The 60,948-nt window shown below is 40.9% G+C and overlaps 1 long non-coding RNA gene across 2 annotated transcripts; it reads left to right on the top strand.

Moving 5' to 3' along the window:
• Window positions 1-8,027: 8,027 nt before the first annotated feature.
• LOC129050171 (uncharacterized) lies at window positions 8,028-18,924 on the top strand. 2 transcript variants are annotated; one of them, XR_008513705.1, is made up of 4 exons: window positions 8,028-8,087; window positions 8,777-8,909; window positions 13,295-13,417; window positions 18,629-18,924. It is a non-coding gene; the product is annotated as an uncharacterized LOC129050171 (long non-coding RNA). The 2 variants fall into 2 exon arrangements; XR_008513706.1 differs by lacking the exon at window positions 18,629-18,924 and adding an exon at window positions 13,895-14,320.
• The last annotated feature ends 42,024 nt before the right edge of the window (window positions 18,925-60,948 follow it).

Genomic DNA, 60,948 nt, shown 5'->3' with positions numbered 1-60,948 from the left:
TAAATTGCCTAAATGCTCCACTTAAAATATACAGAACTGCGGAATGGATAAGAACTCACCAACCATCTTCCGCCTTCAAGAGACACACCTAACACATAAGGACAAACATAAACTTAAACTGAAAGGGTGGAAAAAGGCATTTCATGCAAATGGACACCAAAAGTAAGCAGGGGTAGCAATTCTTACATCAGACAAAACAAACCTTAAAGCAACAGCAGTTAAAAAGGACAAGGAGGGACATTATATAATGGTAAAATGCCTTGTCCAATAGGAAAATATCACAATTCCAAACATATATGCACCAAACACTGGCGCTCCCAAATTTACAAAACAATTACTAACAGACCTAAGAAATGAGATAGGCAGCAACACAATAATACTGGGGGGCTTCAATACTCCACTGACAGCACTAGATGTCATCAAGACAGGTCATCAAGACAGAAAGTCAACAAAGAAACAATGGATTTAAATTATACCCTTGAACAAATGGGCTTGACAAATATATGCAGAACATTTCATCCAACAACCACAGAATACACATTCTATTCAATAGCGCATGGAACTTTCTCCAAGATAGACCATATGATAGGCCACAAAACGAGCCTCAATAAATTTAAGAAAATTGAAATTATATCAAGCACACTCTCAGACCACAGTGGAATAAAACTGGAAATCAACTCCAAAAGGAACCTTCAAAACTATGAAAATACACATAAATCAGATAACCTGCTCCTGAGTGATCACTGGGTCAAAAACAAAATCAAGATGGAAACTTAAAAATTCTTCAAACTGAACAACAATAATGACAAAACCTATCGAAGGTGTGGCTAAGAAGAAAGTTTGTGGCCCTAAACACCTACGTCAAAAAGACTGAAAGAGCATAAACTGACATTCTAACTGACATCCACACCTGAAGAAACTAGAGAAACAAGAACAAACCAAACTCAAACCCAGCAGAAGAAAGGAAATAACCAGGATCAGAGCAGAACTAAATGAAATTGAAATGAAAAAAAATACAAAAGATAAATGAAACAAAAAGCTGGTTCTTTGAAAAGATAAATAGAATTGATAGACCATTAGCAAGATTAACCAATAAAAGAGGAGAGAAAATCCAAATAACCTCAATAATAAATGAAATGGGAGACATTAGAACTGACACCACAGAAATATAAAAGATGGTTCAAGGCTACTATGAACACCTTTATGTACATAAACTAGAAAATCTAGAAGAGATGGATAAATTCCTGGAAAAATGCAACCCTCCTAACTTAAATTAGGAAGAAATAGATACCCTGAACAGACCAATAACAAGCAGTGAGATTGAAATGGTAACTTAAAAATTAAAAAAAAAGTACACCCACATGGATTCACAGCAGAATTCTACCAGACATTCAAAGAAGAATTGGTACCAATCCTTTTGACACTCTTCCACAACACAGAGAAAGAGGGAACCCTCCCTAATTCATTCTATGGAGCTGGCATCACCCTAATGCCAAAACCAGGAAAGGACATAACCAAAAAAGATAGCTACAGACCAATATCCCTGATGAACCTAGATGCTAAAATCCTTAACAAAATACTAGCTAATGAATCCAACAACATATCAAAAAGATAATCCACCATGATCAAGTGGGTTTCATACCAGGGATGCAGGGATGGTTTAACATATGCAAGTCAATAAACGTGATACACCAGATAAACAGAATTAAAAACAAAAATCACATGATCATCTCAACAGATGCAGAAAAAAGCATTTGACAAAATCAATCATTGCTTCATGATTATAACTCTCAGCAAAATCAGCACATAAGTGACATAGCTCAATGTAATAAAAGCCATCTATGATAAATCCACAGCAAAAATAATACTGAATAGGGAAAAGTTGAAAGCATTCCCTCTGAGAATTGGAACAAGACAGGGATGCCCACTCTCACCATTCCTCTTCAACGTAGTACTGGAAGTCCTAGCCAGAGCAATCAGACAAGAGAAAGAAATAAAGGGCACCCAAATCAGTAAAGAGGAAGTCAAACTGTCACTGTTTGCTGATTATATGATTGTTTACCTCGAAAACCCTAAAGACTCCTCCAGAAAGTTCCTAGAATGGATAAAGGAATTCAACAAAGTTTCTGGATACAAGATTAATGTACACAGATCAGTAGCTCTTCTATACACCAACAGCAACCAAGTGGAGAATCAAATCAAGAACTCAACCCCTTTTATGACAGTTGCAAAAACAAAACAAAACTTAGGAATATACCTAACTAAGGAGGCAAAAGACCTCTACAAGAAAAACTAAACACTGCTGAAAGGTACCACAGATGACACCAAAAAATGGAAACACATCCCATGCTCATGGATGGGTAGAATCAATATTGTGAAAATGACCATACTGCCAAAAACAATCTACAAATTCAACACAATCCCCATTAAAATACCACCATCATTCTTCACAGAAGTAGAGAACACAATTCTAAAATTCATATGGAACCAAAGAAGAGCCCACATAGCCAACGCAAGACTTAGCAAAAAGAAAAAGTCTGGAGGCATCACACTACCTGATTTCAAACTATACTATAAGGCCATAATCACCAAAAATAACATGGTACTGGTATAAAAATAGGCACATGGGCCAATGGAACAGAAGAGAGAACCCAGAAATAAACCCAAATACTTACAGACAACTGATCTTCGACAAAGCAAACAAAAACTTAAAGTGGGGAAAGGACACCCTTTTCAACAAATGATGCTGGGATAATTGGCTAGCCACATGTAGGAGAGTGAAACTGGATCCTCACTTCTCACCATATACAAAAATCGACTCAAGATGGATTAAGGACTTAAATCTAAGACCTGAAACTATAAAAATTCTAGAAGACAACATTGGAAAAACCCATCTAGACACTGGCTTAGGCAATGATTTTATGACCAAGAACCCAAAGGCAAATGCAATAAAAACAAAGATAAATGGCTGGGACTTAATTAAACTAAATAGCTTTTGCACAGCAAAAGGAACAGTCAGCAGAGTAAACAGATGACCCACAGAGTGGGAGAAATTCTTCACAATCTATACATCTAACAAAGGACTAATATCCAGAATCTACAACGAACTCAAACAAATCAGTAAGAAGAAAACAATCTCATCAAAAAGTGGGCTAAGGACATGAATAGATAATTCTCAAAAGAAGATATACAAATGGCTTACAAACATATGAAAAAATACTCAACATCACTAATGATCAGGGAAATGCAAATCGAAACCCAATGTGATACCACCTTACTCCTGCAAGAATGGCCATAATCAAAACATCAAAAAACAGTATATGTTGGTGTGGATGTGGTGATCAGGGAACACTTTTACACTGCTGGTAGGAAGGTAAACTAGTACAGCCACCATGGAAAACAGAGTGAAGATTACTTCAAGAACTAAAACTAGAATTACCATTTGATCCAGCAATCCTACTACTGAGTATCCACCCAGAGGAAAAGAAGTCATTATACAAAAAAGATACTTGCACATGCATATTTACAGCAGAACAATTTGCAATTGCAAAATCATGAAACCAACCCAAATGCCCATCAATCAACGAGTGGATAAAGAAACTGTGGTATATATATAGACAAAATTGAATACTACTCAGCCCATCTTAAAAAAAACATAATTCTCCTCATTAACAGATTAAGAGAGAAAAATAACATGATAATATGATCATCTCAAAAAATAGAATAAAACGTTTTATAAATTTCATCATTCATTAACGGTTAAAAATAAGCTCTTAGTATACTTGAAATAAAAGCGGACTTCCCTTTTATTACTTCCCTATTGTCTAAAGACATAGACAAAAAAGAAAGAAAAGGCTACCAAAAACATCATAATTAATGGTAAAATACTGAAGGTTTTTCCTTCTGAGATTGGGAAAAAGACAAGAATATTCACTCACTATCACCAGTCCTATTCATCACTTCACTGGGCATCATGCCAGTTTAAAATGGTAAGATAAGAAATAAAATATATAAATATTGGAATGGAAAAAAAATCCTATATTTTCAGATATTATGATTGTGCTCATAGACTGCCCAGAAGTACTATAGGTGAATCATTCAAAGTTAATTTTAATAATTTTAATAGTTAAGAAAGATTAGCAAAATTGTCAGAAAACAAAATCAATTTTACTTCTATATGCCAGCAGCAAACAGAAAATGAAAATTTAAAAAATTCTACTTATAATAGCATCAAGAAGTATCAGGTAATGTAGGAATCCAGATAATAAGAGATGTATAAAACTCACATGAACATAAATATAAAACTTTATTGAGAGAAACTGAAGGAAGACTCAGGTAAATGGAAAGGAATGGATTGGAAAACTGTCTTGCAAAGATGTCATTTCTCCCCCAATCAACCTATGGATTCAATGTAATCCCAGGGAAAATCTGAACAGGGTTATAATACTTGTGTGTGTGTATGTGTATGTGTGTGTGTGTGTGCAGGTGCATATGTGTGTGTATTTTAATTTCACTAGATGTTTCTAACATTTTCACGGAAATGCAAACAGCTAAGAATAGCCAAGACACCCATGAAAATGACAAAGTGAGAGGACTTGTCCCACCAAATGTCAACACTTACTAAGGTTCAATTATCATGTCACTGTGGTATTTGCACAGGGATTGACAAATAGGTAATGAATGGAAATAAAGAGTCTAGAAACAGATCGACACATATGTAGATATTTGATTCATGACAAAGATAACATTGCAAAGCAGAGGGGGAAATACAATCTTTTCAATAAGAAACTGAAATAATTGGGTAGTCATATGGAAAAATCAAATAAAATTGGACCCTTACTTTCTAAAACACTAAAAACAATCCAGGTGGATTATAGACTTAAATATAAAAGGCAAAATTGTAAAGCTTTTAGTGGAAATGCAAGAGACTCTTCCTAATTTGGGGGCAGAGAATGTTTGGGATTTTGTAGAAGCCATAATTAGCCAGGCATGGTGGCATGCAACTGTCATCTCAGCTACTCAGGGGGCTGTGGCATGAGAATCGCTTGAGCCCAGGATTCAAGGCTGCAGTGAGCCTGGGTGCCACTGCACTCCAGCCTGGGTGACAGAGTGAGACCTTGTCTCAAAAAAAAAAAAAAAAAAAAGATAAAAAGATTAAAAAAAAAAAAGAAAGAAAGAAAAGAAAAGTGTTAGCCATAAACGAAAAAGATTGATAAATTATATTACAGTAAAATTTAAAGTCCGGGCGCAGGGGCTCACGCCTGTAATCCCAGCACTTTGGGAGGCTGAGACGGGTGGATCATGAGGTCAGAAGATCAAGACCAGTGTGGCGAACACGGTGAAACCCCGTCTCTACCAAACAAACAAACAAAAATAGCCAGGCATGGTGGCCCACACCTGTAATCCCAGCTACTTGGGAGGCTGAGGCAGAGAATTGCTTGAACCTGGGAGGCGGAGGTTGCAATGAGCCGAGATCACACCACTGCACTCCAGCCTGGGCAACAGAGAGAGACTCCATCTCAAAAATAAAAAAATTTAAAAACTGTTATTCATCAAAATACCCCTTTTAGAGAATGAAAAGCCAAACCTCCAAGCAGGAGGACATACAGTCAAAGAAGCAGCAGCCTATACTCAACGAGGAACAATGTAGCATATAATAACATAAAATGATCAAACTTTTTGCTGCAAAGCCCTAGTGAGGTAGAGATGAGGAGAGTGCTCTGAAAAGTGGCCCCTCACCTGCAGAGAGTGAATACAAGTTATTTTGTTTTGTTTATTATGGTCAAAAGCACATAACATTAAATTTACCTTCATAATCATTTTTAAGTGTACAGTTCAGTGGTATTAAATGTATTCACATTGTTAGACAATAGATCTCCAGAACTTTTTCATCTTGCAAAACGGAAACTCTGTACCCATTAAAATCTAATTGCTCCTCCCTGTAGCCCCCAGCCCTTGAAAAATACAGGTTATCTGTAATTCATTCAGTCCTTTAAGCCTGTTTTCTCTATCTGCTCTCTCTGATTCTCAGCCTCCATTATTGATACTACTCTCTGTGCAAATTTCTCCCCTGGTCTAGTGTTGTGGAACCTGGGGGTTAAATGAAGACTGTGGATTCTGGTGGACCTGGGCTGAAATCCAACAGTTGTTTCATCATTTGTAAAATCAAGATAATAAATAGTACCTAATGATGGCAGAGGCTGCTGCTATCACACTGGCTGCGGCTGGCACTGCACACTCCATGAAGCCAGTGGGAGCTCTGCCCCGTCGGAGTTGGGGGTGGAGCTCCCCAGGTGCCACTGTACCTACCCAAAGTGTGGCTGCAGACTCAGGCCTCCTGCTCTACGGGGCAGAATGGACCCCTGCCCACACTGTGGCTGTGGATCTGAGCCTACCTGTGCTCTTGGAAGTGGCCAGGAACAGGTGGGATCTGCCCTCTTGGGTGCAGCTGCAGGCACCCAACCAGTGACTGCAGACCTGGGTCTTCCACTCCAGGGAGCAGGCAGGAGCCAGAGACAAGCAGGAGTCCTGCTCCTTCCAGGTGGGTGGGATGGGAACTCACCAGGTGCAGCTGCAGCCGCCTTCCCAGGTGCAGCACCTCACAAAGTAAGATCCACTGGCTTGACATTCCAGCCAGCCACCGGCAACTGGGTGGAGCCTGCTTGAGATGAGATGGAGCTCCAAGAATTTGTGAGGTGCTGTGGAAGTGGGACCCATAGAATGATGCTGCTTAGCTCCCTGGATTCTGCCCCCCTTCCTAGGGGTATGTGCGGACCTCTCACCTTGCCTGAGTTACAGACACATCTGTTGGGGATCCCAGGGCCAGAGTATATAAAGCTGCTGGGTCTCTGTGCATGCCTGAGCAGTTACTCTGCCAAGACTCCACACAGCTCTGTGTGTCGGCCTCAGGGCCCTGGTGGTGTGGGCTCACAAGGGGATCTCTTGATCCACAGGTTGCAAAGATCTGTGGGAGAAGCATGTTTTTCCAGGGTCACACAATCACTCACCACTTCCTTTGGCTCTGTGTCACTCCCAGGTGGGCCATCACCCAACCTTGCTTTTCTTCATTCTCCATGGCTAACTTGTTTCCCTAATCAGTCCCAATGTGAGAACCTGGATATTTCAGTTGAAGGTGCTGTATTCACTCACGCCTTTCATTCCTCTCCATGAATGCCTCGGACTGCAGCTGCTTCTAATTGGCCATCTTCACCTCTCTGCTGTTCATTTCTTATACAGATGAGGTCTCACTATGTTACCCAGGTTGGTCTCAAACTCCTGGGGTCGAGTGATTCTCCCACCTCAGCCTCCCAAAGTGCTGGGATTACAGGCATGAGCCACTGCACCCGGACTGGGTTGTTTTTTTATATGTTTTATAAGGTAAAGGTCAAATTTGATTTGATTTTTCTATATGGCTACCCAATTATCTGCTATTATATCCTACCTTCTTCCTACAATCTCATCACCTACTTGAGTATACACATGGTAGACAAGAGAGGAACTTTGTTGAGTTTGATTTCTTTTTGTCCCACCAGCTATACTGCCAGGGAATCACAGTATAGTCTGTGCCCCTTGGCATCACATATGAAGCCCTTCCCTATGTAGCCCTTGCACCATCTCCAGCCTCATGTCTGACCAATAGACTCCCCTAGCTGCATAAGGCCCCTCATCATTCCCAGATGTGCCACACTCTTTCCTATTCCCACAATGATGTATATACCTTTGCCTTTACTTGCAGCATTTACACATCTACTCATTTTTCAAGATTCTACTCAAATATTACCTCTTCCAAGAAAACTATACCAATATCCCACACTACTATTTATTTCTACCCTGTTCAGAATCCCTCCTATCCTTCAAGTCCTTCGTTTAGTTTTAATCACTGCCTCGAGAGAGTCCTAGAGGTTTTGGACTGTTGAAGGAAAGGGAAGATGTACCTTATTGGGTACCTGTGACCTTGCCAATGTTTGAGAAGAAGCTTTTAGAACCTCTGAGCCAGCTTAGGTCACACCACCATCTCCATGGGAACACTGAATTTTCTCCCACAGGTTTGCTTGATGGAACATCCAGGAGCTCTTTGATGATGGGAGGTGGGTTTCTCCGATCTCTTCTCTGGGCTGAATCATTCCCCAGAAAGGGGGCCATGAATTATTGGGGTCTTAGAGCTTATGCAGTAAAGGATTAACCCAAAGAAAGTTTTGGCTCTTTACCCCCAGTTTCTGGAAGGTAACATTTAAGCCCTTGGAAGGTCCTGACTTTTAAGAGTGTCTTTATATACCTAGGACCTTGGGCCATGCCAGATAGTCTGTACTAACCATAAGATTTATGGTGAGGTCCTTGGACAACACAACATCAGCTTTATCTCTGGAGGGGCTAGAGATCAAAGTCAGTTGTATGGATGGCTAGCCATATCTATGTGACTGATTCCTCAATAAAAACTCTGGACACTGAGACTCAAGTGAACTCTCCTAATTGGCAATACCCTAGGCATACTGTCACACATCATTGCTGGGAGAGATAAATGCAGTCTGTATGACTTCACGGGGGAGCGACAAGTGGGAAGCTCCATTCCTGGTCTCTCCTAGACTTTACCTTTTGCACCTTTTCTTATTGTTGATTTTCAAACGTATTCTTCTGCTTTAACAAACTATAACCATGGGTAAATTGGCTTGCTGAGTTCTGTGAGTTCATCTAGTGAAACTCTGAACCTGAGGATGGTGTGGGGGACCTTCCAAACTTTCAGAGCTTCTACTCAATACATTTCTTTTCTCCATCTAAGGGCACAAAGGATCAAATAGATATAATCTTCAACAGCCTTAAAACATTTTCCAAAACAAGATAGCAAACTGGCAGCCACATTGGAAATTGGGTAGCTGGATGGTCCCTGAAGATCGGACTGTACTGATTACCAGGTAAGCAATAACTGGTGCAGGTGAGAGTGGACAAGGCAGGAAGTGAAGTGCACCATGGCAGTAAAGCTGTGGGTACCTGGCGATCTATAGGCAAAGAGCCATGTCCCATGGAGCATGCACAGGAGGTAAACAAGCAGTTGGAACAGGTAGATCCCAGATGGTGATCACACTGGAACCCTTAGTGGCTGTGTTGGTGTTGGTGAAGCATTGGGACACTTGAAAAGGAAATAAATCGTGTTTATGCCCTTGTAATTGACTTTGTCAATGAGAATAAAGACTATATTGTTTTGGTAAGAACAATAGTATGAGATACCCATGAAAGATAATATAAAAGAAGCTTCCCTGCCCCTATATCTGAAAACACTACTTCATAAGTAGATGATCTGATTGAAATTCAGGATGAGGAGTGGCAGGAAGGATAGGTGGCTGAAAAAGCCACTAGCCATGCTGGTAGAAGTTCAGAGTGAAGTGGAGGACATAGAGAAAGGGATTAAGGTTTCCAGCCAGGAGCTTAAGGGGATAGAGGTAGTGAACTTCTGAGCCAAAGGGGCTGAGCACCCAGAAGAATTGTGAGGGGCAGACACAGCTTCTGGCAGCCTGGGGAAGGCCATGTGGGATAGGTGCTGCCAGTGCAGGCCAGGCATCACTGGAAGAATGACCTCTCCCTTTGCAACAGCACTTTAGCTATGCATTCTGGCACTGGGCTCGTGTGGGTATCAGCAAGTAGCAGCTCCAAGCAGGTACTACTGTCAGCCAAGAGAAGGTACGGCTAGTCACAACTATTTTGTTTTTCAGTGAGGCAGATCACAGAGGAGAGTCTGGGGGTCCAGCCAGCTTATAGCCGCCCTAGAAAGAAGTTCCTTCCAGGAATAATGCCTGCTAAGCTGTTCATTCCAGTTCAGTTCCTCAGTAAAGAGTCAAAACTCAACAGTACCATGAACCCATGACCTGCGCATGGCTTGCACTGTGGCCTTGATGTCTATCTCTTCCTAGGACAGGCCTGCCATTCATGTTGCTGAGGACTGCCGAGAGGATGGGGTGATCTTCATGTCCACAGCTGCAGAGCACAAAACCCAGAAGGGCAGAGACTCCTTCCTGCAAAGTCCAGAAAAATCTAAGCCCTGTTGAATAATGAAGCTCCTCTCAAGCAGCTACTTTTTACACAATGCACATGATTTTACTAATGGGGAAACTGGGGCCCCAAAAGCTTAAATTGCTTCTTCATTAGTGATAGAGCTGGTCACCTCTAGGCTGTGATGCAATATTTTTAAGTCCATATGGATACTCTGACAGCATTAAGACCCCAGTGAACTCTGGAAGAAAGAAGGAAGGTGCTTTGAGGACAGGAAGGGCAGCTCTGACATTGTTAATTCAACAGTCTGAGGTGACTTTGCAATCACAGGACACACAGCCTTTTAAACCAGTGAAAGAATCAGGCAAATGCAACTGTTTATCACCCCAGGGGACAGCAGGTAGCTCTAATAAGACCAAGCCAGGTGAGAGTGGCTGCAATATGACTTGTCTTCTTTTGTCCCTATTCTGATGAGATACCAGGTTAAACCTGCCTTCTCAGCCTGGGCACCATTGGGCAGGGGAACAAACCTCTGTGACATTTAGTACTTGTTCTAGACAAAAGTTACCCAAAAGTGCTAATGGTTCAGAGGAACAATTAGGAATTTTACTACAGATCACCTGCTACCTCCTTACTGCTCCAGAGGACCTTTTAACCTTCATCCTCTTTTGCTAAGTGTGCATCTCTCAAGCTGTTCATGCTGAAGTGAGCAGAAAATGAGACTAAGAGACATTCACCTTAGCTTCTGTCTGTTGTGGGTTTGTCTCCTTTGGTTCATGGGGTCTGTGTGCACTCTGCCTTGGCTCAGGTTCATTTGTTCAAGGCTGTTAAGGTTACAGACTTAACTGGGTTTCTTAGAGCCCACCAACAACTAGAGGATGCTGCCACCTGGTGGTGGGAATCGCCTTGCATGGGACTCTATACCAGTGAGCATCAAATTGCACTAAAAAGTTAAGACTTTGCAAGAATACCCCTTGCACAGAGACTTGGAAGGGAATCAATTTCCAGGTGCCTTGACTGTCATTCTTAAAATCTGCCTGAAAACAGATTGGAATGATCAGATACAGTCTCCTTTCCCATCTTCTCTTTTACAATGGCATTTTTGGACAAAAAAGAAAGGCACATCCTTATCCATCCTGAATCTTACTATTGTGCATTGCCCTGAGCTGTAAAAAAACTGCAGCATGTCAAAGGGACAATTTAAAATACTATCTTCAAGGACAACTCCATTAGTGATTAATCAAAGCATCATAGGCTTGTGTAGGATTTGTCTCTGTTTGCAGGTCTGGGAGATATTTCTGTGAGGATAAGTGAGACATCGGAGCCTATGTTGGCCTGTGCTAGAGTGTTCTGAATTTGGATATATTGTAGAGTAAAGCAGTGAAGGGTTTCACCTCTTCCATCCCCCAAATATTGCCAAGTAGAGCAGCACTCTTGAGGGAGAGTCCTCTGAAAACATAAAAATGAGCCCCAGAAAATGTACCCTCTCTCTCTATATATATATAACTATATATATAACTATATATATAACTATATATAACTATATATAACACTATATATATAACTACATATAACTATATATAACTATATATAACACTATATATATAACTATATATAACTATATATATAACTATATATAACTATATATATAGCTATATATAACTATATATAAAACTATATATAACTATATATAACTATATATAAAACTATATATAAAACTATATATAACTATATATAAAACTATATATAACTATATATATAACTATATATAACTATATATAACTATATATAACTATATATAACTATATATAACTACATATATAACTATATACAACTATATATAACCATATATAACTATATATAACCATATATATAACTATATTTAACTATATATAACTATATATATAACTATATATATAACTATATATAACTATATGTAACTATATAGAACTATATATATATGACTATATATAACTATATATATATTTGAGACTCTCTCTCTATACATATATGTATAACTCTCTCTATATATATATAGTTGAGACAGAGTCTCGCTCTGTCACCCAGGCTGGAGTACAATGGCACAATCTAGGCTCACTGCAATCTCCACCTCCGGGTTCAAGTGATTCTCCTGCCTTAGCCTCCCGAGAAGCTGGGATTACAGGTGTGTGTCACCACGCCCAGCTAATTTTTGTATTTTTAGTACAGACAGGTTTTCACCATGTTGGTCAGGGTGGTCTCGAACTCCTGACCTCGTGATCCGGCCCCTCCCTCAATATTTAAGTGATTCCTTTTAGACATATGTATACCAATGACCTGCACATCTTAGTGATGCTGATGCTTTTAAGCATGATTAGAATGTTTTCTGAGCTACCAGAATTCTCCAGTGTACACTGACTCATTCCTGCAGATAAAAACCTTTTGTGATCTTTCAGATTTGGTGTGTTTTATTCAATAATGTAGTTAAAACCTATCACATAACACATCATATTATGAAATATTTATTCTGATTACTCTGCCATTACCTTATTTCAGCTTATAAAATGTTTAATATTTTTCTCTCTTTTTAAGAAAAAACAAAATTATATGCTAGCTGTCAGACTGATTCATTTATACACTTTCATTAAATACATAAGGAAAGTTTGATCAGTATATCTAATGTGATTAATAATTTCTGATTTTATACATGGTTCTTATTTGTTAATTATTTCAAAAAGCTAGCCACCACTGTTTAATACACAAATACATACACATTTTTCAAATAAATGCCTCATATACCTAGCTTCTTAAATAACAAATTTTAGCCACACTTTACATTGCAGTAACATTAGAGTAATTATTAGATATATATCACTTCATTATTGATTGCTCTTAGTAATATATCTTACAAGATGTGCTTTTAAGTTATTCCTTAATTGTTCTTTTGAAAATACTATTTTTTGAAACAGATATTGAAAAATAAAGTCAAACCTTTCTAGTTTTATTAAATAAAGAAAGTAAACCTAATGTGACTGAATACTTTGCCAACAAGAAATTGGCTTTGCTCATTAGGTTATATGGAAGATATTTTCCATCAACTGAATAAGCTAAATCTGCAGTTCTAAGATTTCAATAATGATAAAAATTATTTATAAAGCAGGCAAGACAATTAAGACATTTGATAATATTGGACTGACAAAGGCATACTGAAAGTAAAATTTTAATTTTCCCCACTCTTATTGATTAAATATGGTGCCTGTGAGTAAAGGGGCAACAGTATAATTAATAGTCATTTAATACATGTTGGTAAAGTTTTTTTGGTTATATGTTCCAGGAATATAAATAAGAAATCACTTTATGAATGGGCAACATCATTTGAAAATAAGGTGTTTTCCAACTATTTGATTTCAACAACATTGCAGAAAGACCTAATTAGGTCATCAACTGATAATGATAGGTAAGTATATCACTTTTGCCATATTACTTAGAATTCCAAGAATTGAGTCACAATTCTAAAACATAATCTCTATTCCCACCTCCATATTTCTGAGAACTAGGTTTCTCAGTATTTGTATCTATAAAAATGAAAAAATAGACTAGATGCTAAATCATGTTACATTTTGGCAATAAGTAAAATTAATCAATGGAATATGATAATGTTTTTACAAGCATCCATCTCATTAAAAGAATGTATTTACAACAACCTTCCCGTTTTATGTTGTAGTTAACTGCCTGCCCACCTGTGAGCTCCCATGCCTCATCCTATAGTAGAAAGTCCTCCCTAGAAAGAAGCTGCTCACCCAGTGACCTTAGGCATGTCATATGGTCATGTGACTACTTCTCACCCATAGAAAGGAAGCAGTCACAGTGGGTAGAACTTCCAGACCAAGGCTCTTAAGAAGGTCTTCCCTATACAATCCTCTTCCTTCTCCAGCTGGATTCTGCTAAGATGACGAGGCGCTCAAGGATGGAGAAGCCATAAAATCAAAAGAGACTTGAGTCCCTGAATCACTGGACAGAGAGCCACATGCCAACTAGAACATCCACCTAAGACTGGAAAATGGGCCAGAGATAAACTTCCATTGTGTTAGGCCACTGGAATTGGGGATTTGTTTAAACAGCCATCCCTACCATAAATAACACAATACTCAATAATGACTTATCAATATTTATAATACCTCTCTGTTGCTTTTAATAAATATATGCTAGTAGTGAATTGTATTAATAATTCAATCTGGAAGAATTTTTAACAGTTAGAGCCTTATGGTCATAGTAAATTGTTTAAAAGTTTAATTTCAATTTCCATTCGTAATTTTGATATAGGGAATTTTGATGGCATGATCAATAAATATTAAAATGTATTATAGTATAAGCTAAAATTATGTATTGGAAGGGACATGGCAAAATAAATTCAAGCAAATAAAAGGATGATTTAAAACTTGTTAACATTATAGAACAGTTTGTTCATATGCAATTTTTAAAGATGATAGTTTGCCTTAAGTTGCTACCAGAGTCCTTCACTACTTCTTTAAAAATATTTAAGACTAAAAATCTATGCACTATGGTAGATATTTTTAAAAGTTATTAAAGCATGAATTGGCAAGTGACAGACCTGTGTCTGAAGTTAGAGAAATCTTTATAATCATTCACTACATGTGCATTTATTGACTACTCTCCATACTCCAGACACTGTATTAGAGACTGTAAAAGTACAAAAATAAGACACACCTACACTCAAAACTCCCTCCCCACACCTACACTCAAAAATCCCTCCCCACATTCTCTCTCTCTCTCACACACACACACACACACACTCCACTTAGGGTTTGCTATTTTGAATACCTAGTATGGCATATCCACCTCACCCTAGAAAGTAGGCCCATTGTAGAAAAGAAAATAGGCCCACGTGAGCAAGAAAATGGCTCAACCTAAAATTGCAAATAAAAGAGTGATCTTGTTCATTTAGATATTCTGTACTTTTTTATGACACCTGTAATACCTGTAATCTCTGCTCCCTGGTATCCCTCTAGTTCTTCCCCAAGTGACAATGCCAACAGCTAATTCCAGGCTTTCTCAGCTTCATGAAGACCTACCAGTAAGTAGTCACAGTCTTGACCCCACCTCCCACGGACTGAAGGAGCCACTGAGCACATCACATACTTGAACTGGCCTTGTTACCTGAGGCTATTTGAATGGAAGTCTTGGAGGTCTGCAAAAACTACCAAACTGACCCAAATCTAGACCAGCTAGATGATTCCAGGAAGGGGGAACAAACTCTGAGCACCAACTAAAAAACAATAAAACAAACGCCAACAATAAAAATGCTAAACAAAAGATATTTTGAGGTTATGATGGATAGTAACCCAATGTCAACAATTCAGTGAGACTGACAAAAGGTTAATGCTATTTTAGAGACATTAATGAAAGCCTAGGTTCCAGAACAAAGGAGGGGTTGTTTTTCATCTAGCTGAGCTAGTCAAATAACAATTGCAACAGTGTGTTCTGTTCTGGGTAACACACTCTGTAAGCAGCCCTGACAAATTAACACTTCCCCAGAAATTCTCTCCACCACCTCCACACAAAGAAATGAGTAGTTATGGGATTAAAGTGCGAAATAAGTGGGGTGGGACTGGGGTTGTTTTTGTAATTCCAGAGTTTGCAAAATCTTCTGACATTGCATAACTCTCCTAAAATACAATATGCAAAATGACCAATAATATCTATCTCTAATGGCCTCTGTCTCTACTCTTATTTAAGTTACCCAAGAATGCCAAAAGCTATCAAACAGGGTTCTGATCTTCATAGCATGGTTTATACAAATTAAAGAGTGTTATACTTTTACCTAAAGAAACCTTTCTCTTGTGTGAACCCGGGAGGCGGAGCTTGCAGTGAGCCGATATCGCGCCACTGCACTCCAGCCTGGGCGACAGAGCGAGACTCCGTCTCAAAAAAAAAAAAAAGAAACCTTTCTCTTGAATAGATGAAGTAAGTTTTGATACGGTATGTCACCTAACTTGGAAGTGATAAACAAAGGAGGCATAGTAGAAGAGTAAATCGCTAGGTTAAATAATCCCAACTCTAACCTTATGTAGCATAGGGCTGCCATATTTTTGCCCTTCACCTTGGGTGCAGAGGATGACAGGACAACAGGTCTGACCATCACCACTCACCTTCCTTCTCTGAAAGGCTTCTGATGTCACATAAAATCATGCTCCCTGAATAGTTCGGATGTGTGTCCCTGCCCAAGTCTCATGCTGAAATGTAATCCCCAGCGGTGGAGTGGAGGTGGGGCCTGGTGGGAGGTGATTGGCTCATGCGGATGGAGTTCTTATGAATGATTTAGCACCATCCTCTTGGTGCTGTCCTTACGACAGTAAGTGATTTCTTGCAAGATCTGGTCATTTAAAAGTATGTGGCACCTCCTCCCTCTCTCTCTTGCTTCTGCTTTTGCCATGTGACATGCCTGCTCCCACTTTGCCTTCCACCATGAATGTTAACTTCCTGAGGCCTCCCCAGAAGCAGATACTCTATAGCCTGCAGAACCGTGAGCCAATTAAACCTATTTTCTTATAAATTACTCAGACTCAGGTATTTCTTTATAGCAATAGTGAGAATGGATTAATATAAACTCTAAGCTCTCCGGATGACAGTGGAATTTGGCCCCACACAATACTCTCTTCTCCCAACCATCACAGAGGAAGTCCCTGGGAGTAACCAAGAAAGAGATAGGTAAACACAAGGAATGTTAGTTGTTATCCAGACAGAAGGAGACCAAGCAGAGGTGGGACATTGTGCTAATTGGTGGCCTGAGGAGCATGGGACAGACCAGACCCTCTCCTCCTTCCTGGTCAAAGCCCAGCATCAGAGAACTGGGAAGTTGCACCTGGCATGACAAGGATTAAAGGGCCAGAGGGATGCTGCTGATAAGGGCCCTTTATATAAGCCTTTTGAGGCTTTGGGGATGAGACATTTTTTCAAGACTCTATGGAATTCTGAAGGTTATGAGAAGCTACGAGTGGGTCTAGCATTGTGAAGACATAAGATTAGCAATTTAAGGATGGCTTTGGTGTGAAGTCTTAAGGGAGGAGAAAGAGACCTTCATGTATCTGCTCAGCAACCCAGGATAGGGAATCAGAGAAAAAGCTTGCTCTAGGAATGAAGTACACTAGTCAATTTGAAGCATCTCCTAGACTGCGTTTCTTGGGGTCCAGAATCCAAGGGACAACTTGAAAAAGGAGTTATGGCCCAAAGCAGAGTTAATGTGATCCACCTGTTTGCCCTGGTCCATTTGCAAATTAGCTTGAACAAGAAGGCCTTTATAATTAACCATGCTTCGTCAGAAATATCCCTAACCCCCAAGTCCTTGTTAATCAGGTAGACAATTTGGCAGGCATTTGGCAGACAGACATTGGGGATGGGAGAGAATGTACTTGCATTTCATCAGTTTCCATCTTGATTTTATGCATTTTTTCATGTGGGAATTTTTAACTGAATCCACCTAAAGTTTAAGCAATTTCCTGCCCAACAGATCCTAAAAAATAATCTTGCCTCAGGCAGAAAAGTTCTCAAACGTAAACCAAAAAATAAAATTCTAAGCCCCCCAACTGACTGAATGGACTCCTCTTGGCCAAGGGCATTCCAAAGTAAACCTAAAAAACTAGTTCAGGTCATGATAAGAAGAGGGGACATCCTATATGCCTCATTATACTTTCCTTCCTTTGGAATTCAGGCACAACTTACTAGCATTAACATTAAAACAGAGATCCTAAGACTGACAAAACAGTCTCTTTGTAGCAATAAGATACCAAATTCCAACCTGACTCTAGCATAGCATCACATGGCAGATATCAGTCCCCAGAAGAAACTGAAGTATTTTACCCTAAAATATATTTATCTGACATATTTTGAAATAGCCCTGCAACATTACAGGGCCGTTGGGGAAAATTTACATTCTGAAGAAAGTCGCCTTCTTTTTCCAGGTCTTTCCCCTTGATCCAGGAGAGATTTACTAAGAGATTTAACCTTTTAGAGTCTGATAAGAGACATTTACTGAACCTTGCTGCCTGGAGGCTTCATCTACATAACAAGAACTTTGGCTTTCACAACCTCCCTTATCTTAACTACAAACATCTATTCCTGCTGACTTCAACTCTTCAGGCAGACCTTAACCCTTTCAACCAATTGCCAGTCATGACATCTTTGAATCCACCTATGACTTGTAAGCCCCTGCTTCAAGTTGTCCTGTCTTTCCAGACCAAACCAGTGTGTACCTTACATGTATTGATTGATGTATTACGTTTCCCCTGTATAAAACCAAGCTGTAACCCAACTACCTGGCGTGCATGTTCTCAGGACCTCTTAAGACTGTGCCTCAGGCCTTGGTCACTCATATTTGGCACAGAAAAAATCCCTTCAAATAGCTTACAGGGTTTGACTCTTTTGCATCAACACAAACCAACTATATAGACCATGAAACCCAAAGCTGCAGCATCTCAGAGAGGCTGTCCACTCTTGCTTTGTATGCTGAGTCTGTCCTCATACCAGTACTTAATCTTCTGTTCGTTTGCAGGAATGAAAGGGATAGATGATAAACTACTGTTGGGAGGTGAAGGAAATTCACTGAAGGATGGGCTTGCTCACATTAAACCATATTTATAACCTTTTGCAGTTGAAGACAATTGAACAGCCAAAGAAAATGGCCCAAGAGGGAAACCAAAAAGATTTAAGATGCCTTGATGGAAGATTCTTGACAAAGTTCCCAGACTAGCATAATCCTGTTGAAAATGCAGCCCTTTCTATCTATTACCAAGAAGTTTCTATGAATAAAAGAGATAACAGCCTATGACTGGTCTTATCTGCATGATTAGTGGTGTTTATAAAACACCAATTCATTGCATGGCAAGAGAATAACTATTGCAAACTTGTTTGCAGGTATAAAAATAAAACAGAATCTGCTAAAACCAGAAACACAAGGGCTCCATTCTCTTCTATCTCTACTCATTTGATCAGTCTAGGCTACCAGTGAGCTAGGCTCTGGAGAATCCCATACAGATAAATCAAAAAATTGTGAATCTGTTATTTAAAGCTGATCAGACAAACAAGGAGAAAGCTCATTTTTCAGACATTGCCTGAAATTTGACTTGAAAAGACAGGAACACATTACAGATATAGAAGGGGCACTGATAAGAAAGGAGAATTCTAAAGGATTCTGTTCAATTCTAATTACCTAGCTGGGAACTGAACGGTAGAGTCAGGGTTGGGGAGTGATATGGTTTGGCTGTGTCCTCACTGAAATCTCATCAGGAATTGTAGCTCCCATAATCCCCAGGTGTCATGGGAGGAACCCAGTGGAAGGTAATTGAATCATGGGGGCTAGTTTTCCCATGCTGTTCTGCTGATAGTGAATGAGTCTCACAAGATCTGATGGTTTTAAAAAGGAAGTTCCCCTGTGCATGTTCTCTTGCCTGCCACCATGTAAGATGTGCCTTTATTCTTCCTTCACCTCCCACCATGATTTTGAGGCCTCCCCAGCCATGCTTAACTGTGAGTCAATTAAACCTCTTTTCTTTGTAAATTACCCAGCCTCAGATGTGTCTTTATTAGCAGTGTGAGAACAGACGAATACAGGGAGGGAAAGGAGAGGAGAAGTCTCAGATATGGAAGATTACAAAAAATTCTGCAGAGAAGGTGAGGACCTTAGAACAGTAAAAGTTAATTTCATTCAATTCAACATACGTGCACTTCAACCTCTCTACCTGCATCATCCCACATTACAAATTCTCCACCCTGGCAAAGACATCCACTCCCGCCTATCTCCACCATTTCCTCTGGACTAATAAGCCTTCTACTTACTTTACAAATCTCTACCTATCTTGGTGAAACTGCCTCTGCAGAATTATAAGTAATGAGAGAAACCTAACATGACTGACTCCATCTTGCTTTTAACCCACAGGCTAAGGTTTTTCTGTTTGTTTGTTTGCTTGCTTGTTTTTGCTTATTCTAGCATGGAGGCCAAGAAAACTATGAGAAGAATTTAGTTGATAGTTAAACTTTGAGACAAGGAAAACTGATCCCCCTTCTTGTTCAGAGATTGACGCCACATTCACAAGAAAAGTTAGAATTATGGTAGAGGCTTGAACTTTGCTAAAGAATAGGCATAAGCAATGACCTGCCACTGCCTATCTTGTTTTTCTGTAAGTTGCTTACTGTCCCCAGAGGTACATAACCAGAGGATGCAAAATTTATAACTTCCCCAACTACTCCTATAGATAACATCACTATTGTAAAACCTAAAGAACTTGTCTTGGAAATATTTTTCAGATTTGGCATTTCAGCAGACCAAGAGATGCCTCTAATCCTGGGACCCCCCTCCCAGGAACTAACTCAGTTGCATGAAGACAGTTTAGATACCCCTGTGGGTTCATCCCTGGCCCTTTGATGGTTTCAGTTCCTTAAGCCCCTGCCCACCAAAGTACCCTTAAAAACTCTAGCCTCTGAATTCTTGGAGAGTCAGATTTGAGAAATTTCTCCCATTCTCCTCATTTGGCTGGAGAGCAATTATTAAACTCTTTCTTTGCTGCAACATCTACTGTTTTCAGTGCATTGGTTTTTTTCAGGGCAGCAGGCAATAAGAACCTGTTGGGCTGTGACACTGGGGCCCAGGAAGCTGCATTTCCATCACGTCTCACTGTCACTCAAAAAGTCACCAGCTCCAACCCTCATCAATAAAAGACATTTTATATGGATTTTCTTAACATAGTCACATCTTTAAAGATTTAGATATCAAATTCATTGGTACACATCATGTCATCTAAACCTACTTAGGGACCTCAATTTTAAAATATGCATCCTAATCAATTCCTTTAAGAATACACATCTTTGTGTATTTGGTTTTCTTGAAGTAGGGCCTACTTGGCACACTATTTGGTAAACTAAAAGATACATTCTTGAGTATGTTAGAGTTCAAAACTTAAGGCAGTTTCAAGCATGGGCAGATGAATATTCTTTCAGTTTGATCACTGTCAGATTAGTAACAGTTCATCCGCCTCTCTGGGGAAGTTGGCTGGGAAGACTTTACAGATGCCTTTCACACAACCTGTGACTGAGATAAACTCAGTGCAGAGCTGTTTGTGTATTCAGGCAATGGAAGTCAACCACAAAGGAGAAATGCCAGACACGACAAGTGAAGCAATATGAGCAGAAGATCCTCAGCAAATGACTGTTTCATTCACAGAACCATCAGAAGCCAAAGGACTACACCAACATTCCCTCCCATTTAAGAACTCACAGACTCAAAACTATATCCATGGGTTCCAGCAGTATATCATTGGATTTCATGGTCTCCATGTAAAAATTACCCCATTAATAACCAAATTCTGTCACTTAGGAGGTCATAAAATCAGACACAGACATGTGACATTGAATGGCAGAACTAGTTATGAAGAGACATTATCAATCAGTGCCCAGTTAGGGAAACAGAAACCATTCTAGGTGTTTCAGAGTGTTAGAAGTGATGGAAGAGCAAAAGGGGATGGTTGAGGTGAAACCCATGTGACCGGGGAAGCAAAAGGAAAATTGATATTCCCCAGAGCCCATCGCTGGGGCTGATGGAACCCCTACTCCTGCCTGCCCCAATCTGTGGGATGCCAGAAGTCTGCACTCCTGTGGAAGCTGTAGGAGCTCTGGAACCTACAGTCATCAGGGGCTGCTCCTGCTGGAGCCAGAGTCCAAGCTTTGAACTGCTGCTGCTATTGCAAAAAAATACAAAAAAAAAAAAAAATTAGCTGGGCATGGTGGCACATGCCTGTAATCCCAGCTACTTGAGAGCTAAGGCAGGAGAATCACTTGAACCTGGGAGGTGGAGGTTGCAGTGAGCCGAGATCGCGCCACTACACTCCAGCCTGGGCAACAGAGTGAGACTCTGTCTCAAAAAAAAAATGCACATATAGCCTTTTACCTATTCTTCACCAGACATTCCCTACAGGGCAAGTTCGTCTAACTGTGTTCTCCAAGACAGAACTCTCCTTGAGAATTAACAGTGGATTTATAAACCAAAGCATGCCCACTAGGAAACTCTCAACTTCTGCCCTGCTTGAGCAAAATCCAGGAAGCTGCCCTAGCAGGGACCTGTTATTGTCACTTGCTGGAGGTGACTTCAGATGCAGAAGGGGAAAAAAAGGATCTCCCTTCCTCCTGAGAAACAGCAAAGCGGCCCCTGACAGCCAGGAGCTGGCCTGGCACAGCAGGGCCTTGGTGTTCTGTTAGACATAAACCACTTCACAGAACATCAACATAAAACAGGGCTATTCAGGGCCAATGACGGACCAAGACAAAAACGAGACTACTCCATAATTATGTGTGAACACAGACGAAACATGAGCACTGTTCAAACCATAAAAACGACCTAACATTCCCCCATTCTGGCTAATATTGTAACTGAAATGCGGGTTAGTTGCTTACTGCTTGCAGAGTCCAATTAACAAGAGCGAGGTCTGGTATAAAGGGACTTATTTCCAAAGCCAGCTTAGGGGAAGAAGCACAGGCATCCCACCTTTAAATGCACCACTTTGCTTTGGGAACAGAAAGTGGGCACTTTTAAAAAGCAGGGGAGGAAGCCAGCAAGGTGGCAGTCTGCATGTTAGCTTGGTGCCTTACTTACCAGGCGGTCAAGCTAGTGATAGCTGGCATCTTCATGGGCAGGACTAAGCTGAAAACTACCCAGGTAGGAGAGAGTAGCAGGCATGTTTTTCAACTATTATCTCTCGAGGCAACCCCCTGGTGGGTGAGAGTTTCCTAGTGGGCATGCTTTTGTGTATAAATCCACTGTTAATTCTCAAAGAGAGTTCTGTCTTGGAGAACATAGTTAGACAAACTTGCCCTGTAGGGAATGTCTGGTGAAGAAGAGGTAAAAGGCTATATTTGCATTTCTTTTTTTTTTTTTTTTGAGACAGAGTCTCACTCTGCCGCCCAGGCTGGAGTGCGGTGGCGCGATCTCGGCTCACTGCAACCTCCACCTCCGAGGTTCAAGTGATTCTCCTGCCTCAGCCTCTCAAGTAGCTGGGATTACAGGCGTGTGCCACCATGCCCAGCTAATTTCTTTGCGTGTGTTTTTAGTAGAGATGGGGTTTCACCAAGTTGGCCAGGCTGGCCTTAAACTCCTGACCTCATGTGATCCGCCCACCTTGGCCTCCCAAAGTGCTGGGATTGCAGATGTGAGCCACTATGCCCAGCCTTATATTTGCATTTCTAAAGGGTTAAGTAGGAAGTGGAGAATCAGGGGAACAAGAAGAGAAAATAATAAAATGATTAAAAATAATTAAACTAACTCTTAGAAAAATGGAGGTGCTCAGTTACAATATGACTGACTACTGCTGCTTTATCAGTTACAGTTTTGGCCTTACCTAGTTTTCTCTCCTTCTAGATTAGATTTATTAAGATACCCAAACATAGAATTAACCCCCAATTCTTGGGATCATCTAACATCTCTTCCTTAATTAAACTTTCCCCAAAAACACTGAATACAAGCCCAAGTCCTATCATAGGTCCTTTCTAACACTATCTTACAGAGGTACCCCATAATTCCCACAGTGTGCAAGCTCCCTCACAGCAAGAAGCAAACCCCACCTTTTTCACCAAAGGAGTTCTCAGTGGTCTTTGGATGGAGCATTAACACTTCCAGCTTCCAATCTGCTGCCAGCAAAGTATGTTGGATTCTGACCATCCATTGGGAATGATGATCAAAAAAGCATGAAAGCCCCTCTAAGCATGAAAGTAAAGGAAAATCTTGAGTTCCTTCAAGGGAAATTCCAGGCTCCTAGCTGGCCCTCAGAAATAAATAAGCACCTTGATAAGCAAGAAGGTAATAGTAACTTAAAATAATAGCTAAAGAAGCCAGAATCACATGCTTGGTTCTCGTATAGAAACTAAAGGCAACATCCTAACATGCGTCCCTGAGTTGTTTTTCAGAAACCTGGGTCCCCACCAAATGGATCCATTGGCACTGAGACCCCAGGCAATGGGGAGCTGAGGACTGAGCTCTGATCACTATTCTTTCTCCTAAATTACTTCCTGAGGGGCCTGGATAAAGGTATACTCACAAACAGAGCTAATTCTTTTCTACTAACCTCAAATTTTTCAACAAAGCTTCTCTTCCTTAACAAATTGCAAATCGGAAAATCTTTGAATCTACCTTCAATCTGTAAGACCCTGTTTCAAGATGTTTCACCCTTTAGGGCAAAACCAATGTGTAATTTCCATGTATTGATTTCTTACTTTACATATAACTTCTACTTTTCTGAAATTTACCCCTGCCTTTAAAAATCCCATACCTGCAACCCATCAGGTTGTCCAACAGCCTTTGCTGGCAGCATATTCGGAGATGAAAGTGTCAACACCTCAGCCAAAGACCATCCAGAACACCTGTGGTGGAACAGGTGGGGTTTACTTCTTGCTCTAAGGGAGCTTGCACACTCTGGGAACTATGGGGTACCTCTGTAAGAGAGTGTTAGAAAAGACCTATGATAGGACTTGGGCTTGTGTTAGGTGTTTTAGGGGAGAGTTTAAGGAAGAGGTGTTAGATGCTGCCAGGATTTGGGTGTCAGGACTGAAGCATTAGCTTCCCAATCTTCCTTGCTTTGTGCCCTACAAATAAAAACCTCCCTTTCTCCTACTGCAAACCCAGTGCGGATCTCTGGTCCTACTGCACCAGGTGAGCAGACTTCAAGCTTGATTTGATAACACCACCTGAGTGCTGGAGTAATTTCCACTTCACTAATGCAATTTTCTATAGTATCCAGTAACCTGCTGACCAAATCTGTTTTAGTTCTGCATCATATTGGACTTTGTTAGGCACCACATGAGATGCATTTGGTTAAAGATGCCTTTAGGTCTCCACCTAAATCCTTCACCTGGAAAGAAGAATAAAAAGCTAATTCAGGACCCAGCAGCTGGGGTCAGGTGAAAATGAAACTTGGTTTATAATCAGCTCCACTTGATGTAAATCGGAATTGAGACTGTGCTGTGCTTTTTGAAAACAATGACCCAGCCATCATTATTCTCTGCAACTGACTTGGAAGTTTCCATCTGATGAGTCAAAACCAGTCACTTGTATATTAATGAAAGAAAAAAAAAATGCACCTTAAAGTGCAGCACATTAAATACACAAAGGGCTGCCGGAATGCTGAAAAGTGAAAAAGAGTCCGACTCCTTCCTCAAAGTCACACAGCTAATAAGACATTCACCACCTTGGAGCTTTAGATTTGTGAAGCCATCCCCAGGCTCTGTGCCTAACATTCAAGTAGCTGCCACCACAAGCTTAGCTTTAGGATCTAAATGGCCAGCCTTTCCAAAGATGTGGATAATGGTTAGATGGAGCAGGGACCCCTCTTAAGGGCCTACTGGGCACTATCCCCCAACCAAGCATGGAAATAAAGGAAAATCTTTAGTTCCTTCAAGGGAAATTCCAGGCACCTAGCTCGCCCTGAGAAGTAAAGGAGCAACTTGATAAGCAAGAAGGTAATAGCTTATAACAACAGCCATGGAAGTTAATCATGAGATGTTTGGTTCTCTATAGAAACTAAATGTTGCACGTGAGAGGTGACTATCTGGGCCAGTGGCTCAGGGGTATAAGAATTTACCAAGGCAGTTGTAGATAAAGAAAGGCAGATTCATTAGGAATGTGTAAAAATAATGTTGCAAGAGAGCAATGGGCAGAATCAGCAAGAGAGCAGCTGACTGCAAAGAAACAAAGGCTTCCTGGAGATTTTATAGGATAGTTCTTGGGCTGCAGAGTGCTGTGTACAGTACTGATAACGCCAAGGTAGCAGGAAGGTAACTTGCATTCTTCTATCAACCTAGGTGTTTGATGATATTGTGAGCTATACACATTACCTACACAGGAGGGCCCTATTTGCTGGGTCATAAAGAAAGGCAGACCTATAGCTTATCTCACCCTCTTTTTGTTTATATGTCCTGAACCATGAAGAAAGGCAGACCTGTAGCTTGTCTGCTTTATCTCTTTGTTTTCCCCTGGTCTTGCCAGCCTGACTCCTTTTCCCTAATTAGGACTCCACACAAGATAACATCTTAACATATGTCTCTGACTTGTTCTTCAGAAACTCGGACCCCACCAAATGGATCTGCTGGCACATAGACCTCAGATATGGAGGGACTGACAGGACTGGATTCTTGCTGCTGTGAAAGGAAAATAAAAACTTGGAATCCCATATCTCTGTGCCAAAAGGAAAAAATTAAGCTGAAAGCTGAGTCATGCAAGAAGCTGCCTTTTCTTTTGCTCCTAAGCGGAGAGCTACAGATAAAAGGTTAAATATCTTCACAGATAGCTACTCTACGTTCACCTTATCTTACGTAAAGTGCTGATTTACTGAGCGCCAGACAGACACATAATTGACTGTTCCCCTACCTGCTCCTTTTCTCTTGCAACACGTGGATTCAGTAATGTGACCATACCCTCTCTCTTTCCCCTCCAGTCTGCTTTTCCCCTTTTAAATATTGAAGCCCTCAAAATCACCTTTGGAGAAAGGCACAGACTTGTCTCCTGGGCACATCCTTAACCTTGGCAAAATAAACTTTTGAATTAATTGAGACCTGTCTCGGATACTTTTTGGTTTGCACTGCCGTTCTTTGTTCTAAATTTCTTCCTGAGGGGCCTGGAGGAGGTGATGTCCACAAGCCAGACCTAACATTCTTTTCTGCTGACCCCAAATCTTTAGACAAAGCTTCTCTTCTTTAATCAATTACAAATCAGAAAATCTCTGAATTCACCTATGACCTGTGGGCCCCTGCTTTGAGCTGTCCTGTCTAAAAAGACAGGACAAATGTGTAATCTCCACGTATTTGAAAGTGAAACATGAAAGTTCCCTGATCCCCCTCTCAGGACATATGGCAGAGGTGTGACTCGCCTGTTCCCTTGTCTCCGCTGCTCAAACTCCTGAGGGGAGGGGGAGCATGCAGAGGGACAGATGCAGGAGCCCAAGTGGGTATGCATTACAGTGTGCCCTTTTAGCCCTGCCATCCACAGACAGCTTAAGTGTTAATCAGCTCAATGGACCCTCTGCCTTCTTGCAAGGGCAGAGGGCTGGTGTGACACCTTTCTGTATCCCAAGCTCTTTCCCAGTGTCCTGGAAGAATCAAGTCACACATGGGCTTGAAGCATGAATGTGGGGTTCTACTGAGTGGTGGAGGTGGCTCTCGGAGGGATGGATGCGGAGCTGGGAGGATGGAGTGGGAGGATGATCTTCCTCTAGAGTTTGGCCATCCAGTGGCCAAACTCCTCTCCAACAGCCCCCAGCTGAACTCCTCTCAGTGTTCAGACATTCCTCCTCTTCTCTCTTTCTCTGCTGTGTCGTTCCACCATTCATCTGCGTGTTTCATCTCCTCATCTGCTTGTCTGCTTCTGGAACCTGGGGTTCAGGGTTTATACGGGTACAGAATCGGGGCATGGCAGGCCAAAAGACAACTTTTTGGGAATGAAAACAGAAATGCCTATTCCCACTTAGGGCCATGGGGCTCCAGACTCGAGAGATGGGGCCTTTGCTGGGGAACTGCCCTCTTCTACCCAGTATTTCTCTGTCACCTGTCTGTATCAAAAGCAGTTAGCCAGTTTGCTTTAGCCAGACAGTAAAGAAAGGGTCCCCAGAGAACCTCCGACCTGTCCCACAAGTGTTTACACCAGATATCTTATGCAGACAAGGGAATTTGCACAGGGGGCTTGCCTAAACATGCCTGTAGGGGACTGAGGGCCCACATGCACACTGGGGGAATGGGGGTGGAGCCACCAGGAATTCGTGCCTTATACAAATAGGGAACCCAGTCCCATCAGCTTCTATATAAAAAGCCTTTGTATTCAACTGTGAAGGGCCAACCGGCAACCTGCTTTTCAGGACCCCTCTCTTTGCTGAGAGCTTTCCTTTTGCTTAATAAATACTACTCCACTCACTCTATGGTGTCCACATGCCTAATTTTTCCTGGTTGTGAGACAAGAACCTGGACCTAGCTGAGCTAAAGGAGCAAAAATCCTGCATTATATTGATTTATGACTTTGGCTGTAACCTCTGCCTCTCCAACTTAAAAAACCCTTACCTGTAAGCCATTGGAGAGTTTGGATCTTAAGCATGAGCCTCCCGATTCTCCTTGCTTGGCACCCTGTAGTAAACGCCGTGGTTTGTCTTGCTGCAATCCCAGTGTCAGTGTTGAGCTTTGCTGCACTAGGTGGGTGGACCCAAGTTCAGTGTGGTAACAATGGAAAGGAGTTTAGAGTACAAAAATAATCAAATCTGCGCTTGCTTTATGCTAAAACTGGAGAAATTTAACAATTTCCTTTTAAAAGTATTGTTTTGCTGCCCAGTTGTAAATTGTAATTGTTTTAGTAAAAATATTATATATCATCAAATAGGGTGAAGTCACTTTCATATACTCATCAGCCATCTGTGTTTCCTTTGTGAATGACTTATTTCTCTCTTTGGCTGTCATTTTTCACTTGGAGATTTTTTTTTTTTTTTTGAGTCATTGTAGTTCTTTGTCACTTGGAGTTTTAAAAAGCAAATTATAAGCATTCCTTAAATATAAAGTCACTGGCCATTTCTTTGTGATACAGTATGCAAGGATTTTTCCTGGTTTGCTGTTTGTCATTTTTTATATTTGACATACAGAAGTTTTACAAGTTTTTAGTCTGGTCTATCAATCTGTTCTTATAATTTCTACCTTTGTTGTATGATTAGAAAGCTCTTTCTGAAATAAAGGATGTGTAAATAATTACCTATATTTTCCGTTGTGTGGAGTTTTTTAAACATTCAAATGCACCTGGAATTTGTGTTCATATATGATACAAGACATAAAACTATTTTTTCAAATAGTTACCTAATTATTCCTAATCTATTTATTCACTAGTCCATTGTTTCCCTCTGACATAAACTTTTCTCATCTAATGAATTATTTTGTATACCTGCATCTGATTCTGCACTGCTGTGTTTTGTCAGTCAGTCTACCCCGATCAAACAATTTTCATACTGTAACTTGGAAATGCTACATTATCTTATAGCACACATTATCTTATCCCTCTTTTTTTGTTTTTAGAATGTTTGCAATTATTCTTGTATTAGTCTGTTCTCATGCTGCTAATAAAGATATACCTGAAACTGGGTAATTTAAAAACAAAAGAGATTTAATGGACTCACAGTTCCACATGGCTGGGGAGGCCTCACAATCATGGCGGAAGACAGAGGAAGAGCAAAGTCACATCTTACATGGCAGCAGGCAGAGATAAGAGTGCATGTGCAGGGAACTCCCATTTATAAAACCATCAGATCTCATGAGACTTAATTACTATCATGAGGACAGCACAGGAAAAACCTGCCCCCATGATTCAATTACCTCCAACCAGGTCCCTCCCATGACACTTGGGGATTATTACAATTCAAGCTGAGATTTGGGTGAGGACACAGAGCCAAACCATATCAATTCTTATACATAAATAAATATTTTATATTAACTTTTAATTTTTATTTTAACTTTTTTTAGAGACAGAGTCCCACTCTGTCACCCAGGCTGGAGTGCAGTGGCATGATGAAGGCTCATACAGCCTCAACCTCCCAGGCTCAAGAAATCCTACCACCTCAGCCTCCTGAGTAGCTGGAACTCAGGAAGACTGAGTAGCTGGACAGGCGTGCCACCACACCTGGCTAATTTTTTTTTTTTTTTTTTTTGTAGAGGCAAGATCACAATATATGCCCCAGGCTGTTCTCAAACTCCTAGATTCAAGCAATCCTCCCTCCTTGGCCTCCCAAAGTGCTGGAATTGTAGACATCAGCCACTGCACCCAACTATATTAACTTATACATAGTTTGGTTAAGTACCCCCGCAAAAAATCCCAGTGGGATTTTAATTAGCATTATATTAAATGTATTAACTGACTCTGATAAACTGACTGGTTTACAACATCAAGTTTGTTATCCAGGAACTAAAATGTCTTTCAAGTCATAGTTCATGACCTTAGCAAAGCTTTGTATTCTTCTTATAGACCCTAAAAAGTTTTGGGAATTCCTGTGATATTTTATTTTTCAATAATAAATTAGATCTTTTATTTTACTGTTCAAGTGATTAATGCTTTTTTTAAAAAAGGAAAATAATTAAGTTTCTATATTTATTTTATAAATGGACACATTCTGAAATCTCTTGTTAATTCTAAGTTGCTTGCTTGATTCTCTTGACATAATTTCAGGTCATCAATTTCGTAATTATTTGGGCAAAATATGTATCAGTCATAATATTGAATGTTTAAATATTTTTATTTTTAAAAAAATTTTTTATTTCCATAAGTTATTGGGGAACAGGTGGTGTTTGATTACATGAGTAAGTGCTTTAGTGGTGACTTGTGAGATTTTGATGCACCTCTCACCTGAGCACTGTGCCCAATTTGTAGTCTTTTATTCCTCACCCCCTTCTCACCATTTCCTCCTGAGTTCCTAAAGCCCACTGTGTCATTCTATGCCTTTGTGTCCTCATAGCTTAGCTCCCACTTATAAGTGAGAACATATGACGTTTGGTTTTCTATTCCCGTGTTACCCAGGTTGCTGTGAATGCCATTAATTCATTCCTTTTTATGGCTGAGTAGTGTTCCATCGTATATATTGAATGTTTAAATAGTTTTAAAATGTAAAATAAAATTCTTTTACCTGAGTTACCTCACTTAATCCTCACAAAAATCATATGAGATAAGTTGTCTCATTCTTATTTTACAAACGAAGAAACTTAGGCTACAGAAACCTAAGTCGTCTGTAATCCACACCACCAGCAAATGGCAGAATTGGAACTTCAACACTTGGAATTGGTTAAAAATATCATTAAAAAGTCAGGAAACAACAGGTGCTGGAGAGGATGTGGAGAAATAGGAACACTTTTACACTGTTGGTGGGACTGTAAACTAGTTCAACCCTTGTGGAAGTCAGTGTGGCAATTCCTCAGGGATCTAGAACTAGAAATTCCATTTGACCCAGCCATCCCATTACTGGGTATATACCCAAAGGACTATAAATCATGCTGCTATAAAGACACACGCACACGTATGTTTATTGCGGCATTATTCACAATAGCAAAGACTTGGAACCAACCCAAATGTCCAACAATGATAGACTGGATTAAGAAAATGTGGCACATATACACCATGGAATACTATGCAGCCATAAAAAAATGATGAGTTCATGTCCTTTGTAGGGACATGGATGAAATTGGAAATCATCATTCTCAGTAAACTATCGCAAGAACAAAAAACCACACACCGCATATTCTCACTCATAGGTGGGAATTGAACAATGAGAACACATGGACACAGGAAGGGGATCATCAACTCTGGGGACTGTTGTGGGGTGGGGGGAGCGGGGAGGGATAGCATTGGGAGATATACCTAATGCTAGATGACGAGTTAGTGGGTGCAGTGCACCAGCATGGCACATGTATACATATGTAACTAACCTGCACATTGCGCACATGCACCCTAAAACCTAAAGTATAATAATAATAAATAAATAAAATAAAATAAAATTAGAACCAAAAAAAAAAAAATCAGTGACATACGGGCAGGCCCAGTGGCTCACACCCGTAATCCCAGTACTTTGGGAGGCCAAGGCGTGAGGATGGCTTGAGGCCAGAAGTACAAGACCAGCCTGGGCAATATAGCAAGACTCTCTCTCTACAAAAAATAAAAATAAAAATAAAACACAATTAGCCAGGCTGAGCCGTGTGCATTTATAGTTGTAACTGCTTGGGAGGCTGAGGCAGGCAGATCGTTTGAACCCAAGAGTTCAAGGCTGCAGTAGTTATGATCACAATAGTGCACTCCAGCCTGGGTGACACCGTGAGACTCTGTCTCTAAAAATATAAAAATAAAAAAATAAATTACATGGAATATTATGTATTTGTTTTAAGTGATTCTGTAGCGTACTGTCTAAATCAATGTTCCACTATTGTTTTTCGTTTTATGGCACACACAGAAAATGATAGTATCATCATTGTCATGACACATAGAGTGGACAGCCAGCCTGGGACTCTGATCACTTTTGGACACCTGCATCGCTGGACATATATAATCCACTTAAGGCACTGCTGTTGGGATGTCGCAGTCTAATGATATGTAAAGATGTCTGTTTTACAGTGATACACTACAGTGTACTGTTGTAAGGAATACATGAGTAAATTTGTAACAATGCCTGCAATAGCAAAAGCCCTCAGTTAGTAGCTATTATTGCCCTTTCTCTTCTGCCCTTGGGTCTACACAAGACAAGTCTTTCTTATGCGTCAGGAATGTCCTTTTGATAGAAGACAGCAACTATGTGACCCCTGAAGAGTTCTTCCCCACCTAAACACCCCTGGTTCCTCAATGGCATGACCAAGTCTATCCCACAGAAACCTGGGCCCTCTACTTTAATATCCATGTAAGATGGCTCAAGATTCCATCCCACATTCTGTGTGGAGCCCACCCCACACCCAGCTCAACCCTCAACAGTTGCATGAATTCAACATCTTGGGGGTCCTCCTGCACCTGCTGCACTCTGTGGCATGCTCCTGGCTATTGTTCTCGGATCCCATGGCTGCCTGCCCTCTCACTGACCCACTGTGCCTGTCCATGGCCCCAGATCCTAACTTTTTCTTCCCACAGTCTCACTAACAATTGAGATTGGATTTACTACACTTTTGCTAAAGGTTTTGGGTAACAGCGGAAGAGTGCAACATAGTAAAGTACAGGCAAGACACTATATTTATCATTAGACTTTAATGTCCTAAAAATTTATCAGACAGTCCTCCCAAGGGCATTCTTGAAGCATAAGAGCAAGACCTGTTCTGTGTAGACCCAAAGGCAGAAGAAGAAGGGAGATAATAGCTACTACCTAGGGCTTTCGCTATTCCAGGCATGTATAATAATAAGGGCTTTACTTGTATTTACTCACTTATTCCTTTTGCTTGGTGTGATCAGCTGATTGTTAACTTTTTGATACTATACGTGCTTTCTCTCCATTTTCTGAGACCTTGATCTCTCAATCTCTTCAGCTGTCAGAAACAACTCCCAAATTCTATACCATTTATTTGTGGAGCTGTTTATTCCTCTTTTTTTCTCCTTACCCTTAAAAAGGTCATGCCCTGGACAGGGAGACTCACCTCTCAGCTGATTTTTCTATATAAGGAGCCTTCCCCTTCAAATTGGCCGGGTATAGTGGCTCATGCCTGTAATCCCAGCACGTTGGGAGGCTGAGGTGGGCAGATCACTTGAGGTCAGGAGTTCGAGACTTGGTCAACATGGTGAAACCCTGTCTCTACTAAAAATACAAAAATTTGCCGGGCATGGTGTGGGTGCCTGTAATCCCAGCTACTCGGGAGGCTGAGGCAGGAGAATGGCTTGAACCTGGGAGGCGGAGGTTGCAGTGAGCTGAGATTGCGCCACTGCACTCCAGCCTGGGCAATAGAGCAAGACTCCGTCTCAAAAAAAAAAAAAAAAAAAAAACTGGGCCTTCTCCTTCAAATAAACTGTACCTCTCCTCTGGTATGCAAAGAAGCACACAGTCCACTTTTGTTTTGAGTTGCAATTTTGTTCCTTCTGGCTACATAAGCCTCCTCACTTCCCTTGTCTTCCCCCCTGGGCAGAATCCAATTTGTCTGAGTGCCTCTCCTGTGATGCCCAGAGCTGTACTCCTGACAGATGAGGTGCTGCTGCACTCTCTCTTGTTCCAGCCACTGCACTCCCAGTAGACACAGGTTTGGCACGCAAAAAGCCCCTTCCCATCCCCACTCCCTTTCTTAGTTATCCTCAGACTGATCCAGACTGGAGGAATCAGGAACCCTGTCCAGGTCACGGCTCTCCTGTCCCTGCTATCCACCACTCACTTATCTGAGAAGTTCACAGCAAACTTTTCCTTCAAGGAGGAAATAGGCCCAGCCACTTCACCCCAGGGAAAGCTGCATGGAAGTTGCCTGCTTTCTATGAAATTTCGTTCTAAGCATCAAGCAAATAAGAAAATGTTGGGGTCTTAGAAAGCATTTTTTCTTTGCTGAATATCCACTGATGGAAATACTGTTGACTGGAAGGCAGTGGTCAGAGGTCCTAGGGTGGACCCATGACCTCCTTCTGGACCAGCCTGGGGGATGCTTCTATTAACCTCCTAACCTTGAAGTTGGATCCTACAGATGGCTGTCATAAGAGACAGACTACACCCCCACCGTCCCCAGCTTCCATCCCAGCCAGGTACCAGTCACTCTCAACCTGCTCAGTCTAGACTGCAATCCACAGCCAAACATAATTTTCTTCTGTCAGCAGCATCCCTGAACCATTTGCCTAGACACACAGTAGGGCTGTTGTCTGAAACCTCAGAAATAAAAAGTGAGCCATTTAAAGTTTTATGCTTTGAAGTGGCAAAGTGATGTCACACTTGAAGGTGTTGGCCTCAAGTCCTGACCTTGCAGCTGTCTGCTTCTCCTGGCTGTTCACAGGGTTGTGAGACAGCAGGCCCCCAGAAAATTCCTTGGACAGAGCCTCCTCCCAGCCTGGCTCTGCTCACTGCGCTCTCCAGTGCCTTGGGCCTCTGATGGAAGACAACGAGTAGGACTGACCTCCATACTCTGGTCTTCCCCTCATGACATAAACAGGTATGCTCCGGTGGCCCATCCCATTAGGCTCAACTCGCTGATTTATCTGATAAATGAACGTATGCTCACAGAGGAGCTGAGACGGGTACATTAATAGTGTGTTACATCTCCCAAGAAGGATGTTGATACAGAATTTTCAAACAGAGCAACTGGAGACTTAGACTCACAAGACCAAAGAATCCTAGGGTATGATGGCACACAGGGACTTAAACAATGGTATAAACCAATGCATTAACTTCCCAGATGGGAAAGCTGAGGCTCAGAAAAGGGAAGTGAGTTTTTCAATCCTTTGCAACTACTAAGAAGTAGAGCCATGCTTCCTGATTTCCCAGCCAGTGTTCTTCCAACTGCCTTTGCAATCAACTGAAATCAGAGTGGACTCAATACACAGAGCGGAGGGCCCCCAGCTCCCTCTATGTTGTCCCAGACTCTGAATGTCCCCAGCACTGCAGTCCTCCCAGGAGGAGATGAGCATGCATTCACAGACAATAGGACCCCAAGGAGAAGGAGGTATAACATTAGTTCAAGAAGACGTGTTCTGCTTTAAAAAAAAAAAGTTTAAATTCTAAAATTAATAATGTAATAACATGCTTGCTTTTTTTTTTTTTTTTTTTTTGAGGCAGGGTGGAGTACAGTAGCACAATCACAGTTCACTGCAGCCTCAATCTCCCAGGCTCAAGCAATCCTACTGCCTCAGCGTCCCAAGTAGCTAGGACCACAGGCATGCGCTGCCGTGCTTGGCTATTTTTTTTTTTTTTTCTGTAGAAATGGGAGTCTCACTATGTTGTCCAGGCTGGTCTTGAATTCCTGGGATCAAGCGATCCTCCCATCTCAGTTTCCCAAAATGCCAGGATTATACACATGAGCCACCGTGCCCAGCCATGTGCTTGTTTTTTTTAAAATATGAAAGAGTATAACATAGAAAATGGATCCTCTTCTCCAGAAGTATTAGCTATTAAGCTGGTGTATCCTTTCAAATGCTCATACACATATAAACATATGCATATTTGTATATGTTTATATGTTTGTTCATAACTGTGTATGTGTATATTCTTTTTATTTTAAATGGGCTCATACTACACCTTCTGTTTTTCAGTTTGCTTTCCCTTTTTTCCCGGAATAGATCAAGCACACTTGTCTATGTCTGCACATGTAAATGTCCCTCTTATTTTAATGCCTACATAATATTCCACAGTGTTGCATATCTTACCTTATTTAACTTACTGATGAATATTTGGATTGTTTTCAGTTTGGGGAGGTTATAAATAATGCTGCAGTGAATATCTCTATACAGATCTTGGAGCACTGCTGAGATGTGTGGGATAAACTCCTAAAAAGAAAAATGCAAGTTAAAGGGGATGAATGCTTTCAACTGAATTTTTTAGAGTGAGCTGCTCTGACCCCCTTGCATAGAACTTCCCCATCCCCTGACACTCTCCATCCCTTTGCCCTGCTTTTTTGATCTCCATCACAGCACTGCACTCATGACCATCTGAGAGAGTGCATATGAATTTATGTGTTTGTTGTTCATTTTCTTCTTCTGGAAATTTCATGACAGCAGGGGATTTGACTGTCTTTTCACTACTGGAGCTGTTCACTGCTGCCATCCGGGTCCTAGGACAGTGTCTAGTATGTGGTAGGTGCCAAAAGAACATTCTTAAATTCATTTATTCTTCCATTCATTCACCAAATATATATTGAGCACCTTTTATGTGCCAACATTGTTCTAAACTCTGAGGATACAGCACTAAAGAAAACAGACACAAACCTCACCCTGTCGCTAAATGAATGAAAGGGCTTGTTCTAATGGGGGGACATTTGGGACTGGGGAACGCTTTAAACTCTTCAAAGCACACAGCTTTTCCTCGCCAATCTAACAAAATCCTGTTGAACCACTTCATCCCTGCAGAAAGTGTCACGTGGGCACATATTGATGCTGGGTCCAGAGGCAGTCTCTTCCATGTACTTTGCCACCCCATGACACGTGCTGGGAGCTGGGCAAACAGACCATCAGAATGTCCCATTAAGCTCAGTTCCCCCAACTAATGAGGACAAGCTGGACCGGAAGACTGTTATGTTGCTGACATCTCTGACATTTAATTTATAATAATGATGTTTACTTGGGCTGAAACATCTAAAATTAAACCTCCCACTTAAAACTTAAACAGTAAATTACATTTTCTCAAACTTTCAGTCAATTCATCCATAAAAACTAGCTGTAATGTAGGCAGTAGATGCCACCCAGGAAACCACAAATGGAAAAGGCAATGGATGAGCTCAGAGAAAGGGAGGACAAGCCATTCAGGGGAGGGTCAGGCTGGCTCCTTGGAGCTCGATTTCCTGATGACTCGCACCTGCTGGCACGCTCACCCCAGATCCCGAGACTAGTCTGATCCAAGGGGTGAGGACTGGAGCCCCTTCTCCCACCCTCAAATCTGTCCTTTTGCTGAGGGTTGCAGTGTATTTGCCAAGCCAAGGATGGATGCTTAAAATTGTGAAGCCATGTCAGACAACTGGTTATTGTGGATGTCTGGCTTGAAATTGCAGCACCCCAGGACTGGAGCCCTGCTTTTGATAGTAAGCTGGTTTTCTGAGACTCTGAAAGTCTTCTTTCTGGCTGAGTCACTCCGTTGGGTGAGCTGGTGTGGCTTTCTTTCACGTACAGTCCCTTCCCTCCAATCAGCCCAGCCACCTAACCTACCGGCTGGATCCGCTGTTGCAAGTGACCCTCCTGTGCTGGGCACTCCCACCACCTCCAGGTTTAGAAGTGAGTCTATAGGGCCCCTTCTGGCAGCTGTGATCATACAAGTGAGCTATGTTGTTTTTGGATACACACTGAATAACTCTACAGAGTGGGCTTTTTGGATGTCACAGCTGACCTCCTGATCTAGTACACAGTGTCTTACAGTTACTAAATTGGTGAATTGGTGTAATATCCTAGCTCATTTCAGAAGCATCTGGGGTTCTCAATAATGGGATATTAAGAGGAATAAAGGGCTTACTTCCTCTATTACCGGTACCAAGTGGGTATGTAAACCCAGTGGCAGGGATTGGCAAGGGTAGGCAAGACCTCTGATACTCAACTGATCCCCTCTCCTGATTTGTCCTGGCCTTTGCTGCTTAAATAAGAGAAATAACTCATAGAGGGCAGTTATGGGGCTAAGGTCATTCCTGATGATGCTTCTCCACCCCAACATCTTCTTCCCAGAGAAAGATCAGAATCAAGCTAAAAATGGAACTGGGGGCAGAGCTTGAAGGGGAACAGTTGAAATTTAGAACTTGGGCCCCCACAGGGAATGACCCTATGTGGCTTCGGCCTCCTGGGATTGGCAGTATCTTTGCTCTGCTTCTATCTTGCTCCATGTGATGGGAGGGGTAAGATGGGCCTGAGGTTTCCTGCAAAGAGCCCCCTTCTTTCCTTGAATTTTTCTTTTTCTTTTTTTTTTTTGCCTCTTCTATTCATTGGAGCGTTTTCACAGGGAATCTGAACTTAGGCACAAGAGACCAAGAGTCCAAATGGTTTGCTCTTAGCAAAGGCTAAGAACCTGTCATCAGCAGTCAGAATCCATAGAAGAAGAAGACTACATGATCTGCACCACACAAGCCCAATGGCTGAGGGTTCTGGCTGGGACAAAGCCTTGGGTGGTAAAGAAAGGAGAATTTCCTGAGCTTGTTCTCTGTGCAGAAAACTTCCCCCAGGATCTGTCTAGTTGAGGGTCACTGTACTTAAGGAAACTGTTGGTCAAGGAGTTGGATGTTCTAGATTCTGGCTCCTGGACATTTCTCTCTCCTCCTCTGCCCTCCATACTCCCCACCTCACCCCACAGAGAATAGCCAAGCCTATAACTTTCATTTTCTAGAAAGAAATTAGTGACAAGAACACTGGGAACTCTGCATCAGGCAAAATGAAGTTTTACACATTCCTAGTTAATCTCAGAAACTACACTCCTTAATTCTTCTTAAAATTTTAAAGAATACATCTCAACTACTCATGCAAAGTCCTTTTCCTGCAACTATGTTCTTTTCTTTAGGCTTGTGTGAGGGCAATGAAGGGTTCAGTCCACAATCTGTTGCATTTCAGTCCTGACTTTGTGATCCCAAACACAAGCTTCCAAATGTGGCTCATAATTGTCTAGACAAGGATTCTAGGGGAAGCTGGGGTCACTTGGTTCTCCCTGAGAGATCAACAGCTACACAATGAGAAAAAGCATATGACAAAGTGTGAATCTGGGGACAGGCAAAAATGAAGGAGTGGCATCCTTAGGCTTTGCTACAGAGAATGTGTTACTTCTTTCTTTTTAAGGTTTTTTTTAATAACACAATAATGTCTTCATTTTTTGAAACAGTGGAAAATACAACACAAAACCTACCAATTACACTTGCTCTGCCATCGAGAAAAAAATCATGGTGATATTTTGATGATTATCTTTTAGAATTGTTATCTAGGCAACTGTGTGTGTGTGTGTGTGTGTGTGTGTGTGTGTTTAAACCCCAGTGGTTGAAATCTGCACATTCAAAAAAGCTTTTTCCCTCTAGTGGGAAAATATATAAAATTTAAAAAATATATAAAATATATAAAATTTTGTTGTCATAGTCATTGGGACCTTTTTTCCCCCATTAAATTTTCTGACTAGCTATTGTTAGTTTGTAAGAAAATATTGATTTTATATATATATATTTTTTGAAAGACACAATATTTTATAAATATATATAAAATATATATTTTATAAATATATATAAAATATATATTTTATATATATAAAATTTTGAAAGACACAAAATTACCTTTATTTGTGGCTAAGATTACTCAAAGCAGAAAACCCAAGATCATTAACTAAAAATCTATTAGAACTAGCAAGAGTACCATAAAAAGTTGGGTGAAATATATATATATATATATATATATATATATATATATATATATATTCAGTTACATATATATATATATATATATATATTCAGTTACATATATATATATATTTTTTTCTTAGTTAATGACCTTGGGTTTTCCGCTTTGAGAAATCTTAGTCACAAAGAAAGATAATTTTGTGTCTTTCAAAATTAAGACTTCTATTTTATTTTCTTTTAGGGGCTTAAGTGCAGGAAGAAAACAGTTTCTAAAAGGCATGTGGCACATTAGTAAATCCTCTTAGCTCTCCCCAGCTCTGACGCATCTGAAATCCTGTTGACATCGTTGTTTGGGATTGAGCACACGATGCCTGACATACTGGTGCTGGGCAGTTCGTCTTCTGAAAAATGGCCATGGACTCATGACATGAGCTCAGAGGCTTGAATGTTCACCAGGGACCAGAGCATGATTCAAATGCTGACCTTTCATGGGTGCCTTCTGGGGGTGAAGCCAGGTCAAGGGAAGTTCAGAAACAATGGTCTATGCCAAATAATTGTGTGGCAAAGAGGTGGGTGTTTCTTTTCAATAGCTTTTTGGGGAACAGGTGGTGTTTGGTTACATCAATAAGTTCTTTAGTGGTGATTTCTGATATTTTGGTGCACCCATCACCCATGCAGTGTACACTGTACCCAATGGGTAGGTTTTTACCCCTCAACCCCTTCCTACTCTTTCCCCCGAGTCCCCAAAGCCCATTGTATCATTCTTATGCCTTTGTGTCCCCATAGCTTAGCTCCCACTTATGAATAAGAACATATAATGTTTGATTTTCCATTCCTGAGTTACTTCACTTTGAATAATCGTCTCCAATTCAATCCAGGTTACTGCAAATGCCATTATTGTGTTCCTTTTATGGCTGAGTAGAATTCCATCATATACATATATCACATTTTCTTTATCCACTTGTTGATTGAGAGGCACTTGGGCTGGTTCTAAATTTTTGCAATTGTGAATTGTGCTGCTATAAACAGGTTTGTGCAAGTATCTTTTTCATATAATGACTTCTTTTCCTATGGGTAGACACCCCAGAGTAGGATTACTGGATCAAATGGTAGTTCTACTTATAGTTCTTTAAGGAGTCTCCATACCGCTTTCCATAGTGGTTGTACTAGTTTACATTTCCACCAACAGTGTAAAAGTGTTCCCTTTTGACCACATCCATGCCAACATCTATTTTTTTTTTTAATTTTTGTATTATGGCCATAAAAAGGTGGGTTTTTAAAACTCAGTTTTCCCATTGTATTTTACAAAGTATTTTATTGTGAAAGAGGAGGAAAATAACCTACTTGGATGTGCTGGTAATTAAAGGTTTTTTCATCTTTTCAACAAGCAGAAACAGTACTGCCAACTAACTATAAAACTGATCACGTAATGGAATTGTGTATAAACTGAGAATGTACTTATCTGGGCAAAAGTAACTTGAGAAGCCTCAGAATATCAGAGCTGTAGACTCTTGGAAATCATTCAGTTCTGGTTCAACATCCTCACAGCACAGCCTAGTAAACTGAAGCCCAGAATAGACAAGTGGCTTGCCCATGGTTACCTAACCAGTTAGTAGTCATTATGTCAAGTTATTTTGACTTAAAAATAATATCGAGCCTCCTATCATGATGGCAACTATTAAAGAATGATAGGATTTTTAAAATACTAGACAATAAATACAGTAACATTGAGGTCACTTAGCCATGACTCCTTGTTTTATTGAGGAAAAAACGTGGCTTACAGCACACTTGTCACACAGCAAGTTAGCAGCCACGTTGGACAAAAGAGACCATAACCCATATCTCTTCTAATTTGACCAGGTGCCTGCTGTGCCATCAAACATTTCTAAACACAGCTTCTGCTTTTCTGGTGACAGGTGGTGGCAAAGGGAGCTGATGTACAGCAAAACCTAAGATCAGTGAAATCTGACTTTGAGTCCCCAGCCTTCTTACTTCTTGGCCAGCCATGCTCTCCCTCAGCAGTGTCCTCCATTCCCCCATTCATTGTGATGGTTAATATTGAGTGTCAACTTGACTGGGTTGAAGAATGCAAAGTATTGTTCCTGGGTGTGTCTGTGAGGGTGTTGCCAAAGGAGATTAACATTTGAGTCCATGGACTGGGAAAGGCAGACCCACCCTCAACCTGGGTGGGCATCATTTAATCAGCTTCCGGCACAGCTAGAATAAAGCAGCCAGAAGAAGGTGGACAGAGAGCAGACTTGCTGAGCCTTCACTTTTCTCCCATGCTGGATGCTTCCTGCCCTCAAACATTAAACCCCGAGTTCTTCAGCTTTTGGACTCTTGAACTTACACCAGTGATTTGCCAGAGGCTCTTGGGCCTTCAGACATAGACTGAAGGCTGCACTGTTGGCTTCCCTACTTTTGAGGTTTGGGGACTCGGACTGGCTTCCTTGCTCCTCAGCTTGCAGACGGCTTATCATGAGACTTCACCTTGTGATTGTGTGAGTCAATTCTGCTAATAAACTCGCTTTCATATATACATATATCCTGTTAGTTTTGTTCCTTTGGAGAACCCTAATACATTCATAATCCATCTAACCATCCAGCTATTCATCCATTTATCCATCCAACTATCCATCCACACAGCCATCTATCCATCCATTCATCCTTCAACCCAGCCCTTCAACAAATATTCACTGAGCCTTCTCTGTGCTGGCCACTCCTCTAGGCACTGGGATACAGCCACAAACACAATAGCCAAGCTACTTATCCTGATGCAGTTTATGTTCTACTGGAAGGAAACAGAAAACAAACAGGAAGAAAATAGAGAGGGATACATGTAAAACAGAATTAAAATGGATCCTGGATAGAGAGTGAGTGAGTGGCATCTATGGGTAAGTGGTCAGAGAAGCTTTCTGAAAGATGAATTTCAAACAGGGATTAATGTCCTCCAATAGGAGGATGTTGAAAGACGGAGCCACTGAAAAATCAGATAGAGCCTTCTAGGCGGAGGAACAGCTATTGCCCTGGCCCTGAGGGAAGGATGAGTGCGGCTTGTTCTAGGAGCAGAAAGAAGCCAGGCGGCTGGAGCAGGGAGGCAGCTGGGGAGCTGGGAGGAGACGATGAGGCAGAAAAGGATCAGAACATGTGATACCTGCACGTCCTTTTGTGTGCCCAGAAGAAGCATTCTGAATATGACAGAGGCCTAGGGAGGGTTGCAGTTATGGCAGTAGTGGTAGGTTTTTAGGAAGAGATGAATAGGATAATTAAATTAAATTTTCTTTGTTTTTTTTTTTTTTTTACTGCATAATGTAACACACAGGTGTTCAAAATTCACAAGACAAAGAGGGGCATGAATGAGATGTAAATCTCCACCCACAACCTGTCTTCCAGCTACCCAATTTCTCTTCCCAGATGTAATCTCCATTACCAGAGATGATAAAAAGTATCTTATACTTTAAAAAAAAAATTAAGTTGACAGATAACATTCTATATCTTTATCATGCACCATATGATGTTTTGAAGTATATAAGCAATGTAGAATAATTAAATCTAGCTAATTAACAAATGTATTATCTCACAGTTATCGTTTTTGTGGTGAGGACACATAAATCAAAAGTATAATGAGATATCACCTCACTCCAGTTAGAATGGCTATCATCAAAAACACAAATGAAGCCAGGCACAGTGGCTCACACCTGTAACCCCAGCACTTTGGGAGGCAGAGGTGGGTGGATCACTTGAGCCCAGGAGTTCGAGACCACCCTGGGCAATATAGGGAGACCTTGTCTCTACAAAAAATTAGTGTGCATGAGGGTGTGCACCTGTAGTCCCATCTACTGGGGGTGGGGGAGGGCCTGATGTGGGAGGATCACCCACTTGGGAGTTCTAGGCTTCAATAAGCCATGATAGCGCCACTGTACTCCAGCTGGGGTGACAGAGTAAGAACCTGTCTCAAAACAAAACAAAAAGCACAAATCACAACAAATATTATGAGGATTTGGAGAAAAAGGAACCCTTACACACTGTTGTTGGGAATGTAAATTACTACAGCCATTATAGAAAAGAGGTTTCATTTTAAAGGTTCCTCAAAAAATTAAAAACAGAACTACTGTATGATTCAGCAATCACACTACTGGGTACATGTATACTTTCTACACAAATGGGAGAATTCCATACATTATGGTATGTACCTTTTGTTTTTCACTTAACAGTGTATTTTGGAGATTGATTTATTCCACTACACAGAGTGTTATCTAATTTTTAGTAATAGCTTCTTAATATTTCATTGTTGAAATATGCCATTGTTTGCTAATGAGGTCTCTATTGATTTGTCTCCCTATATGAGCATTTCCATCAGCATTCCTATATGTAATTCACTTCCAGTTTTTTACTATTGCAAACAACAGGGTAGTGACTATCTTTATGTACATATATTTGACAAGCATGGACATGTAGCAAAAGAAAAATTCCTAGAATTGCTGGCTCAAAAAGTATATACATTTTCACATTGATAAGTGTCATCATTTTGCCCTTTGAAGGGTGCTGCCGGCCACCATCTGTGTGACAAGTGACCTGTCATCTGTGTTAGGCAAGTGACTTAACTGGCAAGTTTCTTCAGAGGGCATTGTGCCCCCTTCAGGGGTTAGAGTGAGGGTTAATGATGTAATGCATTGTAACTTATTGAAAATATTGCCTGGCAACAGGGTAAGTGCTTAATAATTGTTAGGTCTCATTTTTATTATAGAGCTCTTATCATCTTAATTTCCCACAAGCAATCTATGACTGGGCATTATTCTCCACACTTTGGACAATCTAGTGTTTTTTCCAAACATTTTGATCTGGGTAAAATCAGCTATTTTTGTTAACTTTCAAAATGATAGGCTTTTTTGGGTATAAGAGTTTTTTCCCTTTTTCTGTGTCATCTCTGATTTCTTTGAGCAGTGTTTTGTAGTTCTCCTTGTAGAGATCTTTTACCTCCCTGGCTAGCTGTATTCCTAGGTATTTATTCTTTTTGTGGCAATTGTGAATGAGATTGCATTCCTGGATTTGCCTCTCAGCTTGACTGTTGTTGGCGTATAAGAATGTTAGTAATTTTTGCACATTGATTTTGTACCCTGAGACTACGCTGAAGTTCTTTATCAGTATAAGGGGCTTTTGAGGTGAGACTATGGGGATGTTTAGATATGGGATCATGTCATCTACAAACAAGGATAGTTTGACTTCCTCCCTTCTTATTTGGATGCACTTTATTTCTTTCTCTTGCCTGATTGCCCTGGCCGTGACTTCCAATACAATGTTGAATAGGAGTGGTGACAGAGGGCAGCCACGTCTTGTGCCAGTTTTCACAAAGAATCCTTCCATCTTCTGCCCATTAAGTACGATGTTGGCTGTGGGTTTGTCATAGATGGCTCTTATTATTTTGAGGTATTTTCCTTCAATATCTAGTTTACTAAGAGTTTTTAACATGAAGGAGTGAATTTTGTTAAAAGCCTTTTCTGCGTCTCTTGAGATAATCATGTGGGTTTTTTGTCTTTAGTTCTGTTTATGTAATGCATCATGTTTATTGATTTGCATATGTTGAACCAACCTTGCATCCTAGGGGTAAAGCCTACTTGATCATGGTGGGTAAGTTTTTTGATGTGCTGCTGGATTCAGTTTGCCGGTATTTTGTTGAGGATTTTTGCATTGATGTTCATCTAGGAAATTGACCTGAAGTTTTCTTTATCTGTTGTGTTTCTGCTGTATTTTGGTATCAGGATGATGTTGGCCTCATAGAATGAATTAGGAAGGAGTCCCTCCTCATTAATTTTTTGGAATAGTTTTAGCAGAAATGCTACCAGATTGTCTTTGTACATCTGGTAGAATTCAGTTGTGAATCCTTCTGGTCCTGGGCTTTTTTGTTAGTAGGCTATTTATTACTGGCTCAATTTCAGAGCTCATTATTGATGATGTTTCAAGTAAGGCCACACACATACAACTATCAGGTCTTCTACAAACCTGATAAAAACAAGCAATGAGGAAAGGATTGCCCATTCAATAAATGGTGCTGGGAGAACTCGCTAGCCATAGGCAGGAGATTGAAACCAGACCCCTTCCTTACACCACATACAAAAATCAATTCAAGATGGAATAAAGACTTAAATGTAAAACCCAAAACTATGAAAACCTGTATTAGTTTGTTCTCATGCTGCTAATAAGGACGTACTCAAGACTGGGTAATTTATAAAGAAAAAGAGGTTTAATGAACTCACAGTTCCCATGGCTCAGGAGGCCTCACAATCATGGTGGAAGGTGAAAGAGGAGCAAAGGCACATACATATGGTGGCAGGTAAGAGAGCATGTGCAGGGGTACTGCCCTTTATAAAACCATCAGATCTTGTGAGACTTATTCACTGTCATGAGAACAGGATGGTGGGAACTGCCCCCATGATTCAATTATCTCCACCTGGTCCCTCCCACAACACATGGGAATTATAGGAGCTACAATTTAAAATGAGATTTGGGTGGGGACACAAAGCCTAACCATATCAAAACCCTAGAAGACAACCTAGGCAATACCATTCTGGACATAGGAACAGGCAAAACTTCAAGACAAAGACACCAAAAGCAATTGTAACAAAAGCAAAAACTGACAAATGGGATCTAATTAAACTAAAGCGCTTCTGCACAGCAGAGGAAACTGTCAACAGAGTGAACAGCCAACCTACAGAATGGGAGAAAATTTTTGCAAACTATGCATCTGACAAAGGTCTAATATCCAACATCTATAAAGAACTTAAATTTACAAGAAAAAATACAAACAACTCCATTAAGAAGTGGGAAAAGGATATAAACAGATATTTTTCAAAAGAAGGCATACATGTGGCCAACAATCTTATGAAAAAAAGCTCTGATCACTGATGATTACAGAAATGCAAATCAAAACCATGAGAAGATGTCATCTTATACCAGTCAGAATGGCTATTAGTGAAAGGGAAAAAATAACAGATGCTAGCGAGGTTGTGAGAAAAAGGAATGCTTATACACTGGTGGTGGGAATGTAAATTTGTTCAACCATTGTGAAAGACAGTGTGATGATTCCTCAAAGACCTATAAGGAGAAATATTATTTGACCCAGCAATCCCACTACTGGGTATATACCCAAAGGAATATAAATTGTTTCATTATAAAGACACATGTATGTGTATATTCATTGCAGCACTACTCACAATAGCAAAGACATGGAATCAACAACCTAAATGCCCATCAATAATAGACTGGATAAAGAAAATGTGGTACATATACACCATGGAACACTATGCAGCCAAAAAAAGAACAAGATCATGTCATTTGCAGGAACATGGATGGAGCTGGAGGTCATTATCCTTAGCAAACTAATGCAGAAACAGAAAACCAAATACTGCATGTTCTCACTTATAAGTGAGAGCTAAATGATGAGAACACATGGACACATAAAGGGGAACAACACACTATGGCCTATCAGAGGGTGAAGGGTGGGAAGGGAGAGGATCAGGAAAAATAACTAATGGGTACTAGGCTTAATATCTGGGTGATGAAATAATCTGTACAACAAACCCCCATGACACAAGTGTACCTATGTAACAAAACTGCACATGTACCCCTGAACTTAAAAGTTAATAAAAAATAAAGTAAATAAATTTTTAAAAAGAGCTTTCTATTTTTCTTCTCTGTCTGGATATTTGGCCCAGTCTTTCTATTGAGTTGGTGGTCTTCTTCTTCCTGATTGGTAGCTCTCTATATTTATATGTCTTTCATTGTCCCCCTGTTTTCTCTCTTTCCGTGAGCATTTCCATTAAATTCCCATATGCTGCTCTGTCTCTCATATTATAAAACAAAAACTGTCTCTTCCACATCTCCTTCCGGCTACCGCTCAAACACAGCAAAGCTTTAAAGTTAAACTCCTATAAAACATTGTCTCCCTTTCACACTGCCTCATCTCACTGGGCTCACTACAGTGAAGTCTTTGCCTCCAATGTTTCATACAAATTACTCTTGTTAAGTCACCAATGACCTCGACCTTGCCAGATCCAAAGTTCAGTTACCAGTTCTCTTCTTGCTGGCCCTCTGGGTTGAATGAGGTTCCCCCAAATTCATGTCTTCCCGGAACTTGGGAATGTGACCTTAAAAGAAAAAGGGTTTTTTGCAGATGTAATTAAAGTAAGGATCTCAAAATAATGTCATCCTGCATTAGAGGACCCTAAATCCAATGGCAAATCCTTATAAGAGAAAAGAGAGAGACCAAGAAACCACCATGTGAAATGGAGTTGGAGGTTGGGTGGTGTGTCATGGAACCTAGTCATGTATCCTAGCCTGGGGCCACCAGAATCCTGGAGAGAGACATGGAATGAGCTCTCCCCCAGAGCATCTGGAAGGAGCCAACCCTGCCAACACCTTGACTTTAGAATTACGGTTTCCAAAGCTGTGAGAGGAAAAAATTATGTTGTTTTAAGCTTCCCAGTTTGTGATCATTTGTTACAGCAATCCTGGGACGCCAACACCAGCTCTCAGCAGCAGCATTTGACACGGAGGCTCACTCCTCACTCCTGAAAAGGCACCTTCTGGTGCCTTGTGGGCTACCACACTCTGGAGGGTTCCTTCTGTCTTTCCAGCTGCTACCTCTCACTTTCTATTTGACCTTCTCTTCTTCTCAACCTCTGTAAGTTGGAGGCCCATAGGCTCTAGACCTGCTTTTCTGTCTTTATTTACTTGGTGACCTATCTAGGCCAAGTGTTTTTATTTCACATTCTATCTACATATTTATGGAATCTCAAAGTTTTCTCTCCAGCCCAACCTACACTCTGAATTCCAGACTCATATGGCTGTTGAATTGCTATCTCTGCAGGACATCTAATAGGGATCTCAAACTTAACATGGCCAAAACAGAGTGCTAGATCTGCCTCCACCAAAACTCCATCCCCAAACTCTCCTTCCCACAGTCAGGCTCATCTCAGTAAATGAGACTACCTTTCACCTGGTAGTTCAAATTCACAAAGTTGTCCTTGACTCCTTTCTTTCTTTTGCACCTCATATTCAACCCAAGAGCCTGTCCCACATCCTTCACCTCTCCAGCTGGTTGAATCCATTGTCATGTCTGCCTGGACTATGGCAGTAGCTCCTCACTCCCTGAATCCACTCTTACCCCTGCAGTCTACCACCCACAAAGCAGCCACAGTGACCCTTTGAAATATAAATCAACACAAATTTGAAGATTCATAGAAGCCCGATTTGTAATAGTCAAAATTGGAAACAACCCAAATGTCTTTCAGTGTATGGATGTCTAAATAAAATGTGACACATCCATAGCATAAAATACTACTCAGAAATAAAATGAAAGAGCATATATTATGCTGAGTGAAGAGAGATGATCTCAACAGGCCACATGTTGCATGATTCCATCTATGTGACATCTTCAAAGTGACAAAGGTATACAGATGGAGAACAGATTAGTTGTTAACAGGCACCAAGGGTGGTAGAAGGGAGGGCAGTGCGTGTGAGTATAAAGGACTGGCATGGAAGAGATCTCTGTAGTGATGGACAGAATGTCTTGGTGATGGAGGTTGTATGCGCAGTCCCATCACGGCATGAAAGCTCTCTGTGTGCTGGCTCCTGGGTACCTTGAACTTCACTTTTTAACCACTATACCCCTTTCTCACTGCCACACCAATTCTTATCTCCATGCTGTTCCTCAAACAAACCCTTATATTCCCATCTCCAGAACTTTGCAATTGCTCTTCCTCCTAGCTGAAATGTCCCCTGCTCAAACAAAATCTCATCAATGAGACCTTCCTTACTACCCAATCTCAGTAATACCTATTCTCACTCCATCTCACTCTTTATACCCACACCTAACTTTGTCTTTATAGCACTTATCACTACCTAATATTACATACATTTACTACTTTATCTGTTTATTGTCTGGCTGTTCCATGAGATGTAAGTTTCACAAAGGCAGGAACTTTGTGTTTTATGTTATCTCCCCAGTGCTAAGCAGGGCCCAGTGTAACACAGACACTTAACAAATGGTTATTGAGTTGACTACTTAATTAATTAAGATGACTAATCTTTTGTGATATGAGTTGTAATATGAGTTTTTCCTCAGTTTGCCTTTTGTCTTTTGGTTTTGTTTATACAGTGTATATGTGTGTGTTTGTGTGCATGTTTTACCGTGCAACAATTTTAGATTCTAGGTAGTTAGATTTATCAACTTCTTTTATGATATTGTACTTCAAAGGACTCCCTTAAGGTCAATAATATTATTTTCAAAGATTTTCCTCTAGCATTTAAATTTTTTTTCTTTGTAATGTTTACAATTTTTATCTACCTGGAAGTTATTTTAGCATAAAGTATGAAGCAGAGATTAACCTTTTTTGATATAAAAGTTGTGACACTGCTTTATTTTTCTTTTTGTTCACATAGTATATCTTTGCCAACCCTTCTTCAAATTTGCTGGATAACTTGGACTTAATTGTGTTTCTTGTATACAACATCTTGTTTATGTCGCATACAATGTAAAATTGGGTTTTGCTTTGTGATCCAACATTTTCTCTTCTGATAGATGAGTATGATTTTTCCTTATCTATATGTCAGATATGGTTGATGTAAGATCTTTTAACCTATCTTTATTGCTTATATCTCTGCTTCAAACTCTTGTTTTGTAACGGCAATTACTTATTTCTTAAATTGATAATGACATATTTAGTCATAATTTTCATCTGCCCCCATCCACGTTTTTGAGTTTTTCTCATCTTTAATGTGTTTTTATGTGTCATTTTTATTTTGTCACATTTTTGTACCAACCAAGGTTTCTCAGCCTAGCACTGATGACACTCTGGGTCGTATACGTCTTCACCAGTGGAGGGCTGTCCTGTGTCTTGCAGGATGCTCAGCAGCATCCCTGGACTCTACCCAGTAAGCGCCTCCTCCCCAGTTGTGACAGCTAAAAATATCTCCAGACATTGTCAAATGTCTCCTCAGGGGCGAAATCACTGGTAGTCGAAACCGCCGATAGAGATCATGCGGTCCTTCCTTTTGATCCCTCATCTCTGCAAGAAGTGAATTCTTCCTGCTTGGGGATGAGCCCACATTCCAGTGAAGTAGGAATTTTTCTTATGGCACAGGGAAGGGGAATAAATGAATTCCTGTAAACTTTTCTGTTCGACAGCCTACTGGGCTTGGAAGCTGTTCAGCAACTCACAGAGCAGTCTCTCTTCTCCATCTGCCTTGCTAACAGCAGCCACAGTGATCTAAAAACCTACGCCTGGCCATGTGCTCGCCTACCTAAAACCTGTCAAAGGATGAAGCTCAAGCTCCCTCTTATGGGATTTGTAGTATATTATGGCAATCTTTATATTATGGTAAGGCTCTTTTGCTGGCCCTTGCATTCTCTCCATCTTTACATATACCTATTCCCATCTTACCTTCTCTTCCTATGGTCCAGCCCAGCCAAAGTCCTTGCCTCCCCTGAGTACTCAAGACCACATGAAACTCTGTGCCTCTGCTCATGCTTCCTTCCATCATCTGCTCTCTTTCTTCCCTGCTGGTTTTCTTTCTTCACCTTTTTTTTTGAGACAGGGTCTTGCTGCTGTGTCACCCAGGCTGAATGCAGTGGCATGATCGCAGCTCACTGAAGCCCCTGTCTACCAGGCTGAAGCGATCCTCCCACCACACCCTCCCAAGTAACTGTGACTACAGGTACACACCACCACACCCAGCTAATATTCTATTATTTAGTAGAGATGGGGCCTCATATGTTGCCCAGACTGGTCTCAAATGCCTGCATGCAAGTAATCCTCCTGCCTTGGCCTCCCAAAGTGCTGGGATTGCAGGCATGAATCACTATGCCCAGCAAATTACCTTTTATCTGACCCCTCTCACTCAATTGGCCACACTCTACCTTAAGCTAGTACCTCTGTCACAATTCATACTTGATAAGTGAATGGATGTATGAATTAGTGAATGGATACATGAAGGAATGATGTGTTTTTCTTATTGATGTCATTCTGGCCAGTAGTTTGGCTTACTGGAAAATTAATGAATGAATGCATCAATGATACCACTTCCAAGTCACATCATAATTGACATAATGAGAAAATGCTAGAAAAATAACCTCCTTGCATTTAATAGTCCTGAATAACAATTATGGCTAACATTCATTAACTGTTGACTACATGCCAGGTGTATTAGTGATCTTTTGCTGCATAACAAATTATCTCAAAATTTTTTGGCACTTCACGACTGCAAACACTGCTTATCACCATCTCAATGGATCAGGAATTTAAGAGAGATATAGCAGGGTGATTCTGGCTCAGGGTCTCTCAAGAAATTGCAGTCCAGATAGATGCTGGCTGGGGCTGAGGAGGTTGAACTAGATGGTTTTCAACAGCTCAAACTCCATGACGCTCTGTGATATGTTGACTGGCCCTGAAATTCCCACAACCTGATCTCTTGCAGAGACCCACACTTCTCCCTGCTGAGGCGCAGCTTCTTGAGTGGAGACCATGGCTTGTGCCTGCCCAATCCTTGAGGTAAAGTTGAACTTTATTGATGTTTCTCTACTGTCCTCTTGTGGTCATTTCTCATATTGCTGCAGTTCTTCAAAAAGATGAAATTCAAGTATTTTTAGTAAAAGCTACTTACTGTGCTCAATACAGTACTTTAAACAGTATTTACTAGGAGCAATGGGAGATACACATTCATGTAATTTGCCTTTGGAGGGTTTAGTCTTACTAGCAGTGAGACACACAGCCCTAGAAGTGTATGATATTATGCAGTAGTGTGTGTGTGGTGTGGCTCAGAGCTAGATCAGAGGTCTAACACTGCTCTCTACACACATCACCTCCACCACCACCACCACCATCATAATCACCACCATCATCACCACCATCACCACTACCATCACATTCACACCATCACCACCACCACTGCCATCACCACCATCATCACCACAATCACCACTATCACCATCATGTCATCACCACCACCACACCATTGCCACCACCATTACTACCATCACCACCATCATCATCATCACCACCACTCCTCTGTCATCACTACCCGCTAGCAGCTGCACTGCCACCACCATCACGGCCACCCTCACCATGACCACTACCATGATCACTGCCAACACCACCCCAAATTTGGAGCCATCCGACACTGAGGACTTTTGAAATGGAAGTTAATAGAATCAACAGCAAATGAAACAGATTAGCTTAAAATTTAATACTTGTACAGTGTAGGGACCAGCCCCACAGGGTCGGTGGGTCTCTCCCCATGTATGGAGATGAGACAGTATAGAAATAAAGACACAAGACAAAGAGATAAAAGAAAAGACAGCTGGGCCCAGGGGACCACTACCACCAAGTGGCGGAGACTGGTAGTGGCCCCGAATGCCAGGCTGCACTGATATTTATTGGATACAAGACAAAGGGGCAGGCTAAGGAGACTGAGCCATCTCCAATGATAGGTAAGGTCACGTGGGTCATGTGTCCACTGGACAGGGGGCCCTTCCCTGCCTGGCAGCCGAGGCAGAGAGAGAGAGGAGACAAAGAGAGAAACAACTTACACCATTATTAGAGACTTATAGTACTTTCACTAATTTGCTACTGCTATCTAGAAGGCAGAGCCAGGAGTACAGGATGGAACATGAAAGTGGACTAGGAGAGTGACCACTGAAGCACAGCATCACAGGGAGACAGTTAGGCCTCCGGATAACTGCGGGTGAGCCTGACTAATGTCAGGCCCTCCACAAGAGGTGGAGGAGCAGAGTCTTCTCTAAACTCCCCCAGGGAAAGGGAGACTCCCTTTCCCAGTCTGCTAAGTAGTGGGTGTTTTTCCTTGACACTTATGCTACCACTAGACCACGGTCCACCTGGCAACGGGCGTCTTCCCAGACACTGGCATCACCGCTAGACCAAGGAGCCCTCTGGTGGCCCTGTCCGGGCATAACAGAAGGCTCGCACTCTTGTCTTCTGGTCACTTCTCACTATGTCCCCTCAGCTCCTATCTCTGTATGGCCTGGTTTTTCCTAGGTTATGATTATAGAGCGAGGATTATTATAATATTGGAGTAAAGAGTAATTGCTACCAAATAATAATTAATGATATTCATATATAATCATATCTAAGATCTATATCTGGTATAACTATTCTTATTTTATATTTTATTATACTGGAACAGCTCATGTCCTCGGTCTCTTGCCTCAGCACCTGGGTGGCTTGCTGCCCACAGTACAGAGCTTTTAAGTTTACAAGGAACTTTCACAAATATTTTATTATTGAAACCTTGCAATGGCCCTAAGAGGTGAAGCCAGGGCAATTACCATCCTTCTATTAACTTTGCCTTTGAGATGTTTAATGCAGAAAAGTACTAATGGTAACATAACAAACACCCACATATCTGCCACCCAGGACTAACAAATGCTAATATTTTGTTACACATTCTTCAGATTTTTTAAAGAAAAAAATACTGCACAGATAAAATGGAAATCTCCTTTGTACCCCATCCCAATTTCTATCTTCAATTCCCAGAGGTAACCTTTTCTTTACAATCTGTGTTTTTATAATTTACTATATATTATACATAAACACATTTATTTTTCCCACGAGCTATACAGAATAGTGTTTAATGTGTGTTTTTACTGATATATAAGTGATACCACATTGGATGGTTTTGCTTTTTCACTGTACACTCTGGTGTGTCTTCAATATTATTTCATGTTGCTTTATTGGGAGTTATTTTATTCATTTCCAACTGTTATAAAGTATCCCCATATACAAGCATGCAACATTTTGTTTATTCATTCCCCTGTCCATGTGCATTTGAGTTATATTGTAATGTTTTATCACTATACACAATGCTGCAGTGACTATCATTGTACATTTCCCTTAATACCACATTTTATTACAAATGAGGAAACTGACGGTCAGAGGGGTGAGACCACATGGTCTGCTCATCCTCACACAACTCCCAGGAGCAGAGTCAGGATTTGATCGCTACAGAACTGTCCTGTACTCCAGGAATCTTCTGTGCATGTTCCTGCTGATGTGATTGTGTGATCAATATCTTATAAAAGAGATTAGGAAAAAGGGAAGTAATTCAAGCTATGAAATGCACCAGTCTTGACAAAATGGTGGTTCTAGTAGAATATAATTTAATTTTTTAAAAGCAGCATAGGTTGAAAGACTTGGATGGAATTTATCTAACACTATCTGTTATTGGCTGAACTGTGTCCTCCCCTTTCTCCCAAATTATTCTATTTTTGTTTTTTGTTTTTCCCCCAAATTCTTATGTTGAATTCCTAACCCTCAGTACCTCAGAATGTTACTGTATTTGGAGATAAGGCTTAAAGAAGTAATTAAATTAACTACAGTGAGCCCTAACCCAACATAACTGGTGTCCTTATATAAAGGGGAAATTAGGACATAGACATGCCCAGGGAAGGGACCGTGTGAGGACACAGAAGACAGCCATCTGCAAGCCAAGGAGAGAGGTCTCAGGAGAAACCAACCCTGTTGACACCTTGATCTCTGACTTCCTGCCTCCAGAATGGTGAGAAAATTAATTTCTGTTCTTTAAGCCACCCAGACTGTTGGACACTTTGTTATGGCAGCCCCAGCGGACTATGACACTTTGCAACCGATAGCAGCTAAAGCAGATAGATCCAATAGATTCCGGTCAGTTCACATATAGGCTTGGTAGTAGCGAGGCCTGTTCCACCAGGGCCCACCACAGCCCAGAGCTTTCAAGCCCCTTGCTCTGGTGACAGATGCACAAAACATTTGTTGTCTGTTATTATTATAACTACTTTGACACTTGGAAGTTGTGACATGGTAAGTGTCCTGAGCATTTCATGTACTGGAAACATCTATGTCCCTCTATTTTATAAGTCAATCGACCAACTCTAGTCGGTGTAGTGGGTGGAGTTTGCTGGGTTGGATCCACCTAGAGTAAAAATATTACCTAGGGTGCTAATGTGTTTTTTTGTTTGTTTGTTTTTTGTTTGTTTGTTTGTTTTGAGACAGAGTCTTGCTCTGTCTCCCAGGCTAGAGTACAGTGGTGTGATCTTGGCTCACTGCAACCTCTGCTCACTGCAACCTCCATATCCTGAGTTCAAGTCATTCTCCGGCCGCAGCCTCCCAAGTAGCTGGGACTACAAGCACCTGCCACCACACTCAGCTAATTTTTGTATTTTTAGTAGAGGCAGGGTTTCACCATGTTGGCCAGGCTGGTCTCGAACTGCTGACCTCAAATGATCCACCCACCTCGGCCTCCCAATGTGCTGGGATTACAGGCATGAGCCACTGTGCCCAGCCCTAATGTAGTTCGTTTTTGGCTCTATCAAGACACCCCCAGATCCAGCTCCACTAGCCAGCCAGTGGGGGCCTAGCTTTTTGATGTTTTAATATCTGCCTGCCAGAGCCACCTCATGTATAAGAAATGCCCCACCTCCGTGGCACCAGCATAAGAAAGGAGTGAATCTGTAGCTCCAGACTCCACAGCCACACTTCAGCTGCCACCCTTATCCCTGATCAATTATTCCTTTATCAAAATTTTTCATCAGGAATGGCTTGTATTGATCTTTATAAACTTAGTTTTCAGGGCCTCTTGAGATGACCAAATGGCTTTCCTTATTTTCCTTACTAGCTGCATAGCCTTGGGAAAAGGTTAAATTCTCTGTGTCTCAGTTTCCTCATCTGTAAGATGGGAATATTAATGGTCCCTATGCTTCTGAGCTGTTGTGAGAGATTAATGAAATGCTGCACAAAAAAGCACTAGGAACTGTGGATGGCGCCTAGCAAGAACTCAATGTAATTTATTTTGTAGTCGTTAATGTTCTATCAGGAAAAGTCAGAAAGCTAGCATTTACATTTTCTCTTACCTTCCCTCACCTCCTAATTCTCAATTTCAATTTGCTGTATTGCAATTTTTAAATAATTAGACTTCATAAAATTTATTGTCCCTAGATTGTTCATAGTTGTCTAGCCTCAGCTGTATATTTTAATGGATGAAATGCTTGCTCACCCCCTGCCCTTTTTGTGATGGCCCCTTTCCTTTCCTTGCTCAGTAGAGTTTTTCCTGGGGTAGCTGATTCAAGAGTGGTTCAAAGGTGCTCTGTGCCCTGAATTCCTTCTAGTTTTAGAAAGGCCACCTGTGGCCTTTGTAACTGAATGACAAGTTAGCAGTGTATCATTTCCCTGGGTCCACACTGTCTCTCCCAGAGTTCCCTGAGGACGGTATTCCAGGGTCTTATCCCAGTAAATGTCAAGAAATAGTTTGAGGTCACATGATTTCTCCCTCTGACAGGTTACTTGCTTTTTTGTCTTTGTTGTTTGTTTGACGAAACTTCAATGTTGTTTGTTTCTTTATTTTTCCTAGAAGCCCAGGAATGTCACCAGAATCTGTCTGTGTTAATCATTTTGCTTTATTTTTTCCTGAAACGCAAGGTACCTTTTTAAACTGAGGATTTAGGTCTTCCTTGACTTTTATTAAGGCTTTCTTGTTTTATGTTTTTGAAATTGTTCTGTTTTCTTCTTCAGGAACACCAATTACCTGCATGATGGATATCCTTGTTGTACAAAGCTGTCTGGCTCTCCCTAATAACTTTCAGCTTTTTGCTCTTTTTGTTTTCCATTTGTTTTTCAGACAGTCTTCTCAAGCCTTTCTTTAGTGTCCCTCTCTTGATTTCAGCAGTGCAGTGCCTGTTCTCATTTTGGCATCTTAAAGTTAACTATCATTTCTGAAATGATGTTTCCTCTTCCACATATTCCCTGAGACTGGACAGCTCCTTTTCATCTCTTTTCTTGTATTATAACCCCTTCTACAATTTCTTGTAAACTTCTCTGAAGTCTTGTTGCCTTTTTAAATTTTTTTCCTTTTTCTAAGACTATGAGGAAAAAAATGTGTGCACTGTTTGACTTCCTGGAGTAATTCTTCCGAAATACATTCCCTGCGTGCCTTCTATTTGTTACTTTGCTGTGATCCTGGCCTTGAATTGTCACTTTTCCTTTTGTGATCCAGGTCACTGATCTGCTGAAGAGTCACACTGTGTGGGGAGAAGTTGAGGCAGAAGCAAGCTGCGAGTCAGAGGTGCCTTCTCCACATCCTTTCTCATCAGTTCTCCTGAGATTTGGGGCTATAAAGCTCCCCCGGACCCTTCCTTCACCTGCCACATCTCCTGCACACCTGCCTGAAAAGCTTCTCCTCTGACCCCACTTGCCCTGCCACTCTGAAATAAGGAATAGAGAAGGGGTCACTCCTGCTGCTCACACATGGTCCCTAGATGCTGCCATTCCAAGCTCCACCACTTGGCCATTCAGGACCAAAACCTTCTTTTAGGAAAGTCTTAACCCTCTAGGACTGTTCTAGTCCTCTCCCTCCCTTTAGTTCAAATATCACTGCATTTGACAGCCACTCTTCATAGCTAGTGATTTTTGACTATGGCTCTTTCCTGGTTTCAGTAATTTAAATTCTATTTTACTCTTATTTGCTTGGGTTGATTTTAAGGAACTGGATGTTGGGGGGAGACAGGGATCTTCCTTTTTACATCAGAAACCCAAGACAATTAGTTTAGAACAGTTACTCTTAAGCTATTAGTTCTATTAATTTGCTATTAGCTAATAGAAAATTAAGTTCTACTAATTTGCTATTGTCTGTGAGGCTACTCTGGATTTGTGATAATCTTATCTAACCACAAATGCTTAGGAGGAGATGTTTTCCCCAATTTCTTAGAGGTGAGTGCATATATATTAATAAAATTAGTTTTGATTCAAACCATGTTTGAAGGAGAATCTGCCTGAGTACAGCCCTGTTTTACTTAGTTTGAAATATTATATTGTCATTTGAGGACTCTTTCCTACTAAGTCTAATTCTCACAGTAGCTTTAAACAAAGGGTGTGGGGGCCTCAGCCACCAGGAGTCTATATTGAACAAAGGTAGCCAAGCCATTACTGTTTCCTGTGCACTACTGAAAGCTGAAAAGAGGCCAACAAAACATGTGAAAGTCTTATCAAGTTCTTGAACGATATCTCCAGGATGTGATCAAAAGTGTAAAAGTAGTTACTGGTGAAGAAGCCATATCTGAAGACTATTTCTTCCTATGGTCAAATATTGAACTGAAAAACACAAACCTGCAGAAGGAAAATAGCCTTAAACTATGTTAGCATCTCCAGAATTATAATGGCTCAGTAGTTTTGAGGGCATACAAAGGCTTATGTCTAGGGTTATATTAGGAAAAAGACAGTTGCTTTCTACATAACCTAAAAGTTCCAGTTTGCAGTTTGGTGGTGAACAGGGAGGAGTTAACAACATTCTAGTCTGTCACTGCCACCAGAGCTGGAAAAACAGGTTCTCCCCAAACTTGCTCCATATCCTGTCATTCAACTGTGTTAGATTTTGCTTGCCTATGAGTTTGACCAAGAATGTTCTATCAGCATTCTTACAATTTTGCTTAAATAAATGTCACAGGGGAATGGTCTCCCCAGTAGACCTGTACCAGGTAAAGTCCTAGCACAGACGCACTCCGGCTTTTGGTTCTTTGGAGATGCATGTCCTAGAATACACAGAGTTTAAAGACTGTCCCACTGCAAGCAGGCAGTCAGAATGGAGTGCAAGAGAAGGATTTATGCAAATGTCAAAGCACAGAGGAAGCAAACCAGGCGAGATGGAACACTGGGCAGTCAGGGGCCATTCATTCCTACACAGACTGGGAATAAAGTGGCCACAGGCTTCACCTCAGCTATGTTTTTCCCTAAGGCAGGAGAGGAGGTGAGCCTGAAAGTTTGGAAATGAGGAAGTTAAATTGCTAGACTCCATGTCCCACATCATACGATATGGAAGCCCAGATTACATCATAAACACTAGATCAGATGACTTTTGTTCAGAATGTCACCCAACTGTGCTCCAGGAGGGAAATATTAATCCATGGGAAATCACAACCAGGTAGGTCCCTGGGCCTGGAAGGAGGCCACCATGAGACACTTACAGCTGAATGATAAGCGAGAATGGGCCTGCCGGTTTTACCTTGTCTGGAAAGCAGCCCCCCTTGCCCCAGCATACTGGCCAAGCCTCTCAGAAGGCAACATCTTCCTGATGGCAATAAACTATGGGACTATTGCTGGAGGGTTGTCCTTAAGAGAAAAAACAACTCTTTAACATGTCTTAGTGGGAGGAAGATTCCAGTAAAATAATAGCTTGAATGTGCCCCAATTGCCCTCTACTCCCACTTTTAACTCATCCACCTCACCAGGCTGAAGAGTTTCGCATTGGCCAGAAGGCCTGTGTGAGCGAGGCATCACCACATGTGAGAGTTTTGAAGCAGCTGCACAGGATTGTCTCCCTTGGAGCCTGATGGACAATCCTGTCTGCTGCTCTCAATTAATACAGTTATTAATTCTATCCATTGATGATGGTGGTATCTACCTGCTCTATCATTCCCTCCATTAGTTCCTTTAACATCAGTATGTAATCTTCCCGTTCAGTACGATAATTTGCCTTGAATTCTATTTTGTCAGATGCTATGACTATTACCTCACTTTTCATTTGGTTATCTCCCTGGAAAGTCTTTTTCATCCTTTTCTTTCTTATTTATGTATTTATTCATTTTTGAGACAAGGTCTTGCTCTCTTACCCAGACTGGAGTGCAGTGGCACAATCATAGCACACAGCAGCCTCCGTCTCCCAGGTTCAAGCAATCCTCCCACCTCAGCTTCCACAGTGTATGAGTTCCCTTTTCTCTGCATCCTCATTTGTTATTTTTTGTCTTTTTGATAATAGCCATCCTAACTGGGGTGAGATGATACCTTGTGGCTTTGATTTGCATTTCTCTGATAATTAGTGATGTTGAGCATATTTTCATATATTTTGTTGGCCATTTGTATGTCTTCTTTTGAGAAATATTCATTCAGATTTTTTATCCATTGTTTAATTGGATTTTTTTTATCTTTGATATGTTTGAGTTCCTTGTACAGTCTGGATATTAATCCTTTATCTGATGAATACTTTGAAAATATTTTCTCCTGTTCTTCAGATTGTCTCTTCACTCTGTTTCTTTTGCTGTGTGGAACTTTTTAATTTGATATTATCCTTTTTTTTTTTTTTGCTTTTTTGTGCCTGTTCTTTTGAGGTCTTATTTACAAAATCATTTCCCAGACCAATGTCCTGAAGTGTTTTTCCTTTGTTTTCTTCTAATAGTTTTATCATTTGGGGTCTTACATTTAGGTCTTTGATGTATTTTGAGTGGATTTTTGTGTTGGGTGAAAGATAAGGGTCTACTTTCATTCTTCTGCATGTGGATTTTCAGTTTTTTCAGCACCATTTATTGAAAAGACTGTCCTCCCAATGAAGGTTCTCAGCATTTTTGTCAAAAATCAGTTCACTGTGTTATGGTTTGGGTTTATGTCCCCACCAAATCTCATGTCAAACTGTAATCCCCAATGTTGGAGATGGGGCCTGCTGGGAAGTGATTAGATCATG

This window comes from Pongo abelii, chromosome 16 (assembly GCF_028885655.2).
Source record: "Pongo abelii isolate AG06213 chromosome 16, NHGRI_mPonAbe1-v2.0_pri, whole genome shotgun sequence".
NCBI classification, from domain to species: Eukaryota; Metazoa; Chordata; class Mammalia; order Primates; family Hominidae; genus Pongo; species Pongo abelii.
This window is presented reverse-complemented; position numbering and strand designations above follow the sequence as displayed.